General features: G+C 48.5%; 1 protein-coding gene across 1 annotated transcript; it reads left to right on the forward strand.

Moving 5' to 3' along the window:
• The first annotated feature begins 9,427 nt into the window (after window positions 1-9,427).
• On the forward strand, window positions 9,428-57,225 carry LOC140207263 (uncharacterized). Its single transcript, XM_072275717.1, has 8 exons — window positions 9,428-9,654; window positions 10,652-10,696; window positions 15,122-15,241; window positions 43,682-43,798; window positions 44,894-45,046; window positions 52,094-52,236; window positions 53,248-53,312; window positions 54,356-57,225. Exons 1-8 carry the CDS (start codon window positions 9,642-9,644, stop codon window positions 54,543-54,545), a joined length of 846 nt encoding a protein of 281 aa, XP_072131818.1. The 5' UTR covers window positions 9,428-9,641; the 3' UTR covers window positions 54,546-57,225.
• Window positions 57,226-72,089: the final 14,864 nt, after the last annotated feature.

Consider the following 72,089-nt stretch of genomic DNA (forward strand, 5'->3'; position numbering starts at 1 on the left):
AATACAATCCCACTAATGTTGTAATACCTATTCTGTTTCTCAGGTACACACATAAGAACTCAGTAGACAAGCCCTGTAATCTGTCCTGCCTGAGCACTGCTGTAATATTTTCCCTAACAAGCAATGCTACTCCCCTACCTTTCGTTCCTCTGTCTCGATCACATCTGAAACATCGGAACCCTGCAATATTAAACTGCAGTTCTTCCCCCTCCTGTAGCCAAGTTTCACTAATTGCTGTAACGTCGTAATTCCACGTGTCAATCCACGCCCTCAACTCATCCGACTTCCCCGCAATACCCCTAGCATTGAAATATATACACCTCGGAAGATTTTTACCATCACTCACAACCTTTCTATTCGCGGATTTTCTTGAACTTTTAGCATCATTAATTTTCACACCAGCCACACTGTCAGCTTTGGCACTCTGGTTCTCATCCCCCCGCAAATCTAGTTTATAGCCTCCCCAATAACACTAACAAACCTCCCTGAAAGGATATTGGTTTCCCTGTAGTTCAAGTGTAACCCGTCTCTCTAGTACAGGTCCCATATGCCCCAGAAGAGTTCCCAATGATCCTGAAATCTGAAATCCTGCCCCCTACACCAGTTCCTCAGCCACTTGTTCATCCTCCAGAGCATCCTATTCTTACCCTCAGTGGCACGTAGCACAGGTAGCAATCCTGAGATTACCACCCTTGAAGTCCTGTTTTTCAACTTCCTACCAAGCTCTCTATACTCACTCTCCAGGAACTCTTCACTCTTCCTTGCTACGCTATTGATACTGATGTGTATCACGACGTCTGGCTGATCACCCTCCCACTTCAGAAAGTCATGCAAGCGATCAGAGACATCCTTGACCCTGGCACCCGGGAGGCAACAAACCATCCTAGATTCTCTGTCACGACCACAGAACGTCCTATCTGCACCTCTAACTATCGAGTCCCATATCACTACCGCTCTCCTCTTTTTCGACCTTCCTTGCTGCACTGCAGTGTCAGACTCAGTACCAGAGATCCGGCTACTGCAGCTTGTCCCAGGTAAGTCATCCCCCCAACAGTATCCGATGCGGTACACTTGTTGTTGAGGAGAATGACCACTGGAGAACCCTGCTCTGCCTGCCCTTTCCCCTTCCCTCGCCCGACAGTGACCCAATTTGCGGTCCTTTGCTCCTTTGGCGTAACCACCTCCTTGTAGCTACTATCTATAACCTTCTCATTCTCCCGAGTGATCCGGAGGTCATCTAGCTCCTGCTCCAGTTCCCAAACGCGGTTTGTTAGAAGCTGCAGCTGGATGCACTTCTTGCTGGTATCGTTGTCAGGGACACCGGGACACCGGAGGGCTCCCTGACCTCCCACATCCTGCAAGAGGAGCATTCCAACATCCTGACTGGCATATAGTTGACAAACATGACAGATCCCTCCACAGACCACGCCCCGCCCACGGTGATCACGTAAACGCGCGGGTTCCTATCTGAGAATCGAACTTCAACGCTAAATATTTGCCACTATTGCCAAGGCAATTGTATATCCAGTCTGCCATCCGTCCCAACGTCTCTATCAAAGCGATTAAAATCTTTCTACCATCGAGACCTCATCAGTTTTCCACAAGCAAATTAGTCAGACAGATCTCCTTGGGCTCGACATCATCCTCCCGAGCAGGCTACCGTCTGAGCCCTTGTTAATAACCTTGTTCAAGCCTTTGTACGGGACATCTACTACCAGTGCCCGATCAGTCCTCCCAAGTCAAATCAGCACGTCAACTCTCCCTGGGTGTCACGCCATCCAGCATCTCCCTCCCCATTCTGTCTTTTACTCAGCCTACCTTCCCGTCTCCTTCCAGGTTCACCGCTCTACTCCTTCTCTATATCTCCCTGCGTCCCTCTCTTCCCTCTTCCAGACCGATCTACCATCTGGGACCTTGATAATGGACTTGCTACCAAGTCACCTCTCATCCTTCTATGCTCCAAAGAGAAAAGTCCCAGCTCTGCTAACCTTGCCTCCTGCTTGCCATTATTAGTCGGGGTACTGAATTCAAAAGTCAGTAAGTTATGCCGGAAATTTATAAAGATCTCTAGTTAAGCTGAATCAGGCGTACTGTATACAGTTCTGGTCACCCCATTATTGGAAGGATGCCAGGGCCTTGGATAACCTCCGGAGAAGCTTAACGGGATTCTGCCAGGTTTCGATGGCATGTGTTACATAGAAACATAGAAACATAGAAAATAGGTGCAGGAGTAGGCCATTCGGCCCTTCGAGCCTGCACCGCCACTTATTATGATCATGGCTGATCATCCAACTCAGAACAGCGCCCCAGCCTTCCCTCCATACCCCCTGACCCCCGTAGCCACAAGGGCCATATCTAACTCCCTCTTAAATATAGCCAATGAACTGGCCTCAACTGTTTCCTATGGCAGAGAATTCCACAGATTCACCACTCTCTGTCTGAAGAAGTTTTTCCTAATCTCGGTCCTAAAAGGCTTCCCCTCTATCCTCAAACTGTGACCCCTCGTTCTGGACTTCCCCAACATCGGGAACAATCTTCCTGCATCTAGCCTGTCCAATCCCTTTAGGATTTTATACGTTTCAATCAGATCCCCCCTCAATCTTCTAAATTCCAACGAGTACAAGCCCAGTTCATCCATTCTTTCTTCATATGAAAGTCCTGCCATCCCAGGAATCAATCTAGTGAACCTTCTCTGTACTCCCTCTATGGCAAGGATGTCTTTCCTCAGATTAGGGGACCAAAACTGCATACAATACTCCAGGTGTGGTCTCACCAAGGCCTTGTACAACTGCAGTAGTACCTCCCTGCTCCTGTACTCAAATCCTCTCGCTATAAATGCCAGCATACCATTCGCCTTTTTCACCGCCTGCTGTACCTGCATGCCCACTTTCAATGACTGGTGTATAATGACACCCAGGTCACGTTGCACCTGCCCTTTTCCTAATCGGCCACCATTCAGATAATAATCTGTTTTCCTATTTTTGCCAGCAAAGTGGATAACTTCACTTTTATCCACATTAAATTGCATCTGCCATGAATTTGCCCACTCACCCAACCTATCCAAGTCACCCTGCATCCTCTTAGCATCCTCCTCACAGCTAACACTGCCACCCAGCTTCGTGTCATCCGCAAACTTGGAGATGCTGCATTTAATTCCCTCATCCAAGTCATTAATATATATTGTAAACAACTGGGGTCCCAGCACTGAGCCTTGCGGTACCCCACTAGTCACCGCCTGCCATTCTGAAAAGGTCCCGTTTATTCCCACTCTTTGCTTCCTGTCTGCTAACCAACTCTCCACCCACACCAATACCTTACCCCCAATACCGTGTGCTTTAAGTTTGCACACTAATCTCCTGTGTGGGACCTTGTCGAAAGCCTTCTGAAAATCCAAATATACAACATCCACTGGTTCTCCCCTATCCACTTCACTAGTTACATCCTCAAAAAATTCTATGAGATTCGTCAGAATTGATTTTCCTTTCACAAATCCATGCTGACTTTGTCCGATCATTTCACCGCTTTCCAAATGTGCTGTTATCACATCCTTGATAACTGACTCCAGCAGTTCCCCCACCACTGACGTTAGGCTAACCGGTCTATAATTCCCCGGTTTCTCTCTCCCTCCTTTTTTAAAAAGTGGAGTTACATTAGCCACCCTCCAATCCTCAGGAACTAGCCCAGAATCTAACGAGTTTTGAAAAATTATCACTAATGCATCCACTATTTCTTGGGCTACTTCCTTAAGCACCCTGGGATGCAGACCATCCGGCCCCGGGGATTTATCTGCCTTCAATCCCTTCAATTTACCTAACACCACTTCCCTACTAACATGTATTTCGCTCAGTTCCTCCATCTCACTGGACCCTCTGTCCCCTACTATTTCTGGAAGATTATTTATGTCCTCCTTAGTTACAACGAGAGGTTGCTAATTTGGGTTTCTTGCTCTGGAGTGGAGGACTATGAGAGGAGATCTGACGGAGGTTTATAAGATCATAAGTGGAGTAGACAGTACAATTTTCGTAAAGGTGAAACGTCTAATACCAGAGGGAATTCACCCTGGGCAACTTTGTGGGACTGTTCTTGTCCTGCACTGGTTGGCCTATGTGTGACAATAACAAACCAATTTACTAAATTTGTGATGCAGGATGTGGAACTCACAAATCCTTGTTAAATAATCGGATTTTCACAGGTCTGCCAAAGACAGCAAGGTTCCCAGTGCGGATCCATGCATAACACGACCAGTCACGGACTTCCAACCAGCGACCGCCGTCCTCTGCGACCTGTGGACAATCCAGTACGGAATCCAAATTCCCACATCACTGTGAATCACTGTCATCGCAATCTTATGAATGAATTTCCTACTAGAGATACTTTTTTTTTAAAGGCCCGGCTGCGCTCAACTCTTTAACAATCAATTGACTTGCATCGGCCCGGACAGACAGGAATAGCGGGGCTCTCACAGCTAACGGTGAGAGCTACCGATTTAACAAAAGTTCGTCTGCTTGGCGATGTAAGTGGGTGAGTAGACTTATTTTTCCTGTTTCATGCCTGTAGAAATAGATAACATGCCTGCAGGGTTAGAGCTTTGCTCAGGGTGTCAGAGGTGGGAATCCTGGGAGACCTCCAGCCTCCGTAATGGCCACATCTGCGCCAGATGCACCGAGATGCAGCTCCTCAGAGACCGTGTTATGGATCTGGAGCTGCAGCTTGATGACCTACCGCTTCTCAGGGAAAGTGAAGAGGTGAAAGACAGGAGCTACAGGGTGATAATTATCCCTAGGCTACAGGGGTCAGAAAACTGTTTCACTGTCAAGAGAGGGAAAGGTAATTCCCGGATATTGTGGCCATCACTGAGACCTGGCTAAAGGATGCATGTCCTGGTACGAGAAGGAAAGCAACCAGAAGTCCTGATACATGTTGGAACCAACGACATAGGCAGGAAGAGGGATGAGGTCCTGAAGTGTGAGTTTCGGGAACTAGGCAGAAGGCGGAAGAACATGATCTCAAGGGTGGCGTTCTCAGGATTGCTGCCAGTGCTACGTGACAGCGATGGTAAGAATTGGAGGAGATGGCAGTTGAATGAGCGGCTGAGGAGTTGGTGCAGGGAGCAGGGTTTTAGATTTTTGGATCATTGGGAACTCTTCTGGGGAAGGTGGGACCTGTACAGATTGGATGGGTTGCACCTAAACTCGAGGGGGAGCAATATCCTTGCAGGTAGGTTTGCTGGCATGGTTCGGGAGGGTTTAAGCTAATTTGCAAGGGAGATGGGACCCAGAGCGATAGAGCAGTGCAGGAAGTGCTAGTAGTAAAGCCAGATCTAGCAAATAGAGAGGCTTTGCGGAAAGAGAAGTAGAATAAACGGTGTAAAGACAGTGAGGTAGAAGGGCTGAAGTGTGTCTACCTCAATGCAGGGAGCATCAGGAACGAAGGTGATGAACAGAGAGCCTGGATACATACATGGAATTATGATGTAGTGGCCATTACAGTGACGTAGCTGGCACCAAGGCAGGAATGGATTCTCAATATTCCTGGATGCCAGTGCTTTAAAAGGGATAGAGAGGCGGGGTGGGGGAAGGAAGGGGAGGAGTGGTGGCATTACTGATCAGGGATAATATTACAGATGCAGAAAGGGTGGAAAATGTAGCAGGATCCTCTTTTGGGTCAGCATGGGTGGAGGTCAGGAACAGGAAGGGAGCAGTTACTCTACTGGGGGTATTCTATAGACCCCTGGTAGCAGCAGAGATACACAGCAGCAGATTGGGAGGCAGATGTTGGAAAGTTGCAAATATAACAGGGTTGTTATCATGGGTGACTTTAACTTCCCTAATATTGATTGGCACCTGATTAGTTCCAAGGCATTAGATAGGGCAGAGTTTGTTATTTGTGTCCAGGGCAGATTCCTGTCACAGTATGTGGACAGGCGGACTAGGGGGAATGCCATACCAGATCTAGCACTAGGCAATGAACCGGGTCAGGTCACAGATCTCTCAGTGGGTGAGCATCTGGTGGACAGTGACTACCGCTCCCTGGCCTTTAGCATTATCATGGAAAAGAATAGAATCAGAGAGGACAGGAATTTTGTTTTAATTGGGGAAGGGCAAATTATGAGGCTATAAGGCTAGAACTTGCGGGTGTGGATTGGGATGATGATTTTGCAGGGAAATGTACTAAGGACATGTGGTCGATGTTCAGAGATCTCTTGCATGATGTTAGGGATAAATTTGACCCGGTGAGGAAGATAAAGAATGGTAAGGTTAAGGAACCTTCGGTTAGGTGGAGGAAGGCAGCATACATGAGGGTTAGGAAACAAGGATCAGATGGGTCTATTGAGGAATATAGGGTAGCAAGAAGGAGCTTCAGAAGGGGCTGAGAGGAGCAAGAAGGGAGCATGTGAAGGCCTTGGTGAGTAGGGTAAAGAAAAACCCCAAGGCATTCTTCAATTACGTGAAGAAAAGAAGGATGACAGGAGTGAAGGTAGGACAGATTAGAGACAAATGTTGGAAGATGTGCCTGGAGCACGTGGAAGTGAGCGAGGTCCTCAATGAATACTTCTCTTCGGCATTCACCAATGAGAGGGAATTTGATGATGGTGAGGACAATATGAGTGAGGTTGCTGTTCTGGAGCATGTTGATATTACGGGAGAGGAGATGTTGGAGCTGTTAAAATACATTAGGACGGATAAGCCGCCAGGGCCTGACGGAATATTCCCCAGGCTACTCCACGAGGCGAGGGAAGAGATTGCTGAGCCACTGGCTATGATCTTTATGTCCTCGTTGTCGACGGGAATGGTACCAGAGGATTGCAGGGAGGCGAATGTTGTCCCCTAATTCAAAAAAGGTAGTAGGTATAGTCCGGGTAATTATAGGCCAGTGAGCCTTACGTCTGTGGTGGGAAAGCTGTTGGAAAAAGATTCTTAGAGATCGGATCTATGGGCATTTAGAGAATCATGGTTTGATCAGGGACAGTCAGCATGGCTTTGTGAAGGGCAGATCCTGTCCGACTGGCCTGATAGAGTACCCTGTGGAGGAGAACAGGCATATAGAAGAGGGTAGTGCAGTGGATGCAATCTCTATGGATTTTAGCAAATCATTTGACAAGGTTCCACACGGTAGGCTTATTCAGAAAGTTAGAAGGCATGGCATCCAGGGAAGTTCGGTCAGGTGGATTCAGAATTGGCTTGACTGCAGAAGGCAGAGGATCATGGTGTAGGGGGTACATTCAGATTGGAGGATTTTGACTAGTGGTGTCCCACATGGATCTGTTCTGGGACCTCTACTTTTTGTGATTTTTATTGGCTGGTTGTTGGGGTGGAAGGGTGGATTGGCAAGTTTGCAGACGACACAAATATTGGTGGTGTTGTAGATAGTGTAGAGGATTGTCAAAGATTGCAGAGAGACATTGATAGGATGCGGAAGTGATCTGAAAAGTGGCAGATGGATTCAACCCGGAGAAGTGTGAGGTGGTACACTTTGGAAGGACAAAATCCAAGGCAGAGTACAAAATAAATGACAGGATACGTGGTAGTGTGGAACAGCAGAGGGATCTGGGGTACATGTCCACAGATCCCTGAAAGTTGCCTCACACGTGGATAGGGTAGTTAAGGAAGATGATGGGTGTTAGCTTTCATAAGTCGAGGGATAGAGTTTAAGAGTAGCGATGTAATGATGCAGCTCTATAAAACTCTGGTTAAGCCACACTTGGAGTACTGTGTCCAGTTCTGGTCACCTCATTGTAGGAAGGATGGGGAAGGAATGGAAGGGGTACAGAGGAGATTTATAGGATGCTGCTTGGTTAAGAGAGTATGCATTATGATCAGACATTAAGGGAGCTAGGGCATTACTCTTTGGAGAAAAGGAGGATGAGAGGAGACATGATAGAGTTGAACAAGATAATTAGAGGAATAGATAGAGTGGACAGCCAGCGGCTCTTCCCCAGGGCACCACTGCTCAATACAAGAGGACATGGCTTTAAGGTAAGGGTTGGGAATTTCAAGAAGGATATTAGAGGAAGGTTTTTTTTACTCAGAGAGTGGTTGGTGCGTGGAATGCACTGCCTGAGTCAGTGGTGGAGGCAGATACACTAGTGAAGTTTAAGAGACGACTGGAGAGGTATATGGAGGAAATTAATTTGGCGGCTTATATGGGAGGCAGGGTTTGAGAGTCGGCACAATATTGTGGACCGAGAGTGGGCACAATATTGTGCCTGTTCTGTGCTGTACTCTTCTATGATCTATGTTCCCTCCTCCCTGTCTGAGTCACGGATAATTGTAGTGAGTATGAGAGAGAGATGACATCTAGTATGACACTCCACCACTTCCAAAAGATATCAATCACCAGCTTTTGAGCCTCTCCACAGCTCTACAATCTCAGGCTCCTGGTGTGGTTCCATACCCCTTGCATCAATATCTGCAATCGTAACACTCTTTAACTCGCCTGCTCTCTCCTCCCCTTCCTTCCTCTTGCCACAGCACACCATCCGGTCACTCACACAATCCATCTCCGAGAGACACACTGAATTCGAGACTACTGGAACGCCGAAATGCTGAGTATTGGTGAGTGAGAAGAACGGAGTCGGGAGATCGTTTGAACAGTTTTTCTGACTCCAGTAGAGTTTGCTGAGATGGTGCGCGAGCTATTTCACATGCCTGACCTTTGGTGTGTGATGGGTTAATACTACGGGAGCTTCGCTGGTTATCTGACTCTCGAAGTGTGTGTTGGAACGGTGTGGAGGGAGATTCACTGTTTATCCGACCCCGGGAGCGTGTGATGAGACAGTGTTGAAGGAGCTTTACTCTGTTTCTGACCCCGGGATTGTGTGTGGGACGGTTTGAAGCATGATTCACTCTGTGGTTGAGACAGATATTCTGTGATGGGACAGTGCGGAGGGAATTATCACTGTTTGTCTGACTCCCGGTGCGTTTGATGGGACGATTTGGAGGGAGCTGCACTTTGTCGGACCCCCCGGGAGTGTGTGATTGGATAGTGTGGTGGGACTTTCACACTGTGTCTGACTCCGGTAGTCTCCGTTCGGACGGTCCAGAGGTTCTGGTTCTCTCTCTCTCTCTCTCTCTCTCTCTCTCTCTCTCTCTCTCTCTCTCTCTCTTCCTCTCCCTGCGGTCAAAGACTCAAACTCTCTTCACTCCGAACTCTCTCTATACCTCTCACATACTCTCTCTCTCCCTCCCTACCCCGCTTCTCTTCTCTTTTGCTCTACCGCCACTATCTCACACACTGTCTCTACCCACTCTCATATCCCGTAAGTTCCCTACGCCCCTCTCCATCTCCGTCTTACACTCCACCTGCTAATCGTTCCCCATCTACGTCGCCCCCAACCACGCTCCCAGCTCTCCTCCCTCTCTGTGTCACAGACAATTGTGGGGAGTATGAGGGTGTCTAGTATGACACCTCCCCCCTTCCACGAGATATCAATCACCAGCTTTTGAGCCTCTCCACAGCTCTGCCTGCACAGGCTGGTAATGTGGTTCCGCAGCACTTGCATCGGTATCTGAAATCTTAACACCCTTTCCCTCGCACGCTCTCTCCTCCCCTTCCTTCCTTTTCCCGCAGCACACCATCCGGTCACTCACACAATCCATCTCCGAGAGACACACTCAATTCGAGACGACTGGAACGCCGAAATGCTGGGTATTGGTGAGTGCGGAGGACGGAGGAGGGAGAGAGTGCGCGGGTTTTCTCACTCCAGTGGATTGTGCTGAGATGGTGCGTGTCACATGTCTGCCACCGGGAGTGTGATGGGATAACACTGAGGGAGATTCGCTGGTTATCTGACACTGGAATTGTGTGATGGGACGGTGTGGGGGAGTTTTACAGTGTGTGTCATCCCGGTCGTGTTTCTTCATGCAGTCCAAGGGTCCAGGATTCCTCTCTTTCTCTCTCTCTCTCTCTCTCTCTCTCTCTCTCTCTCTCTCTCTCTCTCCCTCTCTCTCTCTCTCTCTCTTTCTCTGTCTCTGTCGCTGTTTGTCTCTCTTTCCCTCCACTTCTGTCTACGCACACACAGACACACGCACACACACTCTCTTTCTACCCTGATTCTCTCTGTATCTCGCACAGCCTCCCACTTTCCCTCTAACCCTACCCATTTCTCCTTTGTTCTACCGGCTCTGTTTCACACACTCTTTCTATCACCACTCAAGATCTCAGGCCACCAACGTTAGAGTCGTCTGCAATCTCAGCAACGACATCTTGTATAATCTGCTGCAAATAGTCTTTATATTTGACCGAGATCACTGGTCTCACCCCCGAACTTCTGGTGAACACCGCTTGTGAAGGTCTTCCAGCCTGAGAATAGATCCTCAACCCTAAAGCTTTGCCCCGACAGCAAAGCCGTGTGATAATAATTCCTTCTCTATGGTGGAATAATTTATTTGATGCTGATTGAATTTATTTTGAAAATAAGCCACAGGGTGGTCTGTACCATCATCCTCCGTTTTAGATTTGCACCATCGATAAAAAATCACAGACTTCTCATAATTCCTAAACCTTTGCATATAGGCTCCTGGAACCAGTTCATAAGCTTTAAGCACAGTCTGTTTTACTGTCCCATATTCAGATGCATCATCAACTGATAGTGCAGAATAATATTCCTTTTATTTCTCCGCGTCTTACATTCTCCCTCTTTCTCTTTCAGACGGCGAGACATCCACATACACAGCGCTGAACTTCGGGAAAGACGGTGAGTATGAAGATCCTCTCATCGCTCGGGACCCGCCGGTCTGTCAGTGACTGCACAAGCAGGTCAGAGTTCACATTAGCGACGTCACACTGAAGAAGTCACGTGCCATGCGCACAAGTATTCAAGTTTCTATGAATCTGCTGCAATCACCTCCTCTGCCAGCTCCCTCCGTAGACGGGCCGCTGTCTGAGTGGAAAAACAAAGTTGTCACTCAAGTCCCCAGTTTTATCACCTTCTGCTATCATGTTATCCCTGAGCGCTCTGGTTCTCGGTTCTCCAAACCGAGAGAAAAGTGACTCTGCACGTTCACCTAGTCTGTGCCCCATGTCCCCTGTGGTTTTATACAAGTCTGTAAAGTCAGCTCTGCGCTCCATGGTATGAAGTGTCAACCTACCTGACTTATCTTCATAATTCAGTCACCAAGGTCCCGGCAATATCCTCGTAAATCTCCTCCGCACTCTCTGCAGCTCAGTGGCATCTTCTCCAGACAAGGAGGACGGAAATGGAACATTGTACTCCAAGTGTGGCCTCACTGAGTCATGTTGAATGCAACGTGACCTCCTTACTCCTGTACTCATTGCCTGACTGATGGAGGGGAGCGCTTCAGACGCCTTCTCCACCGCCCTGTCTATCTGTGACTTCACACTCTGGGAACCGTGCACCCCGAGCCCTGGGTCCCTTTGCTCTGCACCACTCCCCAGTGTCCCTGTCTACATGTGACTCCACTTTCAGAGAACAGTGTCCCTGTACCCCTGGGTCCCTCTGTTCCACAGCACTCCCCAGTGTCCCTGCGTACCTGAAACTCCTCTTTCAGGGAACCGTGTCCCTGTACCCCAGGGACCCTCTGTTCTACAACACACCTCAGTGTCTCAGTCCACGTGTGACTCCACTTTCAGGGAACAGTGTCCCCGTATCCCTGTATCCCACTGTTCTACAACACTCCCCAGGGTCCCTGCCGACCTGAGACACCACATTCAGGGAACCTTGTCCCTGTACCCCTGGGACCCTCTGTTCAACAACATTCCCCAGGGGCCCTGTCTACCTGTGACTCCACTTACAGTGAACCCTGTACGTGTACCCCTGGGTCCCTCTGTTCTATAACATTTCCTAGGTTTCCTCCCGTTCACCGTGTAAGTTCTGCGCTGTTATTTGTCTTCCTCAAACACGATAGCTCAAAATTAGTTGCATATGTCCCTGCATGGCGCTCGTCCCCGGCTAATCGAGATCCCACTGTCAGGGAAAACTGCCTTCACTTTTCACCACACCACCGATGTCAGTGTTGCCTGCAGGCTTGTCAACCGCATCTTATATATTCTGCTGTAAATGGTCGATATAGTTGAAAAACAAAAACACTGGTCCCACATCCGACCCCCCGGTGAACAGCGCTCGTGACGGGCTTTCAGTCTGAGAAACGAGCTACAACCTTAGACCATTTCTCCTATCCCCGAACCAATTGTATATTCAGTCAACCATCCCTCCCAGCGTCGCACACCATCTCCCAGAGCGGTATACCATCTGGGAACTTATTAAAATCTCTGTATATTGCAACTACAACCCCGTCCTGACCAATCTTCCGCAAAAAAAAAACAGGAAAAAAAAACACCTGTCGTCTGCGTCCCACTTCTCGCTTCTGTTCTCCCCAGCTTCCGACTCCCGCAGAGTTTCATAGTCATAGTTATAGTGTTACTTTATTGATCCCGGGGGAAATTGTTTTTTGTTGCAGTTGCTCCATAAATAATAAATAGTAATAGAACCATAAATAGTTAAATAGTAGCATGTAAATTATGCCAGTAAATTATGAAATAAATCCAGGACCATCCTATTGGCTCAGAATGTCTGACCCTCCAAGGGAGGAGTTGTAAAGTTTGATGGCCACAGGCAGGAATGACTTCCTATGACGCTCTGTGCTGCATCTCGGTGGAATGAGTCTCTGGCTGAATGTACTCCTGTGCCCACCCAGTACATTATGTAGTGGATGGGAGGCATTGACCAAGATGGCATGCAACTTAGACAGCATCCTCTTTTTAGACACCACCGTGAGAGAGTCCAGTTCCATCCCCACAACATCACTGGCTTTACACCAGCCTACCCACCATTAACTCTTCCTGCACATCCTGCTGCCTCGGTAAAGCAGCCAGCATCATCAAAAAACAACTCCACCCACCCCGAACATTCTCTCTCCTGCACCTTCCCATCGGAGGGAAGATGGGAGAGCATGTCTGACCGGGCTCAGAGACAGCTTCTACACCACTGTGATCTGCTACTATGATAAGATGTAAACTTGACCGCGCAATATACCTCCTCGTGGCCTTTGCCTGCCTGCACTGTATTTTCCCTGCAATTGTGACACGTTTCTGCATTCTGTTATTGTTTCACCTTGTTCTACTCCAATGAAGTGACCTGTACCTATGGAATTTTCTGGGATCTCTCCTGTCTGTGATGTATATAATTTATCTGGATGACAGTGTAGATGGGTGGTTGGTACGGTTACAGATGATACGGAGATAGGTAGTATAGTGGATTGTGCAGAAGAGCTGTAAAGAGTTCCGCGGGATATTGATCAGTTTCGGATATGGGTTGGAGAAATGGCAGATGGAGTTTAACCCGGAGAAACGGAAAAATTTGCACCTTGGTAGGTCAAATGCAAAGAGATATCACAGTACTACAGCCAAGGTCCTAAACATTGTTGGCTGGCAGACGGATCTTGGGGTCCAGTATCATTGTTCATGGACATGTTTTCTGATAGGGTGGTGAAGAATGCGGATATCATGCTTGCCATTATACTATTATTTGGGGCAATGAGTTCAAAATTCTGGAGATCATATTGCAATTTTATAAAAATCTCTAGTTAGGCTGAAGCAGGCTTATTGTATAGAGTTCTACTCACCCCCATGTCAAGCCCTTGAGCAGCGTCCGGAGAGGTTTAACAGGATGCTGCCTGGTCTCGCTGATTTGAGGGATTGGACAATTCGGTTGCTTCCTATGGAGTGGAGGGAGATGAGGGGAAATCTGACGGCAGTTCATGAGATCATAAGACACATCGGCGGCATCGGCAGACGTTGCCTTTTCCTCAAAGATGAAATGTCTAATATCACAGGGAATGCATTCGGAACAACATTATAATCCTCTCCTGTGCTATAAGGGTTGGTCTGTGTTCTATGTGTGACAATATAAAACCAATTTACTAACTCTACGAGGCAAGACATACTAAGGCACAAAGACCTACTGAGATGTCCATCCAAGTCATTGCCACAGACATCTGAAGTCGTGCGTATCATCACCAGTTGCAGAATTCCAAGAAGCAATCGCTGCCCGCTTAAGCCAAATCTTAACAAAAAAATCACAAATTCCCAGTTCGCTGTGAATTCCAGAAATCGCAATCATGTAAATGAAGTTCCCATGAGAGGAACTTTTTTCAAATGCCCGTCTAATGTCAACTGGTTAATCTCTACAGACTTGCGCGTCCAACCCATGATTCCCTTCTATGTCGGCAGGAAACGGTCCTGGATTTAACTGTGTCCTGTCCCTCTGCATTTGACTTCACGGAGCTCAAAGCCTCCCTCTTACCCGGATTAAATTCGGTCTGCCATTTCTCCACCGATCTGCAAATGATCCACATCCCACTGAATCCATCAGCGATGTTCTACACTTTCCACCACCCCACCAATCTTTGTGTCGTCAGCAATTTTAACAACCGCCCATCTCCATTTTCATCCAGTTCATCAGACCCATCACAAACACCGGACGACCCGCTTGTACATGCAAACTATATTCAACCTTGAGGTTCATTAAAAAAATGTTATTTAGGTTTACTTATTTATTGAAAAACAATGCGGATTAGGCACTTCCGATGCTTCGGGCGCCGCTGCCTACTAATTACCTGACTATAATCCTGGCCGAATCACTATAAAATTTATAATCAGCAATTAACCTATCAACCGGTACGTCTGTGCACTGTGAGAGAAAACGGGAGCACTAGGTCGAAAACTAGCCATTCACGGTTAAGAGGAACATACTCCTTGCAGTCAGTAGCGGGAAGTGACCCAGGTCTCTGGTACTGTAAACCACTATGTTACCGTACCGCTCTTCCTGTTGCAAGCAGCCACGAAACTAATAAACACAATGGAAAGCGAAATTCCCCAAAATCTGTTCATCCCCATAAAACTGCAATATATCCCATTTGTGAAAAAGGAACAAATCTCCTCCTCCTCTCTCTCTCCCAGTGTTTTCTCCCCTCACTTTCCTACTCTTTCGCTATCACTCTCGCACATCCCACTCGCACTTCACTCATAACATCGTTCCCTCTTCTCACGCCGCCACCCCTCTCCCCTTTCTCTCCCCGTTTTCGTTCCCACATTCTCTCCCATTTTACCACCCTTCTCCCGCTCCGCACACTCTCTCACATTTTCCCGCTTTTTCTCCCAGACGGTCCGAGCTCAACGTACTCAGTGCTGAACTTTCGGAAAGAGGAAGATCTCGTCCATGAGTATGACGATCCTCCCATTGCCTCGGGACCCGCCGAACTGTCAGTGACTCCACAAGCAGGTCAGAGTTCACATTGATGACGTCACTGTAAAGGAGTCACGTGTTATGCGCACAAGTGTTCAAATTCCAATGCATCGTCCGCCTTCTCTGGCAGTTCGTTCCATAGACGGACGGCCATCTGGGTAAAATGGAAAACGTTGTAACTCTGGTCCCCAGTTACATCACCTTTGCTATCATCTTATCCCTGAGCGTTCTGGTTCTCGATTCTCCAAACCTAGAGAAAAGTGACTCTGCGCATTCACCTAGTCCGTGCCCCATGTCCCCTGTGGTTTTATACAACTTTTTTTAAGGTCAGCTCTGGGCTCCATGGTATGAAGTCCTAACCTACCTGACTTATCTTCATAATTCAGTCACCTAGGTCCCGGCAATATCCTGGTAAATCTCCTTAACACCCTCTGCAGCTCAGTGGCATCATCTTCAGAGAAGAAGGACGGAAACGGAATACTGTACTCCAAGTGTGGCCTCACTGAGTCATGTTCACTGCAACGTGAACTGCCTACTCCTGTACTCACTGCCCTGACTGATAAAGGGCAGCAGGTCAGACGCCTTCTCCATCACCTTGTCTATCCGTGACTTCACACTCAGGGGACCGTGCACGTCTAGCCCTGGGTCCCTTTGCTTTCCTACACTCCTCAGTGTCCCTGTTTACCTGTGACTTCACTTTCAGGAAAGAATGTCACTGTACCCCTGGGTCCCTCCGTTCTATGACATTTCCTAGGTACCTCCCGTTCACTGTGTAAGTTCAGCGCTGTTGTTTGTCTTCCTGAAATACGATAGCTCAAACTTAGTTGCATATGCTTCTGCTCGGCGCTCGTCCCCGCTAATCGAGACACCACGGCAAGAGAAAACTGCCTTCACTCTTCACTACACCACCGACGTCCAGTCAACCATTCCTCCCATCGTCGCACGCCATCTCGCAGAGCGGTATACCATCTGGGAGATTAACCGAATCTATGTATGTTACATCTACCATGCCGTCTTGATCAATCCTCCGCATCAACTTAGTCAGACAGATCTCCTTGAGTTCCAGATCATCCTCCAAAGCAGTCTACCATCTGAGCGCTTGTTAATAGTCTTAATTTGCCTACTCTATGGTACATAGAACATGGAACATAGAATAGTATCTACAGTACAGGTCCTTCAGCCCACAATGTTGTGCCAACCTTCAATCCCTGCCTCCCATATAAGCCGCCAACTTAAATTCCTCCATATACCTGTCCAGTAGTCTCTGAAACTTCACTAGTGTATCTGCTCCACCACTGACTTGGGCAGTGTATTCCAGAAACCAAATGCTCTCTGAGTAAAAATCATTCCTCTAATATCCCCCTTGAACTTCCCACCCCTGATCTTAAAGTCATGTCCTCTTGTATTGAGCAGTGGTGCCCTGGGGAAGAGGCGCTGGCTATCCGCTCTATCTATTCCTCTTATTATCTTGTACACCTTTATCATATCTCCTTTCATCCTCCTTCTCTCCAAGGAGTGAAGCCCTAGCTCCCTTAATCTCTGATCATAATGCATATTCTCTAAACCAGACAGCATCCTGGTAAATCTCCTCTGTACCCTTCCCAATGCTTCCACCTCCTTCCTATAGTGAGGCGACTAGAACTGGACACAGTACTCCAAGTGTGGCCTAACCAGAGTTTTATAGAGCTGCATCATTACATCGCGACCCTTAAACTCTATCCCTCGACTTATGAAAGCCAACAGCCCATAAGCTTTCTTAACTACCCTATCCACCTGTGAAGCAACTTTCAGGGATCTGTGGACATGTACCCCCAGATCCCTCTGCTCCTCCACACTACCCAGTATCCTACCATCTACTACCAATTGCAGGTCTGCCCTCCCCAGTCAAATCAGCCCGATAAATTTCTCCCTGGGTCTCACGCCACCTGTCATCTGCTTCTCTCTTTTCGCTTCTACTCTCCCCAGCTTTCGGTCTCCCGCCGTGTCTCACCGCCTATTGCTTCTCCGTCTGGCCCCAAATTCCTTTCTCCCATCTTCCAGACTGCACTAAAATCTGGGATGTTAAAATGCGACTTGCCAAGTATCCATTATATCTATCTATCCGCACATATAACTGTTTCAAATCCCCCTGGGTCCCACACCATCCTGCAGAGAAGTCTACCAAGTTGAAAAAAAAAATGTTTTATTGAATTCCCTGTTAACCATGTCTACTGCCCTGCTCTCATGAAACGTCCTGGTTCCACACTAACAAATGAACACTACTCCAACGATGAGCGCAAGAAAGTACAGAGCTGAGCCCAGCTCCGAAACCAGCCTACCCAATATGAACTCTTTCTGCACATCCTTCTGCCTAGGTAAAGCAGCCAGCATCATATAAAAAAAATACTCCACCCACCCCGAACATTCTCTCCTCTGCAACCTCCCATCGGAGGAAAGATAGGAAGGCATGTCTCACTAGGCTCAGAGACAGCTTCTACACCACTGTCATCAGACTATTGAACGGTCCTCTACTATGATAACATGTAAACTTGACCACGCAATATACCTCTCCGTGGTCCTTGACTGTCTGTACTGCGTTTTTCCTGCAATTGTGACACTCTGCATTATGTTATTATTTCACACTGTTCTACTCCAATGAAGTGATCTGTATCTATGGAATTATCTGGGATCTCTCCTGCCTATGATGTATATAATTTATCTGGATGACAATGTAGATGGTGGGTTGGTACGGTTACAGATGATACGGAGAGGTAGTATAGTGGATTGTGCAGAAGACCTGCAAAGTATTCGGTGGGATATGGATCATTTCAGATATGGGTTGGAGAAATGTCAGATGGAGTTTAAAGCGGAGAAACCGCGTTTGAACCTTGGTAGGTCAAATGCTAAGAGAGATCACACTATTAGAGCCAAGGTCCTAAACACTGTTGCCTGGCAGAGGGATCTTGGGGTCCAGTATCATTGCTCATGGACATGTTTTCTGATAGGGTGGTGAAGAATGCGGATATCATGCTTGCCGTTATACTATTATTTGGGGCAATGAGTTCAAAATTCTGGAGATCATATTGCAATTTTATAAAAGTCTCTAGTTAGGCTGAAGCAGGCTTATTGTATAGAGTTCTACTCACCCCATTATCGGAAAGATGTCAAGCTCTTGAGCAGCGTCCGGAGAGGTTTAACGGGATGCTGCCTGGTCTCGCTGATTTGAGGGATTGGACAATTCGGTTGCTACCTCTGGAGTGGAGGGAGATGAGGGGAAATCCGAGGTAGGTTCAGAATATCATAAGAGGAATCGATGGCCTCGGCAGACATTGCCTTTTCCTCAGACATGAAATGTCCAATATCACAGCGAATGCATTCGGAACAACATTATGGGCCTGTTCTGTGCTGTTCGGGTTAGTCTGTGTTCTGTTTGTGACAATATGAAACCAATTTACTAACTCTACCAGGCAAGATGTCCTAAAAGCACAAAGGCTTATTGAGATTTTCATCCAAGTCATTGCCACAGACATCAGAAATCGTGCGTAACATCACTAGTAGCGGTATTCCAAAGAGCGATCGCTGCCCTCTTAAGCCAATTCTTAAAACAAATTCCAAAATTCCCAAATTCCCAAATTCCCAATTCACTGTGAATCACAGAAATCGCAATCACGTGACAAAGCTCCCATGAGAGGAACATTGCCAAATGCCCGTCTAAAGTCAACTGTTTCACCCCCACTGAACTGCGCATTGACCCCGTGATCCCATTCTATGTCGACAGGGAACGGTCCTGGCGTTAACTGTGTCCTGTCCCTCTGCACTTGACTTCCCGGAGTTCAAAATTTCACACTTTCTTGGAGAGAACTCCGCCTGTCATTTCTCCGCCCATCTGCAACTGATCCACATCCCGCTGAATCCATCAGCAATTGTGTACACTTTCCACAACCCCACCAATCTTTGTGTTGTCTGCAATTTTAACAACCACCCAACTCCATTTTCATCCAGGTCAGTCACAGACATCACTGTAAACCTTGAGACTCATCTTTCTAAAAAAGAAAATAGAGAAACCCACTCGGTCACGGGCCGGCATGTACGGTGCAGGCGTCGGCAGGAATTGAACCCGCGACTCTTGTACTGTAAAGCACTACGTTACCGTACCTCTCCTGATCTTGCAAGCAGCCATGAGACAGTGAAACTCAATGGAGCACGAAAATCCCCATAAAATGGTAATCCCCACAGAACCGTCATATATCCAATGCTTGAAAAAACAACAAAGCGTGCAAACAATTATACAACTACGAAAAATAATAAAACCGTAACACTCTCTCGTTTCGCTCTCTCGCTCTCTCACCAATTCACTTTCGCGCCCTCCATCGCATTCCTCCCAGTCCGGCTTTTTCCTCCACTCCCTCGACCACTCTCTCGCTCACTCCCTCGCTATTGCTCTCACCCTTCACACTCCCTCGTCACTCATAACCTCGCTCCCTCTTCTCCCTCCGCCACTCTCTCTCCTCGTTCTCTCTGTTCTCTCCGCCCATTCTCTCCCATTTTCTGTCCTACCTTCCACACTCTCTCACCTACGAGGACACCCCGTCTTTCCGCCTCACTTACACTTCCTTCCTCTGAGGCATCTATTTCTCCCTCATTCTGGTCGCCTCAATATAGGAATGATGTGGATAGAGAATATACAAAATGATGACAGATCAAGGGAGCAGGGGCTTTACTCTTTGGAGAGAAGGAGGATGAGAGGAGACATGATAGAGTTATACAGGATATTAAGAGGAATAGATAGAGTGGACAGCCAGCGCCTCTTCCCCAGGGTACCACTGCTCATCACAAGAGGACATGGCTTTAAGCTAAAGGGTGCGAAGTTCAAGGTGAATATTAGAGGAAGGTTTTTGACTCAGAGAGTGGTTAGTGCGTGGAATGCACTGCCTGAGTCAGAGGCGGTGGCAGATCCACTAGAGAAATTTAGGAGACTACTCGACAGGAGAAATATAGGGTGCGGGGAAATATGGGAGCTGGGGTTTGAAGGACGGCACAACATTGTGGGCCGAAAGGCCTGTACTGTGCTGTACAATTCCATGTCCTATGTTCTCCCACTACTTTCTCTTCCTCTCTCTGATCTGTCTCTGTATCCTCCCTCCTACCATTGGAAACATTGAAATATAGAGAAACTACAGCACATTTCCGGCCCTTCGGCAACAAATGCTGTGCCAAACATGTAATTACCTTAGCAATTACCACGTGTTACCCATAGGCCCCTATTTTCCGAAGCACCATATACCTTTCCGGGAGTCTCCTAAACTACCCTATAGATCCGGCTCCTCCACCATCGCCGGCACGGATTCTACGCACTCACCACTCTCTGTGTAAAACACGTACGCTGACCTCTCCTCAGTACCTACTTCCAAACACCTTAAAACTGTGCCCTCTCTTTTCAACCGTTTAAGTCCTCGGTAAAAAGCCGCTGACTATCCACACGATCAATGCCTCTCATCATCTTATACACCTCTATCAGGTCACCTTTCATTTTCCGTCGCTCCGAGGAGAGAAGGCCACATTCACGCAACCTATTCTCGTAAAGCATAGCTAATTGAGGATCCACAAAACTATGTCCCCTTGTATCCCGTGCCTCCTTACTTTCTCAATAAGCCTTGCATGGCGTACCTTATCAAATGCTTTGCTAAAAATCCATACAGACTGCATCAACGGCTCAGTGTGTTTAGTCACATACTCATAAAATTCAATCAGGCTCGTAAGGCAGGACCTGCCTTTCATAAGGCCATGCTGACTATTCCTAATCGTATAATGTCTCAACAAATGTTCATGAAACCTGCCTTTCAGGATCTATTCCATCAATTTACCAAACACAGAAGTAAGACTCACTGGTCGATAAATTCCGGGACTATTTCTACTCCCTTTCTTGAATAAGGGGAAAACATCTGCATCCCTCCAATTTTCGGAACCTCTCCCAACCCCATTGATGGTGCAAAGTCCACTGCCAGAGGCTCAACATCTCCACCGTCGCCTCCCAAGGTAGCCTGGGATACATCTCGTCCGGTCCTGCTGACTTATCCAACTTATTCTTTTTCCAAAGCTCGGGCACATCATCTTTATTCATGTCTATATGGTCAAGCTTTTCAGTGCACAGCAAATCATCCCTACAATTGCCAAAATCCTTTTCCGTCGTGAATACTGAAGCAAAGTATCTGCTTTGTCCGCCTGGTTCACACATACTTTTCCACTGTCACAATTGATTGATCCTATTCTCTCACGTATTATCCTCTTGCTCTTCACATATTTGTAGAATGCCTTGGGGTTTTCCTTAATCCTGCTCACCAAAGCCTTCTCATGGCCCCTTCTGGCTCTCCTACTTTTATTCCTAAACTACTTCCTGCGTGGCCAAGCGGTTAAGCGTTCTTCCAGTGACCTGAAGGTCGCTAGTCGAGCCTGGGCTGAGGCAATGTGTGTGTCCTTGAGCAATGCACCTAACCACACGCTGCTCTGCGACGACACAGGTGCCAAGCTGTATGGGTCCCAATGCCCTTCCCTTGGACAACATTGATGGCGTGGAGAGGCGAGAACTGCAACATGGGCAACTGCTGGTCTTCCATACAACCTTGCCCAGGTCTACGCCCTGGAAACTTTCCAAGGCGCAAACCCATGGTCTCGTGTGACTAACGGATGCCTAAAAAAATCCTTCCTGCTAACCATATAATCTTCTAGATCTCTACCATTACCAAGATTCTGAACCTTTCGTAAGCTTTTCTTTTCCTCTTGACTAGTTTTTCAACAGCCTTTGTACATCACGGTCCCTGTAACCTACCATCCGTTCCCTGTCCTTGTCTCTTTGGAATGTACCTATGCAGAACGCCGCACAAATATCCCTTGAACACTTGCCACATATTTACCGTCCATTTCCCTTTGAACATTTGTTCCCAATTTATGCTTCCGCGTTCCTGCCTGATTACCCCATTTAAAGGCTCAACAGTGCCTTATAAAGTCTCAACATTACATCCGTATTTACATATTCTGGACCACCCGATCACAATTGCCAACGTCACCACCCAATCAACCTAAATGTTAACCTGAACGGAATCCTGCACGAGGTCTCCCAAACCCCTTTGTGAAAAAGATATTTTAATTTTCTCTCCATTTAGATTCAGTCTGTTGGCAGGGACAGGTCTGCAGACCCCGACCAGGTTCATCATCGTGGCCTGACGCCTTGAGAGGGTTCACCCACCTGACCGATGTTCTGACGTTGTGGCCGAAACAGAGATGACAGAAAACGGGGTGTCTAATGAACCCCGCCCTTTCACCACTAACCGTCTGCATTAGCTCCTGACACCTCTGCAGTATATCTCCCACCCTCCCACTCCTCTGCTCCTCCCAACACACTCACCTCTTTGCTCCCTGATTCACACCCTCCCCAACGCAGCTCTGTTTGCGTGGACCGCTCCATCACCAACAGCCCGCCACATCTCTGGCCCCACACAAGTCCCTGCTCTACAAATTCCCTCTCTGTGTTCACTGGGATGTGCGAAGAACATTGGGGATAGTTGACGTCTGGTTTTATTCACATTTCCACCGGCTATCGGTCCCCCGTTTCTGAGTCTCTCCACAGTTCTGTGTGGATAAGTCTATCATGTGGTTCCCGTCGTGTGCAAGCAAGTTAGTCAGACAAATCTCTTTGGGTTCGACATCATCCTCCAGAGCAGTTTACCCTCTGAGCACTTGTTAGTAACCTTGTTCAAACCTCTGTGCGGTACATCTACGACCAGTGCAGGGTCAGTCCTCCCAAGCAAAATCAGCCCGTCAACTCTCCCTGTGTGTCAAGCCATGTACCCTCTCCCTCCCCATTCTGTCTTCTACTCTGCCTACCGTCCCCTCTCCCTCCAAGTCTCACCGCTCCACTCTTTCTCTATCTACCTCCCTGTCATCCCTCTTCCAGGCCGATCTACCATCTGAACTCTTGATAATAGACTTGTTCAACTCAGCGTACAATATATCTACCAATCAGAACAAAGCAGTCAGTCAAATCTCCCTGTATTCCACACAATTCGACAGAGTAGACTACTAAGTGGTAACATTAAATGCTTTCTTGAGTTCTCGATTCATCACGTCCACTACCCTGCTCTTATGAACCGCTCTGGTTCCTCAATATAAATATAGAAACTGTTCCGCCTCTGCCCACGCACCAAAAAAAAAAAAAATAAATAAATAAAAACTGCGGATCGCTGTGCAAAGAGCTGAGCACAGCTCAGAAACCAGCCTCCCCTCCATGAACTCTGTCTGTACTTCCTGCCAGCTCGGTGTTCAGCAGCAACAGAGAAACACCCCGCCAATCCCGGACATTCTCTCTTCTGCACCCGCTCCTTCCTATCGGAGGGGAGATGCGAGAGCATGTCTCACTATGCTGAAGGACAGCTTCTACCCCAGTGTTATCAGAATATTGAGCGGTCCCCTAGTACGATCAGATCTACCCTGGATCTCACAACATACCCCGTGGTGGCCCTTGTCCCTTATTGAGTGCCTGTACTGCTCTCCATCTGTAACTGTGACACTTCATTCTGCATTCTGCTATTGATTTAACTTGTTCTACTCCCATGCAGTGATCTGTACCTCTGCATGTAACTGGGACCTCTCCTGTCTGTGATGTATACAAGTAATCTGGATACCAATCTAGATGGGTCGGTTGGGAAGTTTGCAGATGATACGATGATGGGTGGTGTTGTGTATCGTCGAGTGGAGCTGAAAAGAATTTACTTGTATAAGGATCAGTTGCAGATATGGGTTGGAGAAATGGCGAATGGAGTACAACAAGGACAAACGTACAATGATGCGCCCTGGTAGGTTAAATGCTAAGAGATAGCACACGAGTAACGCCAAGGCCTAATCAGTGTTGATTAGCGGAGGAATCTTGCGGTCTAATGTCATTGTTAATGGCCATGGATTCCGATGGGTAAGTTAAGATGGTGTATACCATTGGACAACAGACACTAGACACTAGAAAACTACAGCACAGTACAGTCCTTTCGGCCCTCGATGTTGTGCCGACAGATATATTCCCTAAAAATGTACTAAACAGCCCCGTAATCCTTCAATGTTCTTTCATCCATGTGCCTGTCCATAAGACTCTTAAATACCCCTAATGTTTTAGCCTCACCACCATCCCTGGCAAGTAATTCCAGGCACCCACAACCCCCTGTGTAAAAAAAAAAAACTCAGCCCGGATCTCTCCCCTAAACTTCCTCCCTTAACTTTGTACATATGCCCTCTGGTGTTTGCTATTCGTTCCCTGGGAAACAGGTACTGGCTATCCACCCTACCTATGCCTCTACAATCTTGTAGATCTGCATCAAGTCCCCCCTCATCCTTCTACGCTCCAAAGAGAAAAGTCCCTGCTCTGATAACCTTGCATTAATAGACAATAGACAATAGACCATAGGTGCAGGAGTAGACCACTCGGCACATCTAGCCCGCACCGCCATTCACTGTGATAATAGCTGATCATCCACAATCTGTATCCAGTTCCTGCCTTATCCCCATAACCTTTAATTCCGCTATCTTTACGAGCTCCATCCATCTCTTTCTTGAAAACATCCAGAGGCATGGCCTCCACAGCCTTCTGGGGCAGAGTATTCCATCTATCCACCACTCTCTGGGTGAAAAAGTTTTTCCTCAACTCCGTTCTAAATGGCCTACCCCTTATTCTTAAACTGTGGCCTCTGGTTCTGAACTCACCCATCATGTCCTCCAAGTGTGGTCTCACCAGGGCCCTGCACAGCTGCAGAAGGACCTCTTGGCTCTTATACTCAATTCCCCTTTTTATGAAGGCCAGCATGCTATTAGCTTTCTTCACTGCCTGCTGTACTTGAATGCCTCATGCTTGGCATAATTAGTCGGGGCACTGAGTGCAAAAGTCAGGAAGTTATTTTGCTAATTTATAAAGATCTCTAGTTGGGCTGAATCAGGCGTATTGTATATAGTTCCGTTCACCCCATATTGGGAGGATATCAAGGCCTTGGATAGCCTCGGGAGAAGCTTAACGGGATGCAGCCAGGTTTCGATGGCATGTGTTACAACGAGGGGTTGGTCACTTGGGTTTCTTGCTCTGGAGCGGACGAATACGAGGGGAGATCTGATGGAGGTTTATAAGATCATAAGTGGAATAGACAGTATCATTTTCCCAAAGGTGAAATTTCTAACACCAGAGGGAATTCACCCTGGACAACTTTCTGCGCCTGTTCCTCTGCTGTACTGGCTGGCCTATGTGTGACAATAATAAACCAATTTACTGATTTGCGATGCAGGATGCGAATCTCACAAAACCTTGCTAAACAATTGGAGTTCCCAAGTCTACCAAAGGCAGCGGAGCTCCCATTGCGGATCTCTGCGCAACACGACCTGACACGGACTTCCAACCAGCGACCGCCGTCCCGTGTGTTCCGTGGACAAGCCAGTACGGAATCCAAATTCCCACGTCACTGTGAATCACAGTCATCGCAATCGTATGAATGAATCTCCCACGAGAGAGACTTTTTTTTAAAGGTCCGGCTGCGCTCAACTCTTTAACACTCCATTGACCTCCGTGATCAACCCTAGAGCCGTTTCGCTATCGACAGTTAAGGGTTCTGCCGTTAACTGTCTCCTGTCCTTTCACATTCAACGCTCCAAAGGTCTTCCTCTTACCAGCAGCCACGGAACAAAGAGACACAATGGATTCCAAGAAAATCCCCACATGTTAATCTCCATAAAATCGTCGTATATCCCATGTGTTGAAGAGGTGCAAAGCGGACAAACTATAATGCAACTGTTAAAAATAATAAATTTGAATCCAAACGACCAATACCCCATGTATCATTATCTGCTGGATAAGCCTCCACTGAGGGACACAGTCAAACACCCAAATGAGGTTTTTGGAGACGACATCCACAACTACAACTTCAGCGATCACTTTAGAGATTGAAGATGCATGTCAGCCTGGGAAGTCGAGGAATTTAGACTCTCTGCGATGACTTATTTCCTCAGCAGTTTGAACGAGGCACTAGTGCGCAAGCGCGTGGTGGCCGGCCGGTGTGAAGAGCGCAAAGAGAAGACAGGTTTACAGCGCGGGAGTCGACGTAATGGGAGACAGAGTAGGAAGGCTTTGACTCAACTGGACTTCGGAGATAATGAGTCGAGGCGAGTTAGTTAATCTGTTTAGAATACAGACAGAAAGAATGTATGTGAGCATTGTATCCTTTTTGCCAAATACGTGTCCAGCTCTTTACTCCATCCCTCTTATTTCTGTCTTCTCCAATCATTTCTGATCTCCCTATCCACCTTCCAGTTTCGAATCTCTAACTATCCATTCTTTCCGTTAGTACTGACGAAGGGTCTCGGCACGAAACGTCGACTGTACCTCTTCCTAGAGCAGCTGCCTGGCCTGCTGCGTTCACCAGCAGTTTGTCCGTGTCCCCCCTATTACATCCACATTTTGCTTCCCCTCACGATTTTGCTCCCACTCCCAGCATCAAAGGACTCATTCTGTGTCTGAACCGGGGAGTGTATGATGGGGCAGTGTGGAGAGAGATTCAATTTGTGTCTGACCCCGGGAGTCTGTGATCGGAGGGTGTGGAGCGAGTTTATCTCTGAGTCTGTCCACTGATGTATTTGTTGAGACTGTGTGGAAGGAGCTTCAGTCTGATTCTGAAACCGAGGGCGTGTGATGGGACGGTGTGGAGGGAGATTCACTCGGTGCCTGAACCCGGGAATGTGTGATGGGACGGTGCGGAGGTAGCTTCACTCTATGTCTGACACCGGATGTGTATGATAGGACGGTGCAGAGGGAGCTTCATTCTGTGTCTTAACCCGGAAGTGTGTGGAGAGTCAGTGTGCAGGGAGACTCACTCTGTGTCTGTCCCCGGGAGTGTTTGATCGGACGGTGTGGAGGGAGATACTCTCCGTGTATGATCCCGGGAGTGTGATTGGACGGTGCGCGCGAGTTTCACGCGGTGACTCACCCCGTGAGTGCGTGATGGGACGGTGTGAAGGGAGATTTGCACAGTGTTTGACATAGGGAAAGGTTGATGCGAGGTTGTTGGGCGACATTCACTTTGCGTTTGACCACTTGCGTTTTTGGTGGTAGGGTGTGGAGGGAGATTTACTCCGTGTTTTTCCTAGGTATGTGGGATGGGACAATGTGGTGGGAGCTTCACTCTGTGTTCGATCCCGGAAGTGTGGAATAGGACAGTGTGGAGGGAAATTCTGTCTGTTTCTGACCCCAGGAATCTGTGATCGGAGGGTGTGGAGAGAGTGCCAGACCACTGATGTATTTGAGGTGACTGTATGGAGGGTGCTTCAATCTGTTTCTGACACCGAGATTGTGTCCTGAGACAGTGTAGATGGAAATTCACTCTGTGTCTGACCCCGGGAGTGTGCGATGGGACGGTGTAGAGAGAGATTCACTCTGTGTCTGACCCCGGTGGTGTGTGATTGGACGGTGAAGGAGGGAGATTCACACTGTGTTTGACCCCAGGAGGGTGTGATGTGACGGTGTGGAGCGCGTTTCACTCGGTGTCTGACCCCGAGACTGTGGGATGGATGGTTTGGAGGGAACTCCACTCTGTAACTCACCCCGGTAATGTGTGATGGGACAGTGTGGAGGGAGATTCACTTTGTGTCTCACCCTGAGAATGTGTGATGGGACGGTGCGGAGGTAGCTTCACTCTGTGTCTGACCCAAGGCGTGTGTGATGGGACGGTGCGGAGGGAGCTTCACTCTGTGTCTGACCCAGGGCGTGTGTGATGGGACGGTGCGGAGGGAGATTCTCTCTGTGTCTGACACCGGATGTGTATAATAGGACGGTGCAGAGGGAGCTTCATTCTGTGTCTTAACCCGGAAGTGTGTGGAGAGTCAGTGTGGAGGGAGACTCACTCTGTGTCTGTCCCCGGGAGTGTTTGATCGGACGGTGTGGAGGGAGATACACTCTGTGTCTGATCCCGGGAGTGTGTGATTGGACGGTGCGCGCGAGTTTCACGCGGTGACTGACCCCGTGAGTGCGTGATGGGACGGCGTGAAGGGAGATTTGCACAGTGTTTGACATAGGGAAAGGTTGATGCGAGGTTGTTGGGCGACATTCACTTTGCGTCTGACCACTTGCGTTTTTGGTGGTAGGGTGTTGAGGGAGATTTACTCAGTGTTTTTCCTAAGTATGTGGGATGGGACAATGTGGTGGGAGCTTCACTCTGTGTCCGATCCCGGAAGTGTGGGATAGGACAGTGTGGAGGGAAATTCTGTCTGTTTCTGACCCCAGGAATCTGTGATCGGAGGGTGTGGAGAGAGTGCCTGACCACTGATGTATTTGAGGTGACTGTATGGAGGGTGCTTCAATCTGTTTCTGACACCGAGATTGTGTCCTGAGACAGTGTGGAGGGCGATTTACTCTGTGTCTGACCCCGGGAGTGTGCGATGGGACGGTGTAGAGGGAGATTCACTCTGTGTCTGACCCCGGTGGTGTGTGATTGGACGGTGTGGAGGGAGATTCACAATGTGTCTGACGCCGGGAGTGTGGGATGGATGGTTTGGAGGGAGCTCCACTCTGTAACTCACCCCGGTATTGTGTGATGGGACAGTGTGGAGGGAGGTTCACTCTGTGTCTGACCCAGGGCGTGTGTGATGGGACGATGCGGAGGGAGATTCTTTGTGTGTCTGACTCGTATGTGTATGATAGGACGGTGCAGAGGGAGGTTCATTCTGTGTCTTAACCCGGAAGTGTGTGGAAAGTCACTGTGGAGGAAGATTCACTCTGTGTCTGACCCCAGTAGTGTTTGATGCGACGCTGTAGAGGGAGATTCTCTCTGTGTCTGATCCCGGGTGTGTGATTGCACGGTGTGCAGCGAGTTTCACGCGTGACTGACCCCGGGAGTGTGTGATGGGACAGTGTGGAATGAGATTCACACTGTGTCTCACCCTGGGAATGTGTGATGGGACGGTGTGGAGGGAGATTCACTCTGTGTCTGACACCGGGAGGGTGTGACGTGACGGTGTGGAGTGCGTTTCCCTCGGTTTCTGACCCCGGGAGTGTGGGATGGATGGTTTGGAGGGTGCTCCACTCTGTAGCTCACCCCGGTAATGTGTAATGGGACAGTGTGGAGGGAGATTCACTCTCTGGCTCACCCTTGTAATGTGTGATGGGATTGTGCGGAGGGAGCATCACTCTGTATCTGACCCTGTTTGTGTGTGATGGGACGGTGTGGAGGGATATTCAATCTGTGACAGACCCGGGATTGCGTGATGGGACGGTGTGAAGGGAGATTTGCACAGTGTTTGACATATGCAAATATTGATGCGAGGTTGTTGGGCGACATTCACTTTGCATTTAACTCTTGCGTGTTTGGTGGTAGGGTGTGGAGGGATATTCACTCTGTGTTTTTCCTAGGTGTGTGGGACGCGACAATGTGGTGGGAGCTTCACACTGTGCCCGATCCCGGAAGTGTGCGATAGGACAGTGTGGAGGGAAATTCAGTCTGTTTCTGAGCCCGGGAATCTGTGATCGGAGAGTGTGGAGCGAGTGTCTGACCACTGATGTGTTTGACAGGATTTTGTGGATGGTGCTTCAATCTGTTTCTGACACCGAGATTGTGTCCTGAGACGGTGTGGAGTGAGCTGTTCTCTGTGTTTGACCCCGGGAGTGTGTGTTGGGACGCTGTGGAGGGAGATTGACTCTGTGTCTGACCGCGGGAGTGTGTGTTGGTACGGTGTGGAGGGAGATTCACTCTGTGTCTGACCCCGGGAGTGTGTGATGCGGCGGTTTGAAGGGAGATTCACACTGTGTCTGACCGTGGGAGTGTGTGATTGAACGGTGTGGAGGGAGATTCACTCTGTGTCTGACCCCGGAAATGTGTGTTGGGACGGTGAGGAGGGAGCCTCACTCTGTGTCTGGCCCCGGGAGTGTGTGATTGGACGGTGTGGAGGGAGATTCACTCTGTGTCTGACCCCGGGAGTGTGTGATGGAACGGTGTGGACGGAACTTCACTCTGTGTCTGAACACTGGAGTAAGAAATGGGACGGTGTGGAGGGAGATTCAGAAGTTACGACGGGACATTGATGGGATGCCAAACTGGGTTGAGAAGTGGCAGATGGAGTTTAACATAGATAAGTGTGAGATGGTTCCTTTTGGTAGGTCAAATATCACGGCAGAATATAACATTAATGTTTAGACTCTTGGCAGTATGGCGGATCGGAGGGATCTTGGGGTCCGAGTCAATCGGACACTCAAAACCTGTGTAGGTTGACTCTGTGGTTAATAAGGCGTACGGTGTATTAGCCTTCAACAATCGTGGAATTAAATTTGGGAGCCGAGTGGTAATATTGCAGCTATAAAGGGCACTGGTCAGACCACACCTTGTGTACTGTGCTCAGTTCTGGTCGCTTCACTACAGGAAGGATAGGAAGCCACAGAAGGGGTGCAGAGGAGATTTACAAGGATGTGGCCTGGATTGGGGAGCATGCCTTATGAGAATAAGTTGAGTGAGCTCGGCCTTTTCTCCTTGGAGCGACGGAGGATGAGAGGTGACCTGATAGAGATGTATAAGATTATGAGAGGGAATGATCATATGGATAGTCAGGGTATTTTTTTTTCACAGTGCTGAAATGGTTGCCACAAGAGGACGCAGGCTTAAGGTACTGGATAGTAGGTACAGAGGAGATGGCAGGGGTAAGGTTTTTACTTATAGAGTGGTGGAGGCAGATGCGATAGGGTCTTTTAAGAGACTTCTGGATCGGTACATGATGTTTAGTAAAATAGAGGGCTATAGGTAAGCCTAGTAATTTCGTCGCTCCAGCACACCCTCTTTCTTAATATCTACATGCTCAAGCTTTTCAGTCCTCTACAACTCATCACAACAATCACCAAGATGCTTTTCCATAGTGAATGCTGAAGTAAAGTATTCATTAAGTACCTCTGCTGTTTCCTCCGATTCCATATACACTTTCACACTGTCACAATTGATAGGTCTTATACTTTCAAGTCTTATCTTCTTGCTGTTCACATACTTGTAGAATGCCTTGGGATTTTCCGTAATCCTGCCCACCCAGGCCTTCCCATCTTCCGTTCTGGCTCTCCTAATTACCTTCTTAAGCTGCTTCCAGTTAGCCTTATAATTTTTAGGTGTCTAACATTCCCTGGCTCTCTAATCCTTCTGTCAACATTTCTTCTCTTCTTGACTAGATTAATTACAGCCTTTATACACCAGTTTTCCAAGCTTGAAGTAGCCAACTGTGAGTCTCTTAAAAAACAAAACAATCGTTTCCGTATCCACTACAGCCACCGGCAGCCTATTCCACCTACTCACCAGTCTCTGTGTAAAAAAAAAGGAGAAAAAAAAAAAAAACTTACCCCTGAGATCTCCTCTGTACCTGCTTCCAAGCACTTCAAAACTATGCCCTGTCGTGGCTGCCATTTCAGCCCGTGGAAAAGCTTCTGACAATCCACACGATCAATGCCTCTCATTGTCTTGTACACCTCTATCAGGTCACCTCTCGTCCTCCGTCGCTCCAAGGAGAAAAGGCCAATTCTCTCAACCTATTCTCATAAGGCATGCTCCGCAGTTCATGCAACATCCTTGTAAATCCTCTCTTCACCGTTTCTGTGGTTTCCACATCCTTCCTCGAGTGAAGTGACCAGAACTGAGCACAGTACTACAAGTACGGTTGACCAAGACCCTACATAGCTGCAACTTTAACTCTCGGCTCTTAAACTCAGCCCCACGATTGATGAAGGCCAATACACTTTATGCGCTTTTAACCATGGAGTCAACTTGCGGAGCAGCTTTGAGTGTCCTATGGACTCGGACCTCAAAATCCGTCTGATCCTCCACAGTGCCAAGAGTCTTACATGAATGCTATATTCTGCCATCATATTTGGCCTAACAGAATAAACCACCTCACACTTATCTAGGTTAAACTCCATTTGCCACTTATAGCCCAATTTTACATTCTATCAATGTCCCGTTTTAAACTCTGACAGCCTTCCACACTATCCACAACACCACCAACCTTTGTGTCTCAGCAAATTTACTAACTCATCCCTCCACTTCCTCATCGAGGTCATTTATAAAAATAATTGCCAAGTTTTTTGAATCTTTTGTAAGCTCTTCTTTTCTTCTTGACGAGATTTAATACCGCCCTTCTTTTCCACGGATCTTATACCCTACCATCCTTCCCATGTCTCATTGGAACGTACGTACTCAGAACCCCACGCATATATTCCCTGAACATTTGCCACATTTCTTCCGTACATTTCCCCGAGAAAACCTGTTTCCAATTTATCTTCCAACTTCCTACCTAATAGCCTCATATTTCCCCTTACTCCAATTAAACGGTTGCCTAACTTGTCTGTTCCTATCCTTCCCTAATGCTATGGTAAAGAAGGGAGAATTGTGATCACTATCTACAAAATGTTCTCCCACTGAGAGACCTGACACCTGACCAGGTTCATTTCCCAATACCAGATCAAGTACAGCCTCTCCTTTTGTAGGCTTATCTGCATATTGTGTCAAGAAACCCTCTTGAACACACCTAACAAACTCTACCCCACCTGAACCCCTCACCCTCGGGGGATGCCGATCATTATTTGGGAAATTAAAACCTCCTACCACAGCAACCCTGTTTTTATTACTCCTTTCCAGAATTTGTCTCCCTATCTGCTCCTCGATGTCCCTGTTACTATTGTGTAGTCTATAAAAAATACCCAGTGGAGTTATTGACCCCTTCCTGTTTCTAACCTCCACCCACAGAGACTCCGTAGACAACCCCTCCATGACTTCCTCCTTTTCCACAGCCGTAACACTATCTCTGATCAACACCCACCTCTTTTTCCTCCCTCTCTATCCTTTCTGAAACATTTAAAGCTCGCACTTGAAGTAGCTATTCCTGGCTCTGCACTCCGCAAATTTATGTAATGGCCACAACATCGTAGCTCCAAGTGCTGATCCATGCTCTGAGCTCATCCGCTTTATTCATAATGTTCCTCGTATTAATTTCAACACATCTCAAGCCATCAGTCAGGGCGCATACCTTCTCCATCATCTGCCTATCCTCCCCTTTCGCACTGTCTCCAAGCTTTCTCTGTTTGTGAGTCAAAATCCCTTTCCTCCATCTCTTCAGTTTGGTTCCCAACCCCTAGCAATTCTAGTGTAAAATCTCCCCAGTAGCTTAGCAAATCTTTCCGCCAGGATATTGATCCACCTCGGATTCAAGTGCAACTCCTCATTTTTGTACAGGTCACATGTGCCCCAGAAGAAGTCCTAGTGATCCAGAAGTCTAAATCCCTGCCCCCCTCCTCCAATCTCTCAGCCACTCATTTATCCTCCACCTCATTCAATTCCTATACTCACTGTCACGTGGCACAGGGAATATTCCCGAGATTCCTACCTTTGAGGTCCTGCTTTTCAACTTCTTTGTGAAGTTAAGAAATGGCAAGGATAAAAAGACACTAACAGCAACAGTTATATGCATGCCTCGAAACAACAGCCGGGATGTGGACTACCAGTTAGAGCTGGAAATACAAAAAGCGTGACAGAAGGAAATTGTCAAGATAATTATGTGGAATTTTAATATGAAAGTGGATTGGGAGAGTCAGGAAGGTACTCGATCTCAGGAAAGGGAGATTATAGAATGCCCAGGGGATGGCGTTTTGGAGCAACATGTCCATACGCCCACCAGGGGATCGGCTGTTTTGGATTGGGTGCTGTGTAATGAACCTGAGGCGATTAAGTTCAGTTTCAAATTTGAAAAGGAGAAGTTGGTGCCAGGTGTAACAATATTTCAGTGGAACAAAGGAAATTACAGTGGTATGAGTGATGAAGTGGCCCAAGTCGAATGGAAAAGTAAGCTAGATGGAAGGACGGTAGAGCAGAATTGGATGAAATTCCTACAACAAGTATACCGAGTTGGATACTGTTGCGGGGGATGGCTTACCTGGGACAAGCTGAGGCAGCCGGATCTCTGGCACTGAGTCTGGTTCTGCAGTGCAGAAGGGAGGGTTGAACAAGATGAGAGCGGTAGTGATAGGGGACGCGATAGTTATAGGTACAGAAGGGCGGTTCTGTGGTCGTGACAGAGACTCCCGGATAGTTTGCTGCCTCCCGGGTGCCAGGGTCAGGGATGTCTCTGATCGCGTGCACAGCATTCTAAAGTGGGAGGGTGAACTGCCACATGTCATGGTGCACATCGGTACCAATGACGTAGGAAGAAAGAGAGAGGAGATCCTGAAGAGTGAGTATAGAGAGCTTGGTAGGAATTTAAAATGCGGGACCTCAAGGGTGGTAATCTCAGGATTGCTACCTGTGCTACGTGACAGTGGGGGAAAGAATAGGATGCTATTGCAGATTAACAAGTGGCTGAGGTAGTAGTGTAGGGGGCAGAGTTTCAGAGTTCAGTATCATTGGGACCTCTTCTGGGGCAGGTGGGATCTGTACAAGAGAGATGGGTTACACCTAAACTACAAAGGGACCAATATCCTTGCAGGGAGGTTTGATAGTGCTATTGGGGAGGGTTTAAATTAGATTCGCCGGGAGATGGGAACCAGAGTGTCAGAGCAGATAGTGGAGCGGGGGTGAAAATAAATAATGTTAAAGTTCATACAAAGTCACAAATAGAAGCGTTGTGTAGGAGAGTAGGGGAGATTCAAACAAGCAGACATGACTTGAGAGTTAGGGGGCAAAAGTTCAGGGGTAACAGGAGGAGGAACGTTTTTACACAGAGAGTGGTGGCTGTGTGGAACGAGCTTCCAGTAGCAGTGGTTGAGGCTGGTTCGATATTGTCATTTAAAGAAAAATTGGATAGGTATATGGACAGAAAAGGAATGGAAGGTTATGAGCTGAGTGCAGGTTGGTGAGACTAGGTGAGAGTAAGCGTTCGGCATGGTCTAGAAGGGCCGAGATGGCCTCTTTCCGTGCTGTAACTGATATATGGTTATATGGTTATATGTGTGTGGTGGTAATAATATTCGGAGGTGTGTCTATTTTACGGATGACACCATGATATGTGGAGGAGCAGGAAGTGTTGAACAAACGGAAAAGTTGCACAGGGACATGGTCAGTTTTGGAGAGTGGGCAAAAAAAAATACTGGCAGATGAGATACAATGTCAGGAAATTGTCGCGGACAAACGATGCTCGGACCCGGAGTGAGAGAGCCGTAGAAAATTCTTTATTTGTCACATGATATCATGGGGAGCACAGCCCCTAAAATCGGGATCCTGGAGCTCCCTCAGACAAGAAAACTCAGTGATATTTATACATCAACGGTACGTGACAAGAGACACTTGTGTGGAATTTTTTTTTTACAGAAGTAAAGGTCACGTGCTTCAGGACATTGTATGGTCAGATAATTCCTTATTTGAACTTTTGTCTAGCATTTTCAGAGAACGCTACCGAATAGCAAAGTAGCAGAAATATGTGCCTGAGCAGCTACACATTTGACTGAAGTGTTAGTTCTCAGGCCAGCTGGCTCAACCGCGGACACATAAAAATTCTCAGAACAAGGAAGTACAGATGCAATTATTTTTATATCTCGGTTGCGAGGCACAGTTCAGTCACACAGAGTACATTGGTTACAGATAAATGATTGTAAACTTCGAATTCACATTTTAAAACAAATCATTAGCTCCCTCAATGCCCATTACAATGTAAGGCCTTGATATTTTCTTCCACAGAAGTGTACGGCTGTACATTTTGGAAGAAGAAATAATCGGGCGGATTATTGTTTAGATGGGGAGAAAATTCAAAAAGTGCAAAGGGACTTGGGGGGGGGGGGTCCTCGTGCAGGATACCGTAAAGGTTACCCACCAGCTTGGATCGGCTGTGAGGAAAGCAAATGCTACATTAGCATTCATTTCAAGAGAAATAATGCGTAAGAGAAAGGAGGTGTTGCTGAGTCTCTATGGGGCACTGGTGTGACCTCATTTGGAAAACTGTGTGCAGTCTTGCGCCCCCTATCTTAGAAGGGATGTACTGATGTTGGAGAGGGTTCAGGAAAGATTCACCAGGATTATTCCTGGAATGCAGGGGCTAAGATAGGAGGAACTTGTGTCGGCTCTTGTACTGTATTCATCAGCGTACAGAAGAATGAGTGACGTTATCATAGAAACATTTCGAATGTTGAAAGGGTTGGACAGAGTAGATGTGGAAAGGCTGTTTCCCTTGGTGGGTGAGTCCAGGACAAGAGGCCGCAGTCTTAGGATAAGAGCATATCCATTTAAAACAACGATGAGGAGAAATGTTTTAGCCACAGGGTCCTGGACCTATGGAATCCGTTGCCACAAACAGCTGTGGAGGTCCGATCATGGAGGGTGTTTCAGGAGGAGATTGATAGGTATCTGATTTGTCAGGGTATTTGTCAGGGTGGGAATCAAATTAAAGAGGCAAGGCGAGAGGAGGTTAGTTCACTACAGGGGGATGGGAACCAGTGCAGAGAGACAGAGGGGTGTAACGTGAGGGTAGAAACAAAAAGTACTACGGAGAAAAGTACAGGTGGCAGGCCGACAAATCCAGGGCAAGCATTAAAAAGGGCCACTTTTCAGCATAATTGTATAAGGGCTAAGAGAGTTGTAAAAGAGCGCCTGAAGGCTTTGTGTGTCAATGCAAGGAGCATTCGTAATAAAGTGGATGAATTGAAAGTGCAGCTTGTTATTAATGATTATGATATAGTTGAGATCACAGAGACATGGCTCCAGGGTGACCAGGGATGGGAGCTCAACGTACAGGGATATTCAATATTCAGGAGGGATAGACATGAAGGAAGGGGAGGTGGGGTGGCGTTGCTGGTTAAAGAAGAGATTAACGCAATAGAAAGGAAGGACATAAGCCGGGAAGATGTGGAATCGATATGGGTAGAGCTGCGTAACACTAAGGGGCAGAAGACGCTGGTGGGAGTTGTTTACAGGCCACCTAACCGTAGTAGTGAGGTCGGAGATGGTATTAAACAGGAAATTAGAAATGTGTGCAATAAAGGAACAGCAGTTATAATGGGTGACTTCAATCTACATGTAGATTGGGTGAACCAAATTGGTAAAGGTGCTGAGGAAGAGGATTTCTTGGAATGTATGCGGGATGGTTTTTTCAACCAACATGTCGAGGAACCAACTAGAGAGCAGGCTATTCTGGACTGGGTTTTGAGCAATGAGGAAGGGTTAATTAGCAATCTTGTCGTGAGAGGCCCCTTGGGTAAGAGTGACCATAATATGGTGGAATTCTTTATTAAGATGGAGAGTGACATAGTTAATTCAGAAACAAAGGTTCTGAACTTAAACAGGGGTAACTTTGAAGGTATGAGACGTGAATTAGCTAAGATAGACTGGCAAATGACACTTAAAGGATTGACGGTGGGTATGCAATGGCAAGCATTTAAAGGTTGCATGGATGAACTACAACAATTATTCATCCCAGTTTGGCAAAAGAATAAATCAAGGAAGGTAGTGCACCCGTGGCTGACAAAAGAAATTACGGATAGTATCAATTCCAAAGAAGAAGCATACAAATTAGCCAGAGAAAGTGGCTCACCTGAGGACTGGGAGAAATTCAGAGTTCAGCAGAGGAGGACAAAGGGCTTAATTAGGAAGGGGAAAAAAGATTATGAGAGAAAACTGGCAGGAAACATAAAAACGGACTGTAAATGCTTTTATAGATATGTAAAAAGGAAAAGACGGGTAAAGACAAATGTAGGTCCCCTGCAGACAGAAACAGGTGAATTGATTAAGGGGAGCAAGGACATGGCAGACCAATTGAATAATTACTTTGGTTCTGTCTTCACTAAGGAGGACATAAATAATCTTCCAGAAATAGTAGGGGACAGAGGGTCCAGTGAGATGGAGGAACTGAGCGAAATACATGTTAGTAGGGAAGTGGTGTTAGGTAAATTGAAGGGATTGAAGGCAGATAAATCCCCAGGGCCAGATGGTCTGCATCCCAGGGTGCTTAAGGAAGTAGCCCAAGAAATAGTGGATGCATTAGTGATAATTTTTCAAAACTCGTTAGATTCTGGACTAGTTCCTGAGGATTGGAGGGTGGCTAATGTAACTCCACTTTTTAAAAAAGGAGGGAGAGAGAAACCGGGGAATTATAGACCGGTTAGCCTAACGTCAGTGGTGGAGAAACTGCTGGAGTCAGTTATCAAGGATGTGATAACAGCACATTTGGAAAGCGGTGAAATGATCGGACAAAGTCAGCATGGACTTGTGAAAGGAAAATCATGTCTGACGAATCTCATAGAATTTTTTGAGGATGTAACTAGTAGAGTGGATAGGGGAGAACCAGTGGATGTGGTATATTTGGATTTTCAGAAGGCTTTTGACAAGGTCCCACACAGGAGATTAGTGTGCAAACTTAAAGCACACGGTATTGGGGATAAGGTATTGGTGTGGGTGGAGAGTTGGTTAGCAGGTCAGAGTTCGCCGTAGTGACACCATTCTGCAAGCGTCAGGTGTCATTCGCCCAATATTTTCAAATTGCTAACTCATCTGCCTCGAACACCTCTCTGGAAGTTCATTCAACCTCCTGTCTGTGATGTATAAAAATGATCTTAATGAAATTGTAGATGGGTGCATTCGTGAGTTGTATCAGATACGAAGATGGGCGGTGTTGTGGATCATGTCGAGAACTGGCAAAAAAAATCTCAATGCGACATAGATCAGTCACAGATACAGTTGGAGAAACGGAAGAGCTTAGCCCGTCATGTATCCAATGTTTGAAGAAAAGAACAAAGCAGGCAAATAATAACACAGCTGTGAAAAATAATAAACTCTGAGTCCTTCATAGAAACATAGAAACATAGAAAATAGGTGCAGGAGTAGGCCATTCGGCCCTTCGAGCCTGCACAGCCATTTATTATGATCATGGCTGATCATCCAACTCAGAACCCCGCCCCAGCCTTCCCTCCATACCCCCTGACCCCCGTAGCCACAAGGGCCATATCTAACTCCCTCTTAAATATAGCCAATGAACTGGCCTCAACTGTTTCCTGTGGCAGAGAATTCCACAGATTCACCACTCTCTGTGTGAAGAAGTTTTTTCCTAATTTCGGTCCTAAAAGGCTTCCTCTCTGCCCTCAAACTGTGGCCCCTCGTTCTGGACTTTCCCAACATCGGGAACAATCTTCCTGCATCTAGCCTGTCCAATCCCTTTAGGATCTTATACGTTTCAATCAGATCCCCCCTCAATCTTCTAAATTCCAACGAGTACAAGCCCAGTTCATCCAGTCTTTCTTCATATGAAAGTCCTGCCATCCCAGGAATCAATCTGGTGAACCTTCTTTGTACTCCCTCTATGGCAAGGATGTCTTTCCTCAGATTAGGGGACCAAAACAGCACACAATACTCCAGGTGTGGTCTCACCAAGGCCTTGTACAACTGCAGTAGTACCTCCCTGCTCCTGTATTCGAATCCTCTCGCTATAAATGCCAGCATACCATTCGCCTTTTTCACCGCCTACTGTACCTACATGCCCACTTTCAATGACTGGTGTATAATGACACCCAGGTCTCGTTGCACCTCCCCTTTTCCTAATCGGCCACCATTCAGAGAATAATCTGTTTTCCTATTTTTGCCACCAAAGTGGATAACTTCACATTTATCCACATTAAATTGCATCTGCCATGAATTTGCCCACTCACCCAACCTATCCAAGTCACCCTGCATCCTCTTAGCATCCTCCTCACAGCTAACACTGCCACCCAGCTTCGTGTCATCTTCAAACTTGGAGATGCTGCATTTAACTCCCTCATCCAAGTCATTAATATATATTGTAAACAACTGGGGTCCCAGCACTGAGCGTTACGGTACCCCACTAGTCACCGCCTGCCATTCTGAAAAGGTCCCGTTTATTCCCACTCTTTGCTTTCTGTCTGCTAACCAATTCTCCACCCACACCAATACCTTACCCCCAATACCGTGTGCTTTAAGTTTGCACACTCATCTCCTATGTGGGACCTTGTCAAAAGCCTTTTGAAAATCCAAATATACCACATCCACTGGTTCTCCCCTATCCACTCTACTAGTTACATCCTCAAAAAATTCTATGAGATTCGTCAGACATGATTTTCCTTTCACAAATCCATGCTGACTTTGTCCGATCATTTCACCGCTTTCCAAATGTGCTGTTATCACATCCTTGATAACTGACTCCAGCAGTTTCCCCACCACCGACGTTAGGCTAACCGGTCTATAATTCCCCGGTTTCTCTCTCCCTCCTTTTTTAAAAAGTGGAGTTACATTAGCCACCTTCAGATTCAGTCGGTGGTGAAGAAAGCGAAATAAATTAGGTGTATTATAGACCACCCAATGGAGAGCGAGACTTGGAGGAGCAAATTTGTAAGGAGATGGCAGATATTTGTTGTCAGCACAAGGTTGTGATTGTGGGAGATTGCAATTGTCCACACATTGACTGGGAAGCCCATTCTGTAAAAGGGCTGGATGGTTTGGAGTTTGTAAAATGTGTGCAAGATAGTTTTTTGCAGCGATACATAGAGGTACCAATTAGGGAAGGGGCAGTGTTGGATATCCTGTTAGGGAATGAGATAGGGCAGGTGACGGGTGTATCTGTTGGAGAGCACTTCGGGTCCAGTGATCACAAGACCTTTGGTTTCAATGTGATTATAGAGAAGGATTGGACTGGGCCCAGGGTTCAGATTTTTGATTGGAGAAAGTCTAACTTTGAGGAGATGAGATAGGATTTAGAAGCAGTGGATTGGGACAATTTGTTTTGTGGGAAGGATATAACAGCTAAATGAAGGACATTTAAAGTTGAAATTTTGAGGGTACAGGATCTTTATGTTCCTGTTAGGTTGAAAGGAAAGGGAGCAGTTTGAGAGAGCCATGGTTTTCAAGGGATATTGGAAACTCGGTTCGGAAAAAGAGAGATATCTACAATAAATATAGGCAGCATGGAGTAAATGAGGTGCTTGAGGAATATAAAGAATGTAAAAAGAAACTTAAAGAAATTAGAAAAGCTAAAAGAAGATATGAGATTGCTTTGGCAAGTAAGGTGAAAATAAATCCGAAGGGTTTCTACAGATATATTAATAGCAAAAGGATAGTGAGGGATAATATTGGTCCCTTAGAGAATCAGAGTGGACAGCTATGTGTGGAACCAAAAGAGATGGGGGAGATTCTGGACAACTTCTTTTCTTCGGTATTCACTAAGGAGAAGGATACTGAATCGTGTAAGATAAGGGAAACAGGTAGGGAAGTTATGGAAACTATGATGATTAAAGAAGAGGCAGTATTGGCGCTTTTAAGGAATATAAAAGTGGATAAGTCTCCTGGTCCTGACAGGATATTCCCTAGGACATTGAGGAAAGTTAGTGTGGAAATAGCAGGGGCTCTGACAGAAATATTACAAATGTCATTAGAAACGGGAATGGCGCCGGAGGATTGACATATTGCTCATGTTGTTCCATTGCTTAAAAAGGGTTCTAAGAGTAAACCTAGCAATTATCGGCCTCTGAGTTTGACGTCAGTGGTGGGTAAATTGATGGAAAGTATTCTTAGAGATGGTATATATAATTATCTGGATAGACAGGGTCTGATTAGGAACAGTCAACATGGATTTGTGCGTGGAAGGTCACGTTTGACAAATCCTATTGAATTTTTTGAAGAGGTTACTGGGAATATTGACGAGGGTAAAGCGGTGAATGTTGTCTATATGGACTTCAGTAAAGCCTTTGACAAGGTCCCACACAGAAGGTTGGTTAGGAAGGTTCAATCGTTAGGTATTAATATTGAAGTAGTAAAATGGATTCAGCAGTGGCTGGATGAGAGACACCAGAGTGTAGTGGTGGATAACTGTGAGCCAGATTGGAGGCCGGTGACTAGTGGTGTGCCTCCGGGATCTGTACTGGGTCCAATGTTGTTTGTCATTTATATATTAATGATGTGGATGATGGAGTGGTAAATTGGATTAGTAAGTATGCAGATGATACTAAGATAGGTGGAGTTGTGGATAATGAAGTAGGTTTTCAAAGCTTGCAGAGAGATTTAGACCACTTAGAAGAGTGGACTGAAAGATGGCAGATGCAGTTTAATGCTGATAAATGTGAGGTGCTACATTTTGGTAGGACTAATCAAAATAAGACAAACATGGTAAATAGTAGGGCACTGAAGAATGCAGTAGAACAGAGGGATCTAAGAATAATGGCGCATAGTTCCCTGAAGGTGGAATCTCATGTGGATAGGGTGGTGAAGAAAGTTTTGGTATGCTGGCCTTTATAAATTAGAGCACTGAGTATACGAGTTGGGATGTAATGGTGAAATTGTATATGGCATTGGTAAGGGCAAATTTGGAGTATTGTGTACAGTTCTGGTCACCGAAATATCGGAAAGATGTCAATAGAATTGAGAGAATACAGAGGAGTTTCACTAAAATGCGGCCTAGGTTTCCATCTTCTAGTTAATGAGAAAGGTTGAACAAGTTAGGTATTTATTCTTTGGAACGTAGAAGGTTGTGGGCTGACTTCATATAGGTATTTAAGATTATGAGGGGGATAGATAGAGTTGACGTGGATAGGCTTTTCCATAAGAGGACATGAACTGAGAGTTAAAGGACGAAAGTTTAGGGGCGGGGGGGGGGGTTCTTTACTCAGAGGGTGGTAGCTGTGTGGAAAGAGCTTCCAGAAAAAAATTGTCGAGGCAGGTTCGATGTTGTCATTTAAAGTTAAATTGGATAGATATATGGACAGGAAATAAATGAAGGTTATGGGCTGAGTGCAGGTCGGTGGACTAGGTGAGAGTAAGAGTTCGGCATGGACTAGAAGGGCCGAGATGGCCTGTTTCCCTGCTGTAATCGTTATATGTTTATATATGTTTATAAGTGTTGACATTCATTTATAGAGCTATAGAATAGAAGAGCAGGGATGTGATGTTGAGGCAGCAAAAGGCACTCGTGAGACACACTTAGAGTAGTGTGTGGTGATTTGAGCTCCTGGGATAAACTGACATAAGACAGGGTTCAGAGAATATTCACGAGAATGACTCCCGGAATGAAAGGGTTGCTGTATGAAGAACATCGGGCAGCTCTTGGGCTGTATTTCCCGGTGATCAGGAGAATGAGAGGCGATCTCATAGAAACTTTCCGAATGCTCAAAAGCCTCAACAGGTTAGACATGGACATTTTATTTCCCATGGTAGGGGATTCTAGGACAAGAAGGCACGACTTCAGGATTGAAGGACGTCCTTTTAGAACTGAGTTGTGGGGAAATTACTTCAGTCAGAGAGTGAGAAATCTGTGGAATTTGGTGCCACAAGTGGCTGTGGAGCCAAGTCATTGGATGCATTTCAGGCAGAGATAGATAGGCTCTTGATTAGCCAGCGTTTCAAAGGGTACTGGGAGAAGGCAGGGGAGAGAGGATGACTGGAAGAATGAGATCTGCCCATGATTGAATGGCCGAGCAGACTCGATGGCCGAATAGCCTATTTCTGCTCCTATATCTTTTGGTCTTATGGTCCTGTGGTCGCTGCACAGGTGCGCATGATCAGGAGTCGAAACTGAAGATCGGAAAGAGACTGCACTGTCTGATCTGCCTACTCTGCCTAGTTACGTTCGCACTCATCGTGACAGTGACAGCATTCTCGATCCATGGTGAGTGGAACGGTCTCCGGTGGAGGCAAACCATAAATAAAGAGAGTGGAACAAACTGTTATTGCAAAACACCACAGTGACACGGACACCCCTCTGACCGTAACACGGATTAAAACCTACCACCATAAAACAGACAAGCCTCTAACCGTGATAAGGACACGGCCTTCACCGTAACACAATCAAGACTCATCCTGACACTGACAGGCCATTCACCATAACATGAACAATGCTGTCACCGTAGCACGGTCACGACCTTCAACGAGACACAGATAGACTCCTAACTACGACAAGGACGTGAACATCGCCGTGATACACACATGGCAGTCACACTGACCGCAACCAACCCCTCACTGTAACATCGACAAGCCTTTGACCGTGTCAATGATAAACTGCTCAAGGCGACACCGAAACATATCTCACAATGACACCGACACGCTCTTCATCGTGACAACATCACATTCCTTAAGGTGATCCGCTCAGCACCGCCTCGTGACAAAGACTCAGATGCCAATGTAACAAACCTTACCGAGGCAGTATCGCCGAAAATAGCGATGCACCGCTCACTGAGGCAATTACCCACACTTCATTCTGACACAAGCAAACCTGTTAACGTGCTACCAAATTACTTTAGCCCGACACCGTCACACCCACCGTGGAAATGACACGCCTTTGACCATGCCAAAGACACACCCCTCTCTGTGAGACCAGCACACCCCACACCATCGCACAGATGCTCACCATGACACCACCAAGCCCCTCTGACATTTCCCTCGCCGATACATCGAGATACACTTCATTGCGGCCAGGAGCAACTCTCGCCGGGGCACAGAATCACCTTCACGGTGGCACCGCCACGTCCTTCACAGCAACTCGAATATGCCCCGCATGATATTGCCGGAGACCCCCATTGGAACAACAACATAACCTTCACCGACACATTAATATACCCCTCAGCGTGACACGACAGGCCGACGCCACTCACTGTGACCACCTTCAACTTGACACTGACACAAGACTCTCTGTGACCCGCTCAGTAACGTGATGCTGACTCACGTGTCACTGTAAAGGCTAAACATCCTTCACCATCTCTCTCAGTATCACAGATTCGTCAGTCTCAGAACACCCTCGACCAAAACTGCCATGAGTTGAACTCAACTCTTCAGTCCGAGATCAACGAGATGGAAACGAAGTACAAAGCTGTGAACGAAACCAAGGCTCAAATCTGTGAATTGTTGACCAGCAGAAGAGGTGAGGCATCATCCTCCTCTTTAACCCGCTCCTCGTCACAGGGGAGGCATAGGGAGAGGAAGCGTCACTCTGTGCTTGACATCGGGAGTAGTGAAGAGATGGTGTGGAAGGAGATTTCCTCTGTGTTTGACGGGGGAGTGTGTCATGGTGCTGCGTGGAGGAAGTATCACTCTGTCACTGAACCCAGAAGAGTGTGACGGGACGGTGTGGAGGTGGATTCCCTCTGTGTCTGACCACGGGATTGTGTGACGTAACATTACAACTTCTGACTCCGGGAAATTCTGATGTGACAGTGGATCCAGCTGCACTCTGTGTCTGACAGGCGGACTGTGTGATCGGACAGGGCCCAGAGAGCTTCACCCCATGTTTGACCCCTGAATGGTATTATGGAACCGTGGAGAAAGAGTTTCACTCTGAATCCGGGAGTGTGTGAGGGGACGGTGCAGAGGGGCGTTCACTCTGTGTCTGATGGGATCGGACAGAGAGAGAGAGAGCGAGAGAGGGAGAGAGAGAGAGAGAGAGAGAGAGAGAGAGAGAGAGAGAGGGAGAGAGAGAGAGAGAGAGAGAGAGAGAGAGAGAATGTGTCTGACTCTGGGAGTGTGTGATGGGACAGTGCAGAGGGGAGGTCACTTTATGTTACATCGGATTGAGTGATTGGATGTTGTGAAGGTAGTCTGACCCCGTGAGTGTGCCATGGGAGGTGAGGGCGGAACTTCGCTTTGTGTGTGAACACAGGGGGGTGTGATGGGACGGTTCAGATAGAGTTGCCAGGGAGTGTGTGATGAAACGTAAGGAGGGAGAATCACACTTTGTTAGACTCGGTGGTGTGTAATGTGGCCGTGCAGAGGGAGATTCATTCTGTGTCTGACCACGTGAGTGTGGTATTGGGCGTGAGGAGGGAGATTCGCACTGTGTTATTCTCGGGAGTGTGTGATGGGACGGTGAGGAGGCAGCTTCCCTGCCAACTGCCAGACAGTTTGCTCTGTGGTGTGTTGAGAAGATGTAGAGGGAGAATCAGTCTCCCTCTGACATTTGTCGTGTGCGCTAAGGGAATTTCTTACCGTGTCTAACCCCTGGAGTGTGTGATGGGGTTGCGGAGAGAGAGAGATTCAGAGTGTGTCTGAACAAGGCTGTGTGAGATTGGACTTTGGGGAAGGATCTATATTCTGATATCTTACTCAAGGAGTGTATGAGCGGCCGAGGGGAGGTAGTTTCACTCTGTGTCTCACCCAGAGACTGTGTAATGAAACGGTGGGGAAGGAGTAACACCCAGAATCTGACACGGGAAGAGTGTAATTGGACAGTGTGCAGGAAACATCACTCCACGTCTGACCGCTGGAATGTGTGATAAGCCCATGAGAGAGAGATTCACTCTGTTTCTGACGCAGGGAGTACGTGACGAGGCTTTGTAGAGGGAACTAAACTCGGTGTCTGATTCCCGGAGTGTATGATGTGACAATGCGGACGGGAGATTCACTCCACGTCTGACGCCTAGAGTGTGTGCTGAGACCGTGGAGAGAGAGATTCCATTTGCGCCTGGCCGTTTTAGTCTGTGATCTGACCGTATGCAGGGAGCTTGAATCTGTGTCTCACCCCGTGTGTGTATCATTGGACTCTGTGACACGGTGTGCGTGTGATAGGAAGGAATAGCGGAGGTGGGGTGGTGGATGAGTGCGTTTGGGAGGGAGGTCATGTGTGTGACTGACAGCGGGAACATTGACGCGTGCCTGGATGGTGTTCCGCTCTGTGTCTGATAACAGAGGTGTGAGATAGAACGATGCAGAGGGAGCATCTCTAGTTTTCTGACCCCTGTGCTGTGTGATGTGACGGGGTAGAAGGAGCATCATACTGTGTCTGACCACGGGGGTATGCGGTCGGGTGGTGCCGAGAGCATTTCATTTCCTATCTGATCACGGGCGGGTGTAACGGGGTAGTGTGGGCGGAGGTTGACTCTGTGTGTGCCCGCAGGACTGTGTGATGTGACAGTGTGCAGGGAGCTTCACTCCATGTCTGACCCAGGCGTGTCTGATAGTGTGGTGAAGAGAAAGCTTCAGTCTGAGGCTGAACCCGGGACAGTGGGGAAGGAGCATAACTCTGTGTCTGACACCGGGGGAGTATGATGGGCCCGTGAGACAAGAGTGTCATTCTTCGTCTGTTCCCGAGAGTGTGTGACGGGTCATTGCGGATGGAACGCAAATGTGTGTCCGACCCATCAGGAAGTCTGTGACTGAATGGCGTGCGGAGACCAACGCTGTATAACTGACTCCGGGTGTCTGTGATGGGTCTCAGATCCTGCTCGTGTGTCACGGGAGAGCGGAAGAGAGCTTCACTCCATGTCTTTCACAAGGTGTCAGTAATCAGACGGTGCTGAAGCAGCTACACTGTGCCTGATCCCTGGAGTGTGCAAATGGACACTGTGAGAGTCGCTTAACTCTATGCCTGACCGCTGGATTTTATGGTGGGAGGGTATGGGGCAGACGGCTCTCTGTTTTTCACCCGGGAGTGTGTGATAGGATGGTGTGGAGGGAGCTTCTTGCGTATCTGACCTCTGTGTTGTGTGATCTGACGGGGAAGAAGAGCAGCAGACTGGGTCTGACCACGGTGAGATAGGGCTGAAATGTGTTTCGTTTCCTGTCTTATCACGGGAGAGTGGAATGGGGTAGAGTAGACGGAAATGTACCATGGACATGTGGTCGATGTTTAGAGATCTCTTGCAGGATGTTAGGGATAAATTTGTCCCGGTGAGGAAGATAAAGAATGGTAGGGTGGAGGAACCATGGGTGACAAGTGAGGTGGAAAATCTAGTCAGGTGGACGAAGGCAGTATACATGTGGTTGAGGAAGCAAGGATCAGATGGGTCAATTGAGGAATATAGGGAAATAAGAAAGGAGCTTAAGAAGGGGCTGAGAAGAGCAAGAAGGGGGCATGAGAAGGCCTTGGCGAGTAGGGTAAAGGAAAACCACAAGACATTCTTCAATTATGTGAAGAAAAAAAGGATGACAGGAGTGAAACATAGAAACATAGAAAATAGGTGCAGGAGTAGGACATTCGGCCCTTCGAACCAGCACCGCCATTCAGAATGATCATGGCTAATCGTCCAACTGAGAACCCTGTACCTGCCTTCTCTCCATGCACCCTCTGGGTTTCAAAAGAATAAGAGGAGATCTTATTGAAATACATACTATTTTAAAATGAATACATAGTATAGCGGCAGGAAGGTTGTTCCGACTAGAAGGTGAGACGAGAACGTAGGGACACAAGACCATAAGTCTGTAAGATAGAGGAGTGGAAGTAGGGCATTTGACTCATCGAGTCTGCTCCGCCATTCAGTCATGGGCCGATCCAACTCTTCCAGTCATCCCCACTCCAGTGCCTTCACGGCATACCCTTTGATGCCCTGGCTAATCAAGAACCTATCCATCTTTGCCTTAAATCCACCGAATGACTTAGCCTCCACAGGCGCTTGTGCCAATAAATTCCACGGATTTCTCACCGTCTGACTAAAGTAATGTCTCGGCATCTCAGTTCTAAATGGACGTCCTTCAATCATGAAGTCTTGCACTCCTGTCCTGGAATCTCCTACCATGAAATTAACTTTGTCATATCTGATCGGTTCAAGCTTTTTAACATTCGGAATGTTTCTGTGAGATCCCTCCCTAATTTTCCGGATTTCAAGGGAATACATCCCAAGAGCTTCCAGACATTCCTCATACGGTAGCCGTTTCATTCCTGGAATCATTCTCGCCAATCTTCTCTGAACCCTCTCCAACGTTGGGACATCCTTTCTAAAATAAGTAGCCCAAAGCTGCACACAATACACCAAGTCTGGTCTCATGAGTGTCTTACAGAACCTCAACATTAGATTCCTGCTCATATATTCTGTACCTGTATAAATGAATGCCAACATTGCATTCGCCTTCTTCACGATCGACTTTACCTAGAAGTTAATTTTTAGGGTATTTTGCACAAGGACTCCCAAGTGCCTTTGCATTTTTGCATTCTGAATTCTCTTTCCCACTAAATAAGTGTCTGCCTGTTTATTTATTCCACCAACGTACAGGACCATACACTTTCCAACACTGTACTTCAGTTGCCACTTCTTTCCTATTCCCCTAAACTCTCTCAATCTATCTGCAGGCTGTCTGTTTCCTCAACACAGCTCGCTCCGCCATGTATCTTTGTATCAACAGCAAATTTAACCACTAATTAATTCATACCGTAGACTAAATCATTGTCATGCATCGTAAAAAGCAGCGGTGCCAACAGCGACCTGCTGTGGAACTCCAGTGGTAAACGGCCGTCAGCCAGAACAAAATCCTTTTCTGACCACTCTGTGCTTTCTGCCGACCTGCTAATGCTCCACTCACACTAATAACTTCCCTGTAATTCCATGGGCTCTTTTCTTTCTAAGCAGCCCCATGAGCGGTACATTATCAAATGCCTTCTGAAAATCCACGCCATATGTATTACATTTCCTTTGTCTACACTGATTGTAATTTCATCAAAGAATTGCAGTAGGTTTGCCAGGCAGGATGTTCCTTTTCTGGCTGTGGCCTATCCTGTAATGTGCCTCCAGGTACTCCGTAATCTCATCCCTAACAATCGATTAGAACAATTTCCCAACCACTAATGTCAGGATAGCCGGTCGAGAGTTTCCCACCCTTCTTAAATAGCGGAGTAACATTTGCAATATTCCAGTCACCCGGTACTGTGGCAAAATCTATCGACTCCTTAAAGATCATTGTTACTGCCTCCGCAATCTGTCCAGCTACTTCCGTCAGAACCCGAGAGTGCATTCCATCAGGTCCAGGAGATTTATCCACCCTCAGACCATTAAGTTTCCTGAGCACCTTCTCAGTCGTCATTTTCACTGCACATACTTCACTTCCTTGGCACTCTTGAATGTCCGGTGTACTGCAGACGTCTTCCACTGTGAAGATTGATGCAAAATAAGCATTCAGCTCCTATGCCATCTCTGCGTCTCTCATGACAATAGTTCCAGCATCAATTTGTATTGGACACATATCTACCCAAGAGTCTCTTTTTCCCTTGATATACTAAAAAAAAAACTTTTAGTATCTTCTTTGATATTGGTCGCCAGCTCCCTTTCGCAATCCATCTTCCTACTGACCTTCTTAGTTTCCGTCTCCGCGTTTGTAAAAGCTTCCCAGTCCGCTATCTTCCCACTAGGTTTGGCTTCTTTGTGCGTCCTCGGTTTTGTTTATACTTTGGCTCTGACTCCACTTGTCAGCCATGGTCGGGTCCTTCTACCATTCGATAATGTCTTCTTCTTTGGAATAGATGTCCCTTGCACTTCCCTCATTTTTCGCTCGAACTCCAGTGACTGCTGCTGTGCTGTCTTTAGTGTTGCTCAGCGCAACACCGACATGTCCCTCACTGTGACACGGAAACAACTATCACCGCGATAATGACGCAAACTCATACCTGACGGTGGCATCGACGCTCCTGACAGTCACACCGGCACGCCCCTCATTCCTGACAATGACAAGCCCCTCAACGTGGCACACACACCATCTGTACCGTGACACAGCACGCCTCCCACTGGGACACGAAAACAGTCGCATCCTCACTGCAACACTCGTCCCCGTGACACCTACACGCTCCTCAGCATGAAACGCGCAGCACTGCACGGTGACACTGACACATCTCTTACCGCGACCCGCCCATACCGTACTGCTGTCTCACACCTCACTGTAAACGCTGAACGTCCTTCACCATATCTCTCAGTATCACAGATCCGTCAGTCTCAGATCATCTCCGACAAAAAATGTCAGCTACCTTGGGAACAGGATCAGGAGATGAAAATGACACAGACCCACTGTCAACAACAGATCCATCAACTGAAACTCTCTAACAATGACTGCTTCCAGAATCTATATTTTCTCAACAACAGCCTCTCCATCTTCGAAACGAAGCTCCGAACTTTCAAATGGACGAAGAGTGAAATTTGCCAATTTCTGACGAGCAGCAGAGGTGAAGCATCCCTGCACGTCTGACCACGGGAGTGTGCGCTGGGAAAGGAGGGTGTGGTGGGAGCTTCACTATGTTTCTGACTCCGGGAGCGTGTGGAGGGATAAGAATGTCAGTCATTGTCTGAATCCGTGAGTGACTAGGTTGGACACTGTGCCTTCCGGTGAATGTGTCTGATTTCACACACCTGAGTGATCATCTCTCTGTGTCTGACCCCATTGCTGTGCGATGGCAGAGGGCGGAGGGAACTTCACTCTGGGTCTGACGCAGAGGCTGTGTGATGAGGTGCTGCGGAGTGAGCTTCACTCCGTGTTTGATCCCTGGGGTCTGTGACGGCACGGTGTGGAGGGAGCATTATTCTGTGTTTGACACCGCGAGTCTGTGATGGGACGGTGTGGAGCAAGCATCACTTTGTGTCTGACACCCCGAGTCTGTGATGGGACGGTGTGGAGCGGGCATCGCTATGCGTCCGACACCCCGAGTCTGTGATGGGACGGTCTGGAGGGAGCATCATTCTGTGTCTGACACCGCGAGTCTGTGATGCGACGGTGTGGAGCGGGCATCACTTTGCGTCTGACACCCCGAGTCTGTGATTGGACGGTGTGGAGCGAGCATCACTTTGTGTCTGACTCTATGAGTGTATCAGTGGAGGGGGCAGAGGTAGATCAATCTGTGACTGACCGGAGATGGACGATGCTGAGGGAACTTCACTCCATGCTTGACCCTATGAATCTGTGATAAGATGTTGTGGAGCGAGTTTCATTCTGTGTCACTCCCGGGTGTGTGCGATTAGACAGTGTGGTACGAAATTCACTCTGTTCCTGACCCAGGTAGTGTGTGATGGATGGTGTGGATGGAACGTCACACTGTGCCTGACCCTGGTAAAGTGTGATGGGATGGTGTGGGGGGAGATTCGCTCTGTGTCTGATCTCAGGTGTGCGTGATGAGACCACGTGGAAGGAAATTCCTTCTGTGTGTCACCCCCGGTATGTGTGATGGGAATTTGCGAAGGGAGATTCACGCAGTTTCTCACTCGTCTTTGTTCCTGATTTCCAGAGCAAACGTGTTCCAAGGACTGGATCTCAAACAAAGACCGGTGTTATTATGTGTCCACCTTTGGGAGATCTTTCTACTCAGCGATGCGGGAGTGCTCAAACTGTGATTCAAGGCTTCTGCAAATCAATTCAAGGGATGAAGCGGTAAGTGTCCAACGACGAGAAGATCCCGCAGTAACACAGGAATCATCAAAAAACCCCGGGGTCAGACACAGGGTTTAGACCCACAATACACTCCTAGCACTCACTCCCGGAGTCAGACACAGAGTGAAGCTACCTCCCCACCGTCCCATCACCTCTCCCGGAGTCAGACACAGAGTGTACACCGACAATACACTCCCAGCACACACTCTCGGGGTAAGACACAAAGTGAAGCTACCGCCCCACCGTCCCAGCATACACTCCCAGAGTCAGACACAGAGCAAATCTCTCTCAAACCGTCCAATCACACAACTCCTGTGTCAGACACAGAGTTAAGATCCCTCCGCACCGTCCCATCACACACTTCCTGAGTCAGACACAGAATGAATCTCCCTCCACACCGTCCCATCACACACTCCCGGGCTCAGACACAGAGTGAAACTCCCTCCGCACCGTCCCATCACACACTCCCGGGGTCAGACACAGAGTGAATATCCCTCCACACCGTCCCATCACACACTCCCGGGCTCAGACACAGAGTGAAACTCCCTCCACACAGTTCCATCACCCACTCCCGGGGTCAGACACAGAGTGAATATCCCTCCACACAGTCCTATCACACACTCCCGGGGTCAGGCACAGAGTGAAACTCCCTCCGCACCGTCCCATCACACACTCCCGGGGTCAGACACAGAGTGAATATCCCTCCACACCGTCCCATCACACACTCCCGGGCTCAGACACAGAGTGAAACTCCCTCCACACAGTCCCATCACCCACTCCCGGGGTCAGACACAGAGTGAATATCCCTCCACACAGTCCTATCACACACTCCCGGGGTCAGACTCAGAGTGAATCTCCCTCCACACCGCTCATCACACACTCCTGGGGTCAGGCACAGAGTGAAGCTCCCTCCACACGGTCCCATTGTTGATTCGTGCTGTAATCAACAGAGAGAAGCTTTGTAGATACCTTTCGATTCTCGGCATTAATCAAATAAATTTAATTTCCCAGAGATTTGTATCCGACAAACTTGTGTCAAGAAACAGTGCATACTGGATTGGACAATGCGAAGACGGGTGAGATTTGGACTGATCTGTGGGGTGAGAGTTCGCGTTGACTTAGTCGTGACGGGAGAGATTGGGATTAGTTTGTGATGAGACTGTACGTGGTTGTCGGGAGAGTGTGCTGCAATGGAAGCATTTTGAGGCCGACACGTATCTGTCGGGGAAAGACAGGCCAGTTGGAATATTTCGGAAACCGCCAGGGGGCAGTGCAGAGTGCTGAGCAGACAGGGATTTTTTCGGTACTGACGCATGTTGGTGAAGAGAGCGCGGTGAAGTGGGATTATTTTGGAGATAGTCGCCGGGCTGTGAGGAGAAGGAGCAACAGTGACCTTTGTTTGCTGAATGACAAAGATCTGAGTGGCGAGAGTAGGACAACTGGAGTAGTTTGGAGATCGATACAGAGCGGTGGACACAGCGTGGGTGAATAGGATTAGTTTGCGAACTGACGGACGGAGGGGGGGAGAGGGTGCCTGTGGTATAAGTCTGGAGGCGGACCAGAGGCGACGGTGAGAGCCCGGTGTAGTGGGATATGTTCGGAGACTGACAGGAAGCTTCGGGTCGAGCGAGGGGCAACACGATTCATCTGGGAAAGACATAGGGCCGAGGGAAGAGTGTCGACCAGAGGGATTCATTTCTGGACAGCCAGAAGTCTGTAGAGAGACGGTGGGATAGTGGGGTTTGTTCAGGGACTGAAACAGATCTGAAAGGAGAGGGTGGGCCAGATCAATTCGTATGGGGACTGACAGAGGACTGTGGTGAGAAAGCGAGTCTGTGGGATTCGTTTGGGGAGACACGTGGCTGTAGGGTATCATTGGGTCAGTACAATTAGTTTGGGGACTGACACAAGATTGTGAGGAGACATTGGGATCGTGGTATCTGTCTGGGTACTGACACGGGGCTGTGGGGAGCGAGTGGATGAGTGCGATGAGTCTGCGGACTGACTCAGGCTGTTAGGAGAGAGCGATTTTATGGGATTAGCTTGTGGACCGTCTCGGCTCGGGTTCTCTGCTGGAGCTGCTTTGTCTCTGTTTAAATCATTTAACCCTCTTGGACAGGAATGTTGCCTGGGGTCTCCTGTACAAGCAGTCCTCTGGAACGTCCAACTGCAAAGACTGCCGCTCGTACCCAGGGAAAGACTCTTGCGAACGTGATCGGCGTTTCATCTGCGAGAAGGCGGCACCTTTGTTCCGCGATATTCCTGAAAGGATCCAGAATCTCTGTCAACAGCCAGTGGAGACGACATGAATCAAATAAGTAACCCCAGTTTCTCCTCCTTCTCTCTCCTTCACTTTTACTCCTGGATCCTTGAAAATTTCCTCCCAACACTCTCTGCCCTTCCGTCCTACTCCATCTCCCCCTCTTGGCGTAACCATATTCTCCCCACCACACACCGACAAATCTCTCTCTCTCTCTCTTTTTTTCACCTTCTTTCTCGCCATTTCCTCCTTCCCGCTTTTTTTTACCGCTCCTCTAACTTTCTCTCTAGCCCCTCAGTTCCCCTTATTTCCTCGACCTTTCTCCGCCCGCTCTTTTTCTGCTCCCTCTGTCCAACTGTTTCACCTCTCTCCCCCCCTTCTCACGCCTCTCTACCCCTATCTCTCTCTTCCCTCCCCGTTCTCTCTAAACCCTACGTCAACCTGATCTCTCTCTCTTTCTCCTTTCCGCCCACTCTCACCTCAATCCTGTGCCGTCTGTTACTCGATAACCCAAGCCTGGGTAAAAGAATATGCCTATTCCCTCTGTCTGTGCCCCTCTTGTGTTTATGGAAGTCTGCAAATTTACAACTACGCTCCAGGAAATAAAGTCCCAGCCTTCCCCTTCCTTCTCTCCATAACTCTGTGCTTCGAGTCCTGGCAATATCCCCGTAGAACTCCCTGTCCACTCTACCCAGTTCTTTGCTTTTTCCTAAAGCAAAGCGGCCGCACCAACGTCTTGCACCACGTGATCTACCGATTCCTGTACTCAGTGCCCTGGCTGGTGACGACCAGCGCGCCAAGTATCTTGTTCCCCCCGTATCGGGTGTATTCTACTGGAATTGCTATTTGATTTATCACCTGAAACTTGAACGGCCTGGAATTTGTTTTATTGCAGCATCAGTACAGTGCAAAGATGTAAAATTAATGTCAATTACAAACAAATATAATGAAAACCACAACAATTTGCAGTGGTGCACATCAGTTCAAAAATGTGGTGGTGAAGGGGAAGAAGGTGTTTCTGAATCGTTGAACGTTCAGACTTCTGTACCTGTTCCCTAATGGTAGTTTTGAGCAGGTAAATTGCCCCGGGGTGAGCGGCCTCAATGATGGAGCCGCCTTCTCGAGGCACCGCATCTTGAAGATGTCCTCGATGCTGGGGAAGGCGGTGCCTCTGATGTTGGTTGAGTCTACATCCCTCTGCAGCCTCCAGTGACCTTGTCCGTTGCAGCCTACACTCCAGGCGGCGATGCTACAAGTCAGGATGCTCCCAACGTTCATCTGTAGAAATGTCATAGTCTTCAATGAAAAGACACATTTTCTCAGACCCCTGACTTCGCCATACCTTCTGTAACGAGAGAGCTATGGGTGGTGGTGAACAGGTGTAGAGTTTTGACTGGAATACACTCAGACTCAGACTTGAAATAAACAAGACGACGGTAAGGAAATCCAAAGATTAAATCACAATCTGTAGTACTGCACTAGAAATGGATGCCCTTCAGCACGAGCCCTTTAAATACTGACAGGTAATAATTGGCCTTAAAGTCAAAGCCTTAAAGGGAAACTGACAGCTAACCTGGAAATGGAGATTCCGAATCTTGGATGCCTGCCGATAAAAAAAAAATGCTTTCTTCGTATTTGCAAGCCCGGTGTAAATCCTTTGGGACGCTGACACACACCAGCACAGGACCTCGAAATACGATCACAGGACAGAGAGGCAGGGACGTGAGTCTGCTCGGCCATTTCATCATGGCCGATCCGTTTCCCTCTCAGTCCTAATATTCTGCCGTCTCCCTGTATCCCTTCATGACGTGACTAATGACGCATCACTCAACCTCTGTCTCAAATACCATGCCTTAATCTCCGCAGCCGGCTGTGGCAACAAATTCCGCAGATTCACCCCACTAAAGCCAAAGTAATTACTGCTAATATCCTTCCGAAAATGACAGTCTTCTATGTGGGCCCACTGGCCCTGAACCCTCTCACCATAGGGAAACTCCGCTCCAAATCTACTTTACCGAGGCCTTTACACAGTCGATCGGTTTCAACACCAACAGCCCCCATCCCCCACCGCCCCATCATCAATCTGAGTTCCAGTTATCAAGTGCTCCTGATTTGATAGCGTTTCGATCCCGGAATCATTTCCGTGAACTTCCTTTCATCCCTTTCCGATGCAAGCACATCTGGCCGGATTACATGTGGCACCCTGAAGTACTCACAATCCTCCGTGAAGCCTCGCCAGTGCTTCATAAACCCTCAGCTTCAGATACCTGTGTACGGGGTCTTTCTTTTTCGTTACATTTAAAATGGCTTCTGTTGTTATGTTATACTGGGGAATGCTGAGAAAGTCTCTAAGTGGACAGTTGCTTGGATTATTATAGATAGCAGAGTGTTATTAACCAATGGGTGGTCATGTATCGTTTTGTTTTCGGAAACAATGCTGTATCATATGGCTGTGGACGGGGTTTTTGGGGGGAGTCGGAGGGGAGACGGGGAGGACGTCGGACGTGCGGGAAGGCTCGGATCGATCACTCCGGGTGGTCCCGAAACGTGAGTCGACAGGATCCGGGTGGTCGTCAGGAATTTATTGAGCTCCAACCGTTGCGCGCGAAGATCTTAGACTTTGATAAGTGTTGGCGCCTTTTTTTTTTTCATTGCTTCTCTTTCTGTATCGAATTTATATTAATGTCATAGACTTAGTGATATCTATAAAGTGTGTTTGGTAAAACGTACTGGGTGTGCTGGCTGATGACTGATGTTTGGGATTGATTCGGGCGGCAACCGACTCCGTGGGAAGCGTTCAGGCAGGTGCTGGGTGGGATTTCCCCTAGACATATAGGAGCCAATATAACTGAGTGTTAGAAGTGGGGGCACCATCCCGGATTTGGATTTTCGGTAAAGCTGTATAGTCGTCGCGTTAAGTGGTGTGAAGATGGATCGAGATAAGATTGTAAGTTGGTGCGATTTAGAGGATGTACCGGTGAATCATGCGTGCGTGCTGTTTGGGGTGGATTTCCGCATTCCGGCAGATGCACTGGTGCGAGGGTTGAGTCTGATTAAAGGTATCGGGCTGGTAGAACTTGTAGCGAGAAGGTGAGGAAACGAACTGGAGTCCAGCTGGATGTTGGTACGGACGAGTGCCGACGTCATGACGTTGGAACTACCAGTGACAGTCCACGTCCAGAGGGAGGCGTGGCCGTGGGGTCTCCACACCCTCCCCGAGGACGCAAGTGAGGAGGTGCCGGAGGAGGAGCTAGATGAGGCCCCCGGGCGGGGTGGGGGGGTGGCAGTAGCCAGGGGTGGAGGTGTGGAGTGGGTAGGTTTGGCCAGGCCCCGCCCCCGTGGGGTGATGAGACTGCCGAGATAGCGGCTGCCATTACCTCCCTAGTGAAAAGGGTTGAGGGGCACCGCCCGAAGCTGAGAATTTTCTCAGGAGCCAGGCCCACCCCGGAAGGGGAGGATGACTATGAGATCTGGGATGAAGATACATCCCAGTTGTTAGAGGTGTGGCCAGTTTCGGATGAGGAAAAGAGACAGCGATTGGTGGAAAGTTTAAGGGGCGGGGAGGCCCGTGTGGTCCGCGATCTGAGAGCGGCACGCCCCTTGGCTTCCCTAGCGGAGTGTTTGGACGCTTGGCAGGAAGTGTTTGGACTATCAGGAGATCCCTGGAAACATTTAGCGGAGTTTCAACGGATGGGGCACAGAAGAGGGGAAAAGCTCTCAGACTATGTTTTCCGGCTGGAAGGAAAGCTTGCGAGGTTGCTGCGACGAGGGGTAGTGAGGGAGGACGGAGTGGCGAAGTTAAGGATATGTAGCGGTTCGCGGGAGGATGACAGGGTGGCTTGGAGTGTACGGCAGCCATTTAAGCGGAGCCCCCCTCTATCATTCGGACAGCTGATCCGAGCGGTTCGGGCCGAGGAGTGTACTTTGGGCCGATCAGGGGGCTCGGACCCTCAGGGACGGTCTTCAGAGGTTCAGGAGGTGGTAGCCGGGGTGAGATCAGAGAAATCCAAGGGGTCCCCAGGGGGCCGTATAGGGAGGAGAGAGGTGGCGGGTAGCGGGTGCTATAACTGTGGGAGAGAGGGGCATTTCCGCCGGGAATGTGATTGGCCGGGAGTGTGCTACCGCTATGGGAAAGCTGGCCACTTGCGGAGGATTGTGAGAGACGAGATGCGCCAAGGGGGAAGGGTCCCCGGTCCACGAAGAAGGGAGAGGTGTCGGGAAACTTAGGAGAGGCTCAGTGAGGGAACGGACTGGAGTCTCGGGAGGAACACGTTCCCAGAAAACCTCTATGGAACCCCGGAACGAACAAGCCCAAATTCCGGATGGACTGGTGGGACCCCGTTCCAGCGTGTCCCTACGGCTAGAGGGAATCTTTGCGAAAGCCATCCTTGACACCGGGTCGCAGGTTACCTTACTGTACCGGTCGTTCTACAACAAATATCTGAAGCATTTGGCAGTAACTCCGTTTAACGAATTGGAGATTTGGGGCATAAGTGATGGTGATTACCCGTACGATGGGTACTTGTCAGTGAGACTGGAATTTTCGAAGGAAGACGTGGGAGTGTCAGAAGCCTTTGAGACGCTGGTGTTGGTCTGTCCTGACCGGGTGGAACCCGGTGGCGCTGCCCTACTGGTGGGAACTAACTGCCCTCTGGTGCGACGGCTCTTGGGAGCCTGTAAGCAGACGGGCGGGGGGGGGACATTCTGGAGACCCTCCCGGTACATCCCGTGTTCCGAGCGGTGTACGAAGGAGTGAGTAACCCCCAGGGGCTGGATCCTGAGTACAAACGAGGGACGGTGTGGTGCACTCCGGCGAGGCCTAAGGTGATACGGCCAGGGGAGGCGGCATTCGTGATGGGGACCCCCAGATTCCCCAGATTACCGGCGGGCGAGGCCCTGCTGGTAGACGCCCCCCCCCCACGACCTGGAAGAGGAGTCCCGGTTCCCGGCTGGGGCGCTGGTGAGACCTGAATTGCAGAGGCCCTCAGCTGTACAGGCACGTCGCATGGAGGTGATGGTAAGGAACATAACGGAGAGGGAGATCACCTTTAAGCGCGGGATGCCCCTTGCGCACTTGTTCCCGGTGACGGTGATGTCCAGCGCCCCCGTGAAGCCCACTGGAGGAAAACTATTGGGAAACGGGGCCTTTAATTTTAAAGACTCCCCTGTACAGTGGAAGAATAAGAGCAGGCTGGTGGAGAAGATGCTGAAGTTAGGGAAGTCTTTTCTCAGGGCGAGTTTGATGTGGGATGTTCCAAGAGCACTCGACACACTATCCGGGTGACAAATGACACCCCGTTTAGGGAGAGGTCGCGGCGGTTGGCCCCAGCAGATGTGGAAGATGTGCGGCAGTTGAAAGACGCAGGGATTATTGCGGAGTCCCGAAGCCCCGATGCGTCCCCCATAGTGGTGGCAAGGAAGAAAAATGGGAAGGTACGCATGTGCGTGGACTATAGGACCCTGAACCGGCGCACTCTCCCCGGCCAGTATACGGTCCCGAGGGTGGAATATGCATTGGCCTGTTTAAGTGGGGCGCAGTGGTCTAGTGTATTGTATTTGCGGAGTGGGTATTACCAGATTCTGATGAGTGACGCCGATAAACTGAAGACGGCCTTTATCTGCCCCCTGGGATTTTTCGAGATCGAACGAATGACCCGAGGCATATAGGGGGGCCCAGCCACCTTCCAGCGGCTCATGGAGCGGACAGTGGGGGCATGAACCTGTTGGAGGTGTTGGTGTACCTGGATGACCTGATAGTGTTTGGATCTACGTTGGAGGAACATGAGGAGCGGCTGCTGAAGGTGCTGAGTCGGCGGAAGGAGGAAGGGTTGAAACTTTCCCTGGATAAATGTCAGTTCTGTAAGACGTCGGTCAGCTATGTCGGGCACATAATCTTGCGCAATGGAGTGGGCGCTGATCCGCCAAAGATAGCCGCAGTGACCACCTGACCGAGACCCTAGAATGTGAGGGCCTTGTTCTCGTTTTTGGGGTTTTGTGGGTATTACTGGCGATTCGTGAAAGGACATGCGAAAATGAATCACCCATTTAACCAGCTATTGTGTGGTTATCCACCTGTGGGGAAAAAAAAAGCAAGGGAGACCGTGGGCCGGAGGTAGAAGGATACTTGAACCCGGGGGAGCCTTTTTGATCCAGGTGGGATGTTCAATGTGAGGAGGCGTTCCAATCTCCGAAACGGGCGCTGGCACAGGCCCCGGTGTTGGCTTTTGCTGATCCCCGGAAGCCGTATGTTCTGCACACTGGTGCCAGTCACGCTGGTCTGGAGACTGTCCTGTACCAGGAACAGGGAAACGGATTGAGGCCGGTGGCGTTTGCCAGCCGGAGTTTTCGCCATCTGAGAGAAACTATCCTACTCACAAGCTGGAGTTCTTGGCGTTGAAATGGGCGGTGGTGGACAAGTTGAGTGACTATCTACAACGGGGTCCAGTTTGAGCTGAGAACTGACAACAACCCCCTCACTTATATGCTGACCTCGGCGAAGCTGGACGCTACTGGGCATCGGTAGGTAGCGGCCTGGTCTGCCTATGAGTTCAGCCTGAAGTACCGGCCGGGGAGTCGGAACATCGATGCGGATGCTCTATCTCGTCGGGCGCTCGCCGAGTCAGTCACGGCTGAGGAATGGGAGATTGTCCCCGCCCCGGGAGTAATGGCCATGTGTCAAGTTGGGAGCGAAGGGGAAGTAGGAGCCCCGATAGGAACGGATCGGGGAGTGGATCGATTGGGGGTTGACGATGACGCGCTACCCACTGCTTACTGTAATTTGACTGCTCGGAGGAACAGGCAGCTGCCGGAGTTGAGCCCTCAGGAATCGGGAGCGGCTCTGCGTGATGACCCGAGCATTGGTACTATCTGGTACGCGGTTAGACAAGGCGATATGGGCCAGGTGGAGAAGGCGAAGCATGCCTCGGTTCCCCTACTACAGAAGGAGTGGCCTCGGTTGAAGCTGAAGGAGCACGTCTTGTACCAGGTCACGTCGCCTCTGGACCATCCCCGGCGCTGGCAGCTGGTCATACCTGAGAAGTATCGGAAGACTGTGCTCCAGGCACTACATGATGATTCCGGGCACTTAGGGGTAGAGAATACCTATGAATTAGTCAAGGACCGGTATTACAGGCCCCCGATGAGAGGGCGGGGAGGTGAAGAATACTGTAAGACCTGTAGTCGTTGCATCAGGAGGAGGACCTTGCCTGCGCAGGCGGCCTCTTCTGTCCCACTTGCAGAGTGCGAGACCCATGGACCTGGTGTGTATGAATGTCCTGTGTATTGAGACAGACACTAGCAACACCGCTAAAGTATTGGTCATCACGGATCTCTACGCTAGATATGCGCAGGCTTTTTCTACTAAGGACCAGAAAGCGACTACAGTGGCGAAGATGGTCTGGGAGAAGTACTTTGTTCATTATGGCCTTCCTCAGCGGCTCCATAGTGATAAGGGACAAGACTTCGAGAGCAGGCTTGTACATGAATTGCTGGATATGCTTGGGGTTGAAAAGTCCAGAACCACCCCCTATCACCCGCAGGGTGATCCTCAGCCCGAGAGGTTTAAACGAACCCTGCTGGACAAGCTCGGCACTTTGGAGATCGGACAGAAGAGTAAGTGGAGTGAGCACATCGCCCATTCGGTTCACGGTTACAATTGTACTCGCAATGACGCTACGGGGTACTCGCCTTCTTATCTGATGTTCGGACGGGAAGCGAGGTTGCCCATTGGCCTGTGTTTTGGGACTGAAGCGGGTGAATTATCTTCGAAGCCATGTCCGAAGTATGTGTCCGGTATGAGGAGGGAGTTGAAAAGGGCGTACGAGTTGGCTGAGGCGGCGGTCACCAAGCAGAACCAGCGGAATAAGAGGAGGTATGATCAGAAAATGAAGTTCGCCCAACTATTGCCGGGAGATCGGGTCCTTATCCGGGATTTCGGACTACCTGGTAAGCACAAGTTGGCGGATGGATAGGCGGCCACTCCTTATGTGCTAGAGAACCAGATACCGAAGCTACGTGTTTACCGGGTGAGACCAGACGATGGGAAGAGACCTGTCAAGGTTCTCCATCGGAACCACCGGTTGCCTCTGGGTCGAGAGGTGCAGGTAGACCAAGAGCACGAATGGGAGTTTACGCCTAGTACGAGGACTCTGCGAGGGCGCGGGGCGAGGGAAGAGTCCGCTGCGAAAGAGACGGGGCTGGTCCCCACCCCGGAAAGGGATACGTCATCGGAAGACGATGATTCGGACGTGTGGCACCTGTTTCCGTTCGCTAATTTCCCGGTACCGGAAGAAGGGGCTCCTGACCCTTCCCACACTGAGTTAGGTGAGAGGAGGGAGGGCGTTGAGGAGCAGCCTGAGATACAGCCGGCACAAGGGGGAGAAAGGGTGAAACCAGAGCCCGAGGCAGAGGTCTCACAGGTGCCGAGGAGTGCTAGTAAGGGTGAGGGTGAGGGTGAGTGTACGACAGGTAGGTTGGGCGTGTCACCTGCGGTACCTGAGCTGGAAGAGTCAGCAGAGGAGGGGCAGAGGAGGTACAGAGGTCTCAGAGAAGTACGCACCCCCCGTAGAGCTTGACCTATATAGCTCCGGGAGAACAGGGTGTGATCTCCACTGCCCTGGGAAGTTATGGCACTGCTTTACGCACCTGCGTTGGGTTTTGTGTTTTGCAAGGAGCAATGGTAAACTGTTAATGTCATGAGGGCATGACTTTTATTTGGCGAGGGGGGAGAGTGTAAGAGGTTTCTTCGTTTATGTTACTGCGTATGTTAATCAAAATGGCTTCCATGTTATGTTAATCTTTTATGTTACTAAATAAATTAATTAAAATGGCTTCCATTTTATGTTTAATGGTGATATTTTCTCTGGCTAGCACTTTGCTTGGGTTATAATATAGATAACAGGGTAAATGGACCAATCGGTGTCCATGCTATTCTTTCCTTGGGGGGATATGCTGTCTCATACGGCTGGAAACCAGGAGGTTTTGGCGGGGAGCCGGAGGAGAGACCGTGAGGACGACGGACGTGCGGGAAAAGCTCAGGCTGATCACTCCGGGTTGTCCCAGGCTACGAGTCGGCGGGGTCAGAGTGGTTCCGAAGAGGTCCCCGAGCTCCAACGTGTGCACGAAGAAATTGAACGTTTGCGCCAAGAAATTGTGGGTGTCTGGCGCCTTCTCCATTCATTTTTGGTTTTGAACTATTAATCTCGCAGACTTAGTAATAGCTACAAAGTGTAATTGGTAAAACGTTCATTGTCTGCTGGCTGATGATTGATGTTGGAAGCTGAATCAGGTGCCAGTTTTACAATAACCGACGTAACCGGGAGAGAAGGTGGGCGGCAGACGGGGTTTCCCCTAGATAAATACGAGCCAATATAGCTGAGCGTTATAATTATCTTTTAGTATTTTACAGAAATTTTACATCGTTCCGCTATGATGATGCTGCAAATGATCAGATCCCAGGGCGTATAATTCACAGATAATAAATGAGACCGTGATTCCTGTGGAACACATGCGATACAGATAGACAGGACATTTGGCACACAAATCTTCTTCAGTCAGGACACTGAGTGCAGTAGTCGGGAATCACTTTGCAGTTGGACAATTCAGCGTGGCCGCACTTGGGGTACGGTGTTCAGTTTCGGTCGCACTGCAGGCGGAAAGATGCCACTGAGCTGCAAAGAGCGCAGAGGGAGATTTCCGAGGACGACGCCAGGACTCGAGGCACAGAGTTACGAACAAAGGTGGGGTAAGTCAGGACATTACTTCTTGGAGTTTAGGGGTGACCTTACAAACGTGCATATATAGGGTGAGTGCGCACAGTTTTTTTTTCCCCCCAGGGTCGCGGAATTGAGGATCAAAGGGCACAGGATGGAGACAAAAGCAGGTGAGTGAGAGGAGGGAGAGCGAGATAGGCTCGATAAGATGGGAGAGAGAGGGAAGTGGGAGACATAGCGACGCTGGAGGGATGGGGGAAAGAGAGATCGAGATTGGGAGAAAAGGTGCGATGGGGGAGGGGTGAGTTTAGTAGAAGTGAGGGCAGGTAAGGGGAAGTGAGACTTGTGGTGAGAGACCGGGGAGAAAGAGAGGGTTGTCACTTGATTCAAATCGGTCCCATGGGCTACTGACAGAGATGCTGGATCTCCTCAGGAATATCCGGGTACAAAGGTGCAGCCACCTCGCAGATGAAACGGTGTAGCTTACGATTGCAAGGGTAACCCACGCTGGACGATTTACATTCAATGCATTCGACCTTTCCAGACATCGTCACGTACAAGACATTAGAGGCCGTTTTCCTATCAAAAAGGGGTGAACAATTTCAACAGAAAGCAAAATACAGCCAGCAGACGGCCCCGAGACTGTTCTCGAAATATTCCCATTGCAGAGCTCTCCACGTCCCGGCGTCAGTCTCTAAACGAATCTCACATCACTGCGCTCTCTCCACGTCCCTGTGTCAGTCTCCAAACTAATGCCACTACACCGCTACCGCAGACCGCACCCGTTCTCGCATACCTGTGAAGTCCGCAAACTAATACCACCAGTCGACTCTCTCCTGACAGGCCGATCTCAATCAGCAAACTAATCGCATTGACTCGCTCTCCCCAGAGACCTGTCTCCGTGCACACCAATGTCCGTCACCAAACCATTCGCACTGACTCCCAACAGATCTATGTCAGTCTCCCACACCACAAGACCCGGTCAGTCAATCCTCAGCCGGCTTTACATTTTCCGATCCAGTATGTTCTGTATTCAGAGCGGTCAACGTTGGAAACAAAGGTCTGTGAAATTAAATTTATTTTATTCAGGTTCAGAAGGAGTTTCATTCTTTCCCTGACCGCGGGAGACTGCGAAGGGACGGTGTGGAAGGATGTTCGCTCTGTGCCGAACACCGGGAGGTTGAGAAGGAACGAGACAGAGGGAACTTCACTCTGTGTCTGGATCCGGGAGTATGTGATGGAACGATGTGGAGGGAGCTTCACTCAGTATCTGAACCTCAGGGTATGTGTGAAGGGACGGTGCGGAGAAAGTTTCATTCGGTGACTAAACCCAGGACTGTGTCATGGGAAAGTACAGTGGTAGATTTAGTCTGTGTCTGACCCCGGAAGTGTGTGATTGGACGATATGGAAGAAGATTCATTCTGTGTCTGAACCCGGCTGTGTGATGGGACAGGGTGGAGGTAGCTTCATTCTTTGTCTGACCCCGGGAGCGTATGATGGGACTGTGTGGAGGGAACTTCACTTTGTGTCTGACCCCGGGTGTGTCTGATGGGAAGATGTGGAGGGAGATTCACTCAGTGCCTGACCACGGGGGTGTGTGATGGGACGGTGTGGATGGAGATTCACTCTGTGTCCGACCCCGGAAGTGTGTGATGTTTCGTTGTGGTAGGAGATTCTCTCTATTTCTGACCCCTGGAATGTGTGACGGGACGGTGTGGAGGGAGATTCAATCTGTGCCTGACTCCGAGTTTGTGATTGATGTGCATATATCTTCTCACAGTGTACACATACCTCTTCCTCGGTTGAATTAATTTCAAGAAGCCTTGAATCAAAGTTTGAACATTGTTCTTTCGCTCCCTCGTAGGATGTTGCAGACAAGGATTTGAAATGACAACCTTCTTTATTTTTGACCCAAAACTTCGAATACGTTTGCTCTGGAAATCAGGAACAGGGAAAATAGATCTCGCTTCACACAGTCCCATGGCACCCGCATGGGTTTTGACACAGAGTGAATCTCCCTCCACACCATCCCATCACACACTCCCGGGGTCAGACACAGAGTGAATCTCCCTCCGCACCGTGCCATCACACGCTCCCGGGGTTAGACAGAGAGTGAATCTCCCTCCACACCGTCCCATCACACACTCCCCGGGTCGGACACAGAGTGAATCTCCCGCCACACCGTCCCATCACAACTCCCGGGGTCAGACACAGAGTGAATCTCCCTCCACACCGTCCCATCACACACTCCTGGTATCAGAACCAGAGCGAAGCTCCCTCCACACTGTTCGATCAAGCAGTCTCGGATCCGCACAAGCGAAACTCATTCCACACTGTTACATTACACATATTCGGTGTGAAACAGAGAACGAAGCTCCACCATTCTGTCACATCACACACTACCCGGAGTCAGACTTAAGGCTGATTTATACTTCGGCGTCAAATCGACGCCGTGACCCACGCAAAATGCGTATCCTGTGCGTTGTGAGCATTTATACTTGTGCGTTGGTGCAACTCGGGCAAGTCACGCATGCGCAACCACCTACCCAAGGTCATGGTAGTCTTTCTGGTGGTAAACAAGAATCGAGCGTCTTTTTTCGTAAAAGCGAAATGTGTCCGCCATAATTTCGGAGATCTGTAAATATTTATGGAAAGCATTGCAGCCAGAGTTTTCCCCCTGCCCTTCAGTCGGCCAAAGGGAAGCTATTGCAGCCCAGGAGGACAAGCGATGCCTCCAGGCGGACCAATCCCAGTTGTTGCTTTCTGCGTTGCCGCGAAGCGCAGTTACATTATGGAAGAGATGCGCGTAGGTCTCGGCGTAGAGATGCGCGTAGGCTCTGCGTAATAGTCGCGTCGACAGTGTCGTGCCTACGGCTTTGAGTTCACGCTGAGGTATAAGTCAGCCTAGAAGTATAAATCAGTTTAAATCGGAATTAAAGTGAAATTCCCTGCACACCGTCCCAACACGCATTCCCGGTGTCAGACACTAGGTGTCACTAACTGCGCACCGTCGTATCAGACACTCACGGAGGTTCCTCGATACCGTCCGATACTCCCGGAGTCAGACAAAGAATGAGGCTGCCCCCCACACCGTCCCATCACACATAGCTGGGTTCAGGCACAGAGTGAAGCTCCCTCCGCACCGTCCCATCACATACTCCCGGGGCCAGACACAGAGTGAAGCTCCTACCACACCGTCCCATCACACACTCCCTGGGTCAGACACAGAGTGATCCTCCCTCCACACTGTCCCATCACACATTCCCGGGGTCCGACACAGAGTGAATCTCTCTCCGCACCGTCCCATCACACACTCCCTGGGTCAGACACATAGAGTGAAGCTCCCTCCACACGGTCTCATCACACGCTCCCAGGTTCAGACACAGATTATAGCTTCCTTTCTGTCTGCAATGTGATGAGTAACAAGAGAAGTTGGGTTGGAAGTTCGTTTGTTAACTCACCTTTTCTGCTGGTCAGCAGTTGACAGATTTGAGCCTTCGCTTTGGTCAGAGTCCTGTACTTAATTTCGATGTCAGTGATCTTTTAGGACATAGAACATAGAACACACAATAATACAGCAGAGTACAGGCCCTTAGGCCCACATTGTTGTGCCGACCCACAAACCCTGCCTCCCATATAACCCTCCACCTTAGATTCCTCCATATACCTGACTAGTCGTCTCTGAAATTTCACTAGTGCATCTGCCTCCGCGACTGACAAGTCTGACAGTGCATTCTACGCACCAACGACTCACTGAGTAAAAACAACCTTCCTCTGATATCCCTCTTGAACTTCTCACCCTTTACCTTAAAGCCATGTCGTCTTTTATTGAGCAGTAGTGCCCTGTGGAAAAAGCTCTGGCTGTCCACTCTCCCTATTCCTCTTAATATATTGCATACCTCTAGCATGTATCCTCTCATCCTCCTTACTCCAAAGAGTAAAACAGTAGCTTCCTTAATCTCTGATCACAATCCATACACTCTAAACCAGGCAGCATCATGGTAAATCTCCTCTGTACCTTTTCCAATGCTTCCACATCCTTCCTGTAGTGAGGCGACAAGAACTGAGACACAGTACTCCAAGTGTAGCCTAACTAGAGTTCTATAGAGTTGCAGCATTACCTCCCGAATCTTAAATCATATCCCTCGACTTATGAAAGCTGACACAACATAAGCTTTCTTAACTACCCTATGTACCTTTGAGGCACCTTTCAGTTATCTGCGGACATGTTCCCACAGATCCCTCTGTCATCCACACGACCAAAAATCCTGCCATTGACTTTGCACTCTTCCTTGGAGTTTGTCCTATCAAAGTGTATCACCTCACACTTTTCCGGGCTGAACTCCATCTGCCAATTCTCAGCCCACTTCTGCATCCTATCAATGTCTCTCTGCAATCTTTGACAATCCTCTACACTATCTACAACACCACCAACCTTTGTGTCGTCTGCAAACTTGCCAACCCACCCTTCTAACCACACATCGAGGTCGTTTTAAAATCACGAAAAGTAGTGGTCCCAGAACTGATCCCTGTCGGACACCACCAGTCACAACCCTCCAATCCGAATGTCCATCCTCTACCACGACCCTCTGCTTTCTGCAGGCAAGCCAATTCTGAATCCACCTGGCCAACCTTCCCTGGATCCCATGCATTCTGACTTCCTGAATGAGCTTACCGTATGGAACATTTTCAAATGCCTTACTAAAATCCATGTAGATCGCATCCACTGCACTACCCTCATCTATATGCCTGGTCACCTCCTCAAAGAACTCTATCAGGCTTGTTAGACACGATCTGCCCTTCACAAAGCCATGCTGACTGTCTCTGATGACACCAATTTTCTCTAAATGCACATAGATACCATCTCCTAGAATCTTTTCCAACAACTTTCCCACCACAGACTTAAGGCTCTCTGGTCTATAATTACTCGGACTATCCCTACTAACTTTTTCTGAACAGGGGGACAACATTCGCCACTCTCCAAACCCCCGGTACCATTCCCGTGGACAACGAGATCATGAAGATCCTAGCCAAAGGCTCAGCAATCTCTTCCCTCGCCTTTATCCGGAGATCAGTTTGCTGTTGATTCAGATCGGAGAGATGGGTGTTCAGGATGGAGTTTTGATATTCGAGGACTGACAATTTACTTTCGAGGATGGATAGGTTGTTGTTAAGGACATAAATATTATTGAGTCAGGGGTCCTGGAGACAGCCAGGCGGGAATTCTCGGCTTTAAGGGATGAATCCAACTCACTTACCTGAAGTCGACATTCCTGCTGCGTCCTGTTCATCTCCTGATATTGTTCCCAAAATTCCTGGTGGTCTCGCTCGCAGGTGATCAGAGATTGTCGAATCTGTGATACTGAGAGTGATAGTGAGTAGTGTGTTCGCTGTCATGCGAGTGGCTTGTCGGTATCACGGTGAGTGGCGTGCAGGTGTCACGGTGAGTGGTGTATCGGTGTAACACTGAGGCGTTATCGGCATCACTGCGTGCGACGTGTCGGTGTGACGATGAGGTACGTGATATTGTCACATTGAATAGTGTGTCGGTGTCACGGTGAATAGTGTGTCTGTGTCACGTTGAGCGGCGTGTCCGTGTCACTGTGGTGCTACTTTCACGTTTCACTCCACACTGTTACTTCACGGTCTGACTCCTCTCGGACCCCGTTCGACTCACCATGGATCGAGAGCCCGGTAACTATCGCGAAACAGATGGACGTAACTGTGCAGAGTAGGCAGATCTTACGGTACGGTCTATTTCCGATGTTCTCTTTCGATTCCTGTTCCTGCAAACCTGTAGAGAGACCATTCAGTGTGTGCATGAATTCAGCCGTTACTCCCTCTGGGTCTCCCTACCACCCACCATCCGCCCACTCTCCTTCCACCACGATCATCCCTCCCTCTGTCAATCTAATCTACTGTCAGCCGTAATCGCTGAGGGTCCAAATTCCTTGACTTGGGAAAGGCTGACAGATGTCTGTCACATTCCAGAGATCAGTCCGATCTCACCTGAGCCTCCTCTACTCCAGAGGAAGCAACCCAGGTGTCCGACCTCTCGTTGTGAAACATTCCTTCGAATCCACGACACCCCTCTGCCCATCAACGCTGTTTAGGGTCTTGGCTTTATTCGTGTGCCCCTTCTTTCTCCTGACCTACCAAAGTGCAAATGTTTAGGTTTGCCCGGGTTAAACTACATCTGCCCGGTCTCCAACAGGTCGATATCGCACTGAATTATTTACCAGTCTTCTCCGCTCCCTACAACACCACCTCTGGCCGTAACATCTGCAAACCTACTAACCAACCCATCTACATTTTCATCCATATCATTTGTAAACATCACAGACAAGAGAGGTCCCAGTTACATCCATAGATACATTTCACTTCATTACAGTAGAACAAGGTCAATCAGTAACAGAACGCAGAGTGAAGTGTCACAGTTCCGGAGAGAGTGCAGTGCAGGTAGTCAATAAGGTGCAAGCGGCCACGACGAGGTTGATCGTAAGATCAAGAGTCCATCTGACCGTTAGTAAAGGAGGGAGCTAGTAAAGAAGTTAAGAAACAGGACCTCAAAGGTTGTAATCTCGGGATTACTGCCTCTGCCACGTGACAGCAAGTATAGGGATAGAATGAGGTGGAGGGCAAATGCTTGGCTGAGGGATTGGAGCAGGAGGGAGGGAATTAGACTTCTGGATCACTGGGACTTCTTCTGGGGCAGGTGCAGAAGAAATGAGGGGCTGCATTTGAATCCGAGGGGGACCAATATCCCGGCAGAAAGATTTGCTGAGGCTTTAGGGGAGAGTTTAAATTAGAATTTCTGAGGGTGGGAACTAAACCGAAGTGACGGAGGAAAGGGAGGTTGGCTCACAAATAGAGGATGCTGCGAGTCCATGCGAAAGGGAGGATAGGCAGATGATAGAGAAGGTACGCTCTCTGACCGATGGTTTGAGATGTGTCTATTTTAATGCGAGGAGTATTATGAAGAAAGCGGATGGGCTTAGAGCATGGATCATCACTTGGAGCTACGATGTTGTGGCCATTACAGAGACTTGGATCGTGCAGGGGCAGGAATCGCTACTTCAAGTGCCAGGCTTCAGATGTTTCAGAAAGGATAGGGGGGAGGCAAAAGAGGTGGGGGCGTGGCACCGTTGATCAGAGATGGTGTCACGGTTGCAGAAAAAGAGGAAGTCATGGAGAGGTTGTCGACAGAATCTATGTGGGTGGAAGTTAAGAATAGGAAGTGGTCAATAACTTTACCGTTTTTTTTATAGACCACCCAATCGTAAGAGGGATATGGAGGAGCAGATAGGGAGGAAGGTTCTGGAAAGGAGGAATAATAACAGGGTTGTTGTGGTGGGAGATTTTAATTTCCCAAGTAATGATTAACATCTGACTGGAGTGAGGGGTATAAATGGGGTAGAAGTTGTTAGGAGTGTTCAGGAGTGTTTCTTGACATAATATGCAGATAAGCCTGCAAGAGGAAAGGAAGTACGTGATCTGGTTTTGGGAAATTAAACTTGTCAGGTGTCAGGTCTGTCGGTGGGAGAGCTTTTCGGAGATAGTGGTCACAATTCTATCTCCTTTAGAAACATAGAAACATGGAAAATAGGTGCAAGAGTAGGCCGTTCGGCCCCTCGAGCCTGCACCGCCATTCAGTACGATCATGGCCGATCATCCAACTCAGATCCCTGTATCTGCCTTCTTTCCATACCCACTGATTCCTTTAGCCACAAGGGTTATATATAACTCCTTCTTAAATATAGCCAATGAACTGGCCTCAACTGTTTCCTGTGGCAGAGAATTCCACAGATTCACCACTCTGTGTGAAGACGTTTCTCCTAATCTCGGTCCTAAAAGGCTTCCCCTTTATCTTCAAACTGTGACG

Source organism: Mobula birostris, chromosome 13 (assembly GCF_030028105.1).
Source record: "Mobula birostris isolate sMobBir1 chromosome 13, sMobBir1.hap1, whole genome shotgun sequence".
Classification (NCBI taxonomy): Eukaryota; Metazoa; Chordata; class Chondrichthyes; order Myliobatiformes; family Myliobatidae; genus Mobula; species Mobula birostris.

What these genes read in the sequence shown, in the direction of transcription:
- LOC140207263 (XM_072275717.1), top strand. An exon ending in GCTGAACTTCGGGAAAGACG is followed by an intron (nt 10,697 to 15,121) that starts GTGAGTATGAAG and finishes TTTTTCTCCCAG; the next exon opens with ACGGTCCGAGCTCAACGTAC. An exon ending in ATTGGACAATGCGAAGACGG is followed by an intron (nt 53,313 to 54,355) that starts GTGAGATTTGGA and finishes CCTCTTGGACAG; the next exon opens with GAATGTTGCCTGGGGTCTCC.